This window comes from Amphiprion ocellaris, chromosome 22 (genome assembly GCF_022539595.1).
Source record: "Amphiprion ocellaris isolate individual 3 ecotype Okinawa chromosome 22, ASM2253959v1, whole genome shotgun sequence".
Lineage (NCBI taxonomy): Eukaryota > Metazoa > Chordata > Actinopteri > Pomacentridae > Amphiprion > Amphiprion ocellaris.
Genome location: NC_072787.1, coordinates 16,625,360 through 16,687,840, shown reverse-complemented (window position 1 = coordinate 16,687,840; position 62,481 = coordinate 16,625,360). Strand labels below are relative to the sequence as shown.

General features: G+C 41.0%; 4 protein-coding genes across 4 annotated transcripts; 2 read left to right on the top strand and 2 right to left on the bottom strand.

Moving 5' to 3' along the window:
* Nucleotides 1–4,495: 4,495 nt before the first annotated feature.
* Nucleotides 4,496–9,890, bottom strand: LOC111567977 (Golgi reassembly-stacking protein 1-like). The gene is made up of 9 exons (XM_023269409.3): nucleotides 9,673–9,890; nucleotides 9,090–9,170; nucleotides 7,865–8,068; nucleotides 7,395–7,481; nucleotides 7,161–7,291; nucleotides 6,473–6,611; nucleotides 6,272–6,383; nucleotides 6,058–6,180; nucleotides 4,496–5,500 (listed from the first exon to the last, which is right to left on the bottom strand). The coding sequence occupies exons 1-9, from the start codon at nucleotides 9,736–9,738 to the stop codon at nucleotides 5,238–5,240; spliced, it is 1,206 nt and encodes a 401-aa protein (XP_023125177.2). The 5' UTR covers nucleotides 9,739–9,890; the 3' UTR covers nucleotides 4,496–5,237.
* A 935-nt stretch (nucleotides 9,891–10,825) lies between these two features.
* Nucleotides 10,826–12,933, top strand: LOC118470220 (elastase-1-like). The gene is made up of 8 exons (XM_055007212.1): nucleotides 10,826–10,946; nucleotides 11,065–11,159; nucleotides 11,303–11,409; nucleotides 11,525–11,653; nucleotides 11,739–11,875; nucleotides 11,961–12,106; nucleotides 12,393–12,542; nucleotides 12,645–12,933. Exons 1-8 carry the CDS (start codon nucleotides 10,913–10,915, stop codon nucleotides 12,681–12,683), a joined length of 837 nt encoding a protein of 278 aa, XP_054863187.1. The 5' UTR covers nucleotides 10,826–10,912; the 3' UTR covers nucleotides 12,684–12,933.
* A 742-nt stretch (nucleotides 12,934–13,675) lies between these two features.
* On the top strand, nucleotides 13,676–16,788 carry LOC111567975 (elastase-1-like). Its single transcript, XM_023269406.3, has 8 exons — nucleotides 13,676–14,889; nucleotides 14,988–15,082; nucleotides 15,206–15,312; nucleotides 15,456–15,584; nucleotides 15,911–16,047; nucleotides 16,132–16,277; nucleotides 16,498–16,647; nucleotides 16,737–16,788. The coding sequence occupies exons 1-8, from the start codon at nucleotides 14,856–14,858 to the stop codon at nucleotides 16,752–16,754; spliced, it is 816 nt and encodes a 271-aa protein (XP_023125174.2). The 5' UTR covers nucleotides 13,676–14,855; the 3' UTR covers nucleotides 16,755–16,788.
* Nucleotides 16,789–18,010: 1,222 nt separating this feature from the next.
* csrnp1b (cysteine-serine-rich nuclear protein 1b) lies at nucleotides 18,011–30,643 on the bottom strand. The gene is made up of 5 exons (XM_055007211.1): nucleotides 30,422–30,643; nucleotides 23,957–24,155; nucleotides 21,773–22,032; nucleotides 21,365–21,661; nucleotides 18,011–21,239 (listed from the first exon to the last, which is right to left on the bottom strand). Exons 2-5 carry the CDS (start codon nucleotides 24,135–24,137, stop codon nucleotides 20,241–20,243), a joined length of 1,737 nt encoding a protein of 578 aa, XP_054863186.1. The 5' UTR covers nucleotides 24,138–24,155; nucleotides 30,422–30,643; the 3' UTR covers nucleotides 18,011–20,240.
* Between the last annotated feature and the right edge of the window lie 31,838 nt (nucleotides 30,644–62,481).

Below are 62,481 nucleotides of genomic sequence, written 5' to 3'. Positions count from 1 at the left end.
AATATCATTTAAAAGAATAGTAAACATCCCTCCAGCAGGGTTTCAGAGACCTGTAGAAAAAAATGCAGAGATACACTGAAGTTGTTGTGGTGGCATTCAGTGGCTCAACACCTTACACACACTTCATGTCTTTTTTTTCTTTAATTCGTCACCTATCTGTGTCGCACTGCAGCTACAAAGGTTGGAAACTGCAGACCACCTACATAAAGGCAGAGTTGTTACCTAAAAATTACACTTCTAACATGAAAAAAAACCATCATTGTTTCTGACATTGGGGTCAATCCTGCAAATGTGAGTTGTTCATGTTCTAGGTGTCCATTAGTAAATAGCATGCTACACTGTGTCCCTGTGCATGTTTAGACGTGTTGACGGAGGAGGGCCAAGGCCAGGCATGCATTGCCCTGTGGGAGTGACAGTTAACTGGTAAATGAGGTTAACTCTAGGAGACAGCTCCCTATCGGGTAAAAACCATGCCTGGATAGTGGTGGGGATGTCACAGCAAATATGTCACAGAAACAGGAAAGCAGCAGGGAACGTGTTGAGTAGTGTTCCCCCATCCACTCACATTCATTGTCAGAGGCTGAGCCAAACCTTTACCTCTCTGCCTCATCTGCTGCTTTTCAACAGAGCAAGTGGGCTTTCTGATCAGTCAGACAAAAAAAAAGCGAGAAAACTGGGAGGAAAATACGCTGCACACTCTGTAGATTTGCAGCAGCCGGACATTTTTCGGAGCAATCTGTACATAACACAGAGAAAACTGTCACAACAAACCTGTTTCTTGTTGTGTTACGATGAAAGCAGCAACACTGACTGCATTGATAATGTAGCAGTAATATAATTTCATAATATTACTAATTTCAAAGAGGTGCCTCAAGCACACAATGGAAAGTGAACCTTGCTTTCAAACTTTTTGAAAGAGAATTTTAATGAGCAACCATCATTAAACAGCTTATGGCTAAACATCAATTTCCCTGGATTCCAATATTAGGAGAAAATATCAAAAGACCTAAAGGGACTGTCAGACATTGGATCGTAATTGGGAGAAAAACTGTCTGATTATGACAAATTTCATCCCTTCGATGTTTCTGCAAGGCTAACAAATTGATGGCACAGATGCAAGCAAAGTCCTTCTTCAGGTTGAGAGCCACAGTAGCAGATGGGTGGAGACTAGACATCAGCAGGGTCATCCTGACAGTAGAACAATGTGTGCTGTCTTGTGTGTCCAGCTCCTCACCCCTACTGAATTGGAATTAGTGCTGGAGAGAAAGCAGGCCACCCTCACTAACCCTCTCATTGGCTGTGGCATCCTATTAGCCTTATCTCTTGCGCTATTGTCATCAGGAAACCACTGCAAATTGACCAAGTTTAAAGGTTTATGTGCTGCTTTTGATAAAAGGGAGAGAAAGGAAACAAGCGGGAGAGATGCAATACAAGGTCCAACATGGAAATGATGGATGTTGTAGCCATTAAGGTATGAATGGATTATTTTCATATAAAATATATGTATAGTTAAATATGTAACCTTGGTAAACAGAGATGAGCTTTTGGCGGTTTGATCAATGACTACTGGGAATTCAACTTTTGCAGGGCCATTAGCAAGTCGATAATTACATTTGCTCATTACCTTGGTTTAGAGCTGCACCCACAAAACTAATGGCATTCCCATTAGGTGGAGCTTTATTTTATGTTTTGTGCCAACATACTAAATCCCATTAGCATTTTCATTTTGAGCTTGCTAGAATGACGTTGTTAGCATTTAGCTCATAGCAACACTCTGCCTAGACGTAGGTGCTCATGTGATTAATGACTGTTCTCTCTCAGAGGGAAGCTGGAAAGAGTGAAAGATGATGTTACAATGTCACAAAACCTCTTCAGGAAGTTATGGCTGATGAAGTTTCTATCGTCAAAGTCTTTAACCGCAGTTTACATCACTTCTCTTACCAGCTGTCAAGTTGGTTAGAGCTGACCAACTTTCAATATTCAGAACTGGTTTCAGCTGCCTGAATTTAACCAAACGCTCACTTCCTTCCTTCCCCACCAGCAGTGCTGCTCATAGGTTGTCTAGTTCTCTAATGTGCTCAACAGCGGTACTCAGAATGTGCCAAGCAGGCTAATTCAGGCTGCACGATATTCCAGCATGCTACTCCAAAGGGTGAAATTATATGCTGAACTGTAATTTATAATTAAATCGATGGAAAGCTGCAATATTTACTGGATAAAAATCAAATCTCCCATTGAAAATCAGACATACAGCCAGCTGGTAATGACTGCAGGAGTTGAAAACAACTTCCTAATGAATTCAGACCCCTCGGAGTGACAGCTCTCCTGCAAGAATGAATGTAATTATGGCCTGTACATAACACAGACAGGCACTCACTGAGATTATTCCCAGACTGTGGTGTGCACACTATGAACAACACTGCATGGTGCTTGTATGCAAATACACCTCACAGCACTTCCAAATATAGGCTCCATCTCACCAAGATATTCGTGGTTTGGGTGGGAAGGCGATTAAAAAAAATATGAAAATAGAAGTCTGGGAGTGTGAAAGGGATTTGTTCCCACACATACGAACAGAACAGGGCACGTCTACAGTGTTATATCTCACTTTTACGTGCCATATATGTCACTTTATGTCTATAGGTTGAATTTTACTCTACTTAAACATCCACAGAATCTAATGTAACCTACTTTGTGTGCCATAGAGTCAACAGTGCACATTAATTCAGCCAGAAGATGAAAGAGTATGATGCATTTTTATGTGATGTGTGACCAATGCAGTTGAAGCAATTGCTCGCTCATTTTTCAACACTTTTCAGCCCTGCATCTATACCTTTTTCATCCTTTCCTTCCATCCATGTCTCACCCCCTCCCTTCTATCTTTCTCCGTAGTTATTCTATTTCACAATTTGTCATGCTGCAACGATAGACTGAGGCAACGGGCACTATGCTGGTGCCTGTGAGCCGAGCCTCTCGGGTTGAGATAAAGCTAAGCTGACATGTGGGTTGAGCTGCGTTACAGTGTCCTTTGAAACAATCTCAGAAAAAGGGAGAAAAAAAGAAGACAAGGCATGTTCCTCCAGAGGTGGCCCCCTTTACACTTCACCTCTCGGCTCCTCTTGGCATGCAGCTGCTGGCTTTTGCCTTGGGCGGCTTCTTCAAACAAAGCTATCTTCATGTTGCAAAACCTCACGTGGAGCCAATGAAATAGCATGTCTAGCCTGAGGGCGAGTAATATTAAAAAAAAAAAAAAAAAAAAATGCAAAAACCGTCCAACTCGGCACTGAAAATGTGTTGGTTTGATAAGCTTTAGGTTCTAATTTCTCCAAAATTTCAACTTTGCTTCCATTAAATGTCAGTGTGCAGGCAGATTTGCAGCCACTGAGGTACTTCTTATTCATGGAAGAAACATAATCCTTTTTTAACATACGCTCACAGGTGTTCCAGAGGAAAGCTTCTTTAAGAGCAGCACTCCACCGCTCCGGTGGAAACAGACAAATCCATCTCCCTCTCATCTTTCTTCCCCCCCACACAGTCTTTTCTTTCCCCTCATGCCCATCCCCCTCCTTGAACTGAGTGTGGAGTGCCCTGGTAAATAATTGAGGCATATTCCCCTTCTGCTACTGTAGCCTCCCCCTCTTTAATATTTTGATTTGTATTCATTTATTTATTTTCCCATTTTTGCGACCAACATTTGGTTATTTGAATCTAGGATTGAAAAGTGACACAAGTATAGATACAGAACACATGAAATATTAATAGTTGATGCTGCATGTAGTTCATGAATCAAGGATTCTCGGGTACGGGATTTGGATTAAATTTTTAAAAATGCAAAACCTGCTTTTTTTCTTTAAACACCAGTATCCATCTATCATTTACATTTGATGTTTTGCTCTCATTTAGATGGATTTTCAACCCAAACAGGGTCTATATTATGCCAGTACTGAATGCACAGCACCTTTTCTAGGTACAAAATATGCAGAACTAAATGGTACAAATGAAGCATCATGTCACTGAGTCTGAAAGGCATCAGTGTTATTAAGTTTCTCCTTTTCTATTAGATCAAACAAACAAATCCCATCACTGACCTGCATAATTCCACAAAGGAAAAGCAATTTTTAAAAAACATTACACATAAAGGACTCATGACTCAAATCATTCCTGAAAATGTGAGCTCTAATCTGACATAATTCTTGAAGCTGCAATAACAAAAAATTTAAAGCCTACCCAGCTGAGAGCTATAGAGAAGTATTTGCTGACATCTGCTGTCTCAAAGCATGAAGTTACTCTTCTAGAAATGGTTTGTACTGACAACGACAACGACAGCAACAAGGGACACTCATTGAATTAGGTGTGATGACTCACAACAGTTATGTGCAAACTGTCATTATATTGTCAGGCTTCTTTTTAGGTGGTTTAATCACACAAAATAGCAAGACTTTCCACTCTAATTACGCATATACTTAATAAAAAAAGACAACCAGAGAAGTGGAGGTTTCTCTTGAGCATCTTTTTTATAAATATCTGTATATTTTCATCCTTCCACATAGATCAAAAACAGAATTTAACTAAAATTGACATAAAGAGAAGAGACAGAAAACTCACTCAATTCCACCAATCAAAAGTCAAACTTGCATATAAAAAAGAAGATATTTCAAACAAGACATAAAAGTCATAAAGGCTAAAATGGTAAAAGCCTGAGATTAAAAAATCTTTTTACCTACGAGGACACAGAAACATAAAAGTGCAATTCCAAAAACCTAAACAGTAAACCCATATGATGGATATATGTGAACTCCAGGTCAAGCTTTCTTTGTATACAGTGTTTTAAACTATTTGGAAGGTGATGACAGTAAGAGAAACAAAACTACTTTTTTTTTTTTACCGTTGTCTGTTTTGTGCAAACTAGGATGGTTTTTAGCAGCAACTGGACTTAGCTAAATAATCATCTCATTTGATGTTTAAACATACAGTGTTTCTAAATTATAGAATACATTCATATTGCATTAGCCATCTGTATGTCTAGTCTTACCTGTCAACATAATATCATTCTTAAATGTGCAATTTAGCATGCAGCAATGGCACTGGTGTAAAACCAAAATTCTTGGAAATTGAAAATAATTCCAGTGATACAACATACAATTATAACGGAAGCTTCCCTGTAACGTGGTGTGTTCTTAATCTTCTGTTATGCAAACTAGCTTGAAGGTTACTTATTCTCTGGTAACGTAATCATCTTACATTTCTGACGCAGGAGGCTCCAACACCTCTTCCTTTATAATATGGGCTGAGCTAGAGGAACCAGAATCTTGCATCTCTGGGTTACCTGTGACGCTGAGGTTCTCTGTGGTAGCTTCAAGGCCACTAATGTCATGTGCAGGATCTAAGGTGGGAGACGTGTTGGTGGTCGGGTCTGTATCACACCTCTGCTCAGATTCCTGAATGTTTGGTTCTTCCTCCCTCTCTGGAGATGAAGGTCTTTGGTCAACAGATGAGTTGTCTGAAAAATAATATTCATATGTGCAGTGAAAATGCTGTTACACTGCATCAAAATGTGAGCAGGTATTTAATGATGAATTTGATTAATTCTCCAGGAATACCAAATTTCTTTTTTAAGCCTCCCTCATTTAATGTTATTTATATGACAAAAGGGCAGACAAGCTTTGCTGCTAAACCTTCTGGGGGTTTAAACTTAAACTCAGATTGCCTAATTTCAAGCCATACACCAATGATGATAGGTGATAAGCAGGACTGAGCCTATGTAAGAATTTTAAACAAAAACCCGATATAGCTTCAGATTTTTCAAAATGTTCTTCTGCTTCTATATTACCTGCATTTATAAAAATAATTATGTCTTCTATATTTTGGTGGGCTAGTTCTATTCTGCTGGAACAGAAACTAATGGACCTACCAAGGGATTAAATGGACCCGAATTGCAAGGCGTGTCAACAATAGCTGGTTTTAATTGTTCTCATTTTTCTTTTCAGGCTGGATGGCATTATCAACACGTAATTGCTTTATTCAGCCACACAATTTAATCATGTGCGAAATACTTACCCAGGCTACACTGATCACCCGAGTCATCTCCGTAATTAGCAAACATGGAGGTGTGGCCCTCACCATTAGAGGAAACCACATCTGACAAATCTGAAGTCATCACTTCGGGTGTGTTGGAAATATCTAAAAATGGCAAAGAAGAAAGGCCCATTATTTTGTGGGAGCTAACTCATTATGTCAGCTTGATTAATATGTCTTCAGTTAGGTTGGCTACCTGGTTCTACAGCCTGCTGTGTGGGTGAGATCACACTCAGATCCTGCACACCTCCTTCGATTTGATTCAAGTCTGTTTCAGTAGGTGGCCTACATTCAGCCATAGAAGGCACCTAAAAGGAAAGGAACACGAGATTACAAAAAGTCTCTACCAAAGGACATTTACTAGGTAAACAAAAAAAAAAGATGTGATTAACTGTACCTCAGTGCTGTCACCTGCAACCCCCTCTTCACTGCTGCTACTGACCGCTGGATGAATAACATTTTTATTCTGGGTGTTAAGCTGCACTGGACGTGTCGGAATCCTGTGCAAGTAGCCATAGCCGATGCCACAACCTAAGCTAAAATGTAGCACAGAGAACACACAGATATTTCAATTTATGTTTGTTCTGTTTGTGAGCAGACTAATGACTGAATCATAGACTGTACATAAAAGATGGACACCTCGAGTTTGTTATTGGCCATTGCCATCTTCCTCTTTTGAAATGTACCAAGCAAAGAGTGGATCTGACTGGAGAAGTCGAGCACTATGGTAGTGACTTGTCAATTACAAGGTAGCCCTTTTGTAAAGCATTTCTTATTTTATAGTCTATCTTACTCTAAATGTGACCATAATTTACTAAATAAACATCAGTCTGCAATAAAAGAGGTATAAAATTAGTGATTGAGACCATGAACTTATTAGGAAAATGTTCACTGATCTGACAAATCAAGAGAGAAGAAGGGTATTAATTTTCATGGACTTTGGACACCTTTTAGCGAGGAGAGGTGCTGCCCCCTGCTGGCCATTGGAAATATTTAAGGTTTAACACACTTGCATGACATAATGAGCAATACCAGTACATTGTTTTAACTATGCATCTTAATTTGTAAACAAAATCAATACTGACCTTCCTTCTCCTCCCCATGCTCCATTGGGAGTCACCACCACCTCTCTGCATTGCTCAGTCTGTGTGTTATACACCAACAGCTTCAGAGGTTTCCCCTCGCTGGCTTCAATCAAAGAAAAGAAGTCCTCTGACTGCAAGAATCACACAAAAAGAATTAAGAATTTTGTCAGTGCATGCATATTTTTTAAAGTCAATTTAAGATTAAAATTCTAAGAAGAACATGGGGAACCTTACGTCTTGTAACACCTGGTCAGCCCCAACAATAAAGTCATAATGTGCATTAAGGCCAGCCAGTGCTGCAGGAGAATTTGCTTCCACATCCTACAAAGGGAAAGAGGTATGTTTAATCAAAACCACCATGTGAAATGAACTAAATTCTGATTCAATATAGATTTTTTACATGTAACAATAACATATGTCAAAAACTTCTGTTAACATATATACCTACAAGAAATACAGAGTTTGCATTACCTTGTAATTTTGGCACAATATTAAGTCAAATAAAGGAGCAGAATTACAAAAGTGTTTTTTGCTTTGTTTTTACCCATTTCATTTATCTATCTTAACTCCTGTAACCTTACAACACAAAACAAAAAGAAAATGTGGGGACTACCATCTCACAGCTGCCAGTAATCTATTTTACATTACAGCCAACAAGAAGTAACTAAATTCAGCTTGAACAAAGGAAAGTGAACTTGACTTACCAAGACATGCCACACGTTCTCACTGGCTCCTTCAAAGCTGCAGAAGCGAACGCTAGCACCCAGTAAGCCCTGACCACCCCACATGTTACTGGGTGTCACCTCCAGTTCCCTCACCCGCTGGGTTTTAGTGTTGTACACTTCAAGTTTGACCGCTTTTTCCACATTGGCCTTTAAAAGGTCCTTCAGCAAGTCACTTTCTTTATTCTGGGGAAACACAGGAATATGGACAACTCTAGCTGTGACAGCACAAAGACGGTTTTCGTGTAAATGAAGATGAAATTAGAGTATGGCAGCAGACTGTTTGGCTGCTATTTCCCGCTGAGGCTATAATTCAAGCTCGATGTCTAAATTTCATTGTGGGGAAAGAAAAATTGTGTGTCATGGTGGATTTGCAGTAAAACATAGAAATGAAACACACAGCACACCGAAAATCACATCAGGGCAAATTAAAAGTCACAAAAATTAAGTTGAACAAAGGAAGATAAACTTGCCTTACCAACTTTATTTATATATATATATATATATATATATATATATATATATATATATATATATATATATATAAAAACATAAACCAGTTTTGTCATTTGAAGGTTAATTTAGACAAGCACAGCAGCTATATCAAATGGTCATAAATAACAGTAGTATCCACTGATTTATGCCAAATAAGGTTACATATACTCATTGTATTAACTGTTTGTGGACAGATCATGTTTATTGTCATGTATAGTCATCCCTTCCTTAAGAATGTCTCAGTAATTTCAAAATGGTTAATTGTTACTGACCTTAAAAACAAAGATAAATGCACATCTGACATCTTTAAAACGCATGGTTACATTGTGATGCGTTATGTTTCCAAACATTTGCTACCATCTTTGTGTCAAATGCGTAAAAACTCTAAGTTAAACAACCTTTTTTAAAATATTTAAATCATGAAATCTGTTCTTATCCCTTTGATCGTGTGACTCTGATTGAATGAATTCATTTCTATGGAGTCATTAAAGTGCTACTTCAAAAGTCAATGCTTATTTTGATTTTGTCCAAAGTTCACAGTAAATGTGACAGTTCAATGAATATGTGAATGGCTGGATTGAATGAAATAAAAATTAATATTGAATGAAAATGTGAAATTCATAAAAGACTACTTGATGTCAAATCCATCTGTTACATTTAGTGCAGAAACAAACTAAGCAGGTCCTGCCTGGCATCACAGGAGTTTACTCACAAGCCGGGTGTTTCCAATAGAGAGAATGAAATCAAAGAAGGGCTCCAGACCAGCCTTCTGAGCAGGTGACTCTTCTTGAACCTGAAATGTGAGAAAACACATTTGAGATTTGTTTGAAACAACATAAAAGACACACTGTTACGATCGCCCCCGTGTGTTAACTCAAGGTATTACAGTGGCCAGAATTTGGGGCTCCTCATTGAGAAGTATCACACAGCTGGGGTTTCTCGCATATTTGTTGTTATTTTTAATTTTACGACATATTCTTATTAGTATTGAGTTCCTGCAGTAACTACTGAACATTTACAAACTCCAGCAAGGAAAAGTAGCTTGGATTGGAGCCAGATGCCACCTCATCATGGGCGGACACCATTACTGCTGACCACGAGTTACTACACTAACAGAAAAGCCTGTCAGTTACTACCCAGCTCTTTATACACTAATGATGCTACGATTTCTGTTTCGGTGTAGCATTGTTAGCAAGTTAGTGAGCTAAAAATGAGTAAAACGTTTTTAAAAAGTGAGCTGTACGGACTAAGGAACCGTGGGACATACTAGTATAACCTTGCATGTTACAACGTACCCCGTGGACATGATATCCGCTATTAGTTCCACCGTCCGACAGAAACGAACTCTGCGGCAGCCCCATGGCTTTCGAGGATTACGTTACACTTTCACTGACCAAATGTCACAGAGGTAGACTTGTGTTAGAAGTCATTACTAGGTGATATGCACCGGCTTCGAGCTAGCTAGCGCCGACAGCTGAGGCAGGTTGACAGCAGAAACCGGAGGACTAGGCAAAGCTAATAAATAAAGAGAGCAGAATAATCGAACCTGTCTGTGCCGCGCTCAAGAAATCTGCATTCGATTAGCCGCCCTTCACTGGAGCGCTACGCGGTTACTTAGCAACAGATAACGTGTCCAGTCCATCACAAGCTTTAGGATCCCATTCATGAAAACAGACATGTTGTATTTGGATATTTAAAAATAAGATATTGCACACACACATATAAATGACAGAAAACATATATTTTATATCTAATAAATATATATGATCAACAAATAAATATTGGCAGTTTTTTATACCTGATACAGAGCATATCTGGGAGAATTTTAAAAGATTTGATTTTTTAAAATCATAAAGTTTCATTCTTTATGAATAAAAGCAAGAGTAAAATAGATGGTCAGCACCAAGCAGGTGTCTGTGAGTTATTATTTACCAGAATTACACTAGTACAGCTTACCTTTTGATTACATCATTATGTTCCAACATTTTTAAAGCATATTATCTCCAGTATTTCAGGGTTTTGCAAAGACATTAGTCAATCTTAGTCTAAAACAAAAGAAAATTAGCATTTCAAATTAGGCTTCATTAAGAGAACATATCCAGGCAATATCCAGGCAATATCTCATCAAAATGGGATCAAATAAGTTTTGATCTATAATTTAAAAAATGCTACCTCCTGATATATCTACTTGTAATGTGGCTTTTGAATCTGCATATGTTTATATCTATATGTATATACTGTTGGTACTACAGTAAATACATATCTGTATCATACACTGAAAAAGTCACATGGTTTTAGCAGACTGGGGAACATTTTGTTCGTTACACTGGCTGCTTATCGGTCTATACATTTATCTGTTATCTGTTTGTGTCTGACTCACACCTTTCACAGCAGATGGGATAATCTACAGGAATTGCTGATATTGATAGGTAGCAGAACAGCTGCCTGAACTAGAGGACCTTTCTGAAGGTCTTTCGGTGTCAAACTGATATAAATAGTTAAAAGTGGACTGCTCCTACTCCTCAGTGCTCCAACATGATTTGGCTTGTGACTTTCCTGTCCTGCATTGGTAAGCTTGTTGTGAAACATAATTCACTATAGATTTTTTCTTTGCTGATAGGTATCTAGCGAACCTTAATAGAATAATACCACCGTGTCCTCCATTTATCTTAATGTGTCTCTCGAAGGGCTGCTTTGTGCCGAAGAACCTTTCGACCATAATGTGCACAATGAGAGAGTCATAGGAGGTCATGATGCTAAACCCAACACCTGGAAATGGCAGGTAAAACTGGGACACTTTGAATGGTAGTGGCTTATTTTATTTGGAGCAAATAGGATCAGTTTTAAAATATTAGTCCTTAGAGCTCTGAAATGACACTAAACCCCCATCTTGCCTCTGTGTATTTGGCCTTTGTTTTCTCTCAGGTTTCTCTGCAGCATGGTTCATCCGATGAGGAATCATTCTATCACATCTGTGGAGGCTCCGTCATTGACAGTTTATACATCATGACTGCAGCTCACTGTATTCTCAGGTTTGTTCCCTGAATTTATTGCTGCTGATGCCAATAATGTTGTACATCTGGAAGTCCTCTGGGCTTGATAAGTAAGTGTAGCACTGTGTGTTCTTGTTAATTATGTCTCCGTTAGCATGGATGCTAAACAGTACCGTGTGGTGGTGGGGGAGTACAACCTGTTTGAGTATGATGGCAGTGAGCAGTTCATCCGTGTGGAAAAGATTGTTGTCCATCCTGGTTGGAATGGTGACCTTGCCAATGGGTAAAGTGGCAGCATTTTAAACCACCCTCAATTTAAAATACACAATTTATTGCTAATAAATGTTTACATTTTGTATCTTTCTTAGAAATGATATTGCTCTCTTGAAACTGGCTAACCCCATATATGACAACGGTTACGTGGCTATAGCTGAGCTTCCCTACCGTGAACAGATGCTGCCTCATGGTTTCAACTGTACCATCACTGGTTGGGGATTAATGGATTGTGAGTACGCACACGTCAATGCACATGCACACACCATATGTGTATCCAACACAAAAATTCCTACGATCCTTTCTCACCAACTCAGATGAAGGGAGCATCCCCACCATCCTGCAGGAAGCTCCTCTTGATGTGGTGGAGCATTCAGTCTGTTCTCAGTATGACTGGTGGGGCAGCGTTGCTCTGAAAACCATGGTGTGTGCTGGAGGGGATGGAATCATATCAGGCTGCCAGGTACAGTGAAACCAGTTTGTCTCAACCTGAAAATAGAAAGGTCATTATTTAACTTTTTTTTAGTTTCCCACAAAAGAAAAATCTGAAGATCATGAGCATCAGAGGGTCTGTTTTTCTAAGCAGCCGTTAAAGTGTTATGCAATTTATAAATTGAAATGCTAGTCAGTGATCCTAGCAGGTTTTTGACTTATCAAAGAGAATAATTCTGACAGTGATAGCAACTCTGTTAAGAATTCCTCCTTGCGACCCAGAAATGCAATGTCCTTCTTATCACTACCTCTCCCAGGGCGACTCTGGAGGTCCCCTGAGCTGTTACACTGACAGAGCCTGGAGAGTCCATGGTGTTGTCAGTTATGGTCCAGCTGGCATGTGCAACCAGTATAAAAAACCCACAGTCTTCACCAGAGTCTCCTCCTTCCTGGACTGGATGTATTCTGTAAGCATTCTGTAACATCTATGATTGTGTTAGTCTATTAGAAGCCAATGTAAGATTTAAAAAAAAAAAAAAACAAACTTATTTCTTTTGATTTTTTTTCAGGTTATGGATGGCCCAGAAGAAGATGATTCAGGAAAATGAGCCAATTTTGTGTTGCATCCTCATCATATTTCCTTACTTTGAGACCTTTCCTACTTCTTAAGAATGTCTTCATAACTTTAAAAAATAAATTAATTGTAACTCACCTTACAAATATTGTTAAATGGACATTTTAAGATTTCATTTCATTCATAGTTAGAACAGATGTATAATGTTTGCAAACGCGCTACACCATCTTCCCTTCAAATGCATGAAACTCACTCTTTTTATTAAAAATCATGCCTGACGCACATACAGGTGCCACTTCTATAACTTACAGTGAATATTATGTTCCATGGACAAGTTTGTTATCATACTGAAACTCTGAGCTACTTTGGGAGCAAGCAGTACTCTTTGATTTAGACCTATTAACTGGTACATGAACCATTGTGGACTTTCTCTGTCCTGTTTTTTGCATTGTCAAGCTCATAAAATAACTCTGCATTACTCTTGTGTCTGAGGAAACACTTGAGCTCAGCTACAGTTAACCCATTTTTCGTCCGCAGATTCGTCACGATCAGACCTGGATTTACGTGAAATAAAGATACCAGATAAAGAAGACCTCGCCGAAAAACGCCGGCATCACTACTTAATAAAGTCTGTATCCATGTAAATATCATCTACAGACAGTAAAAAGAAACGTGCGGGCCGAAATAAAAAACACGTATTTTTCAAGTAGGTGAGAGGATTCGAAACCACGTAATCCAGCGATAAAATTACGAGACCACCGTTTTACTCACCGAGCTTAGTGGCTTTTTCTGCATCATCTGCCTCTCTGGAGTTTGAGACTCCTGTCAGTTGCGACGCTGATGATGTAACACGTTTAGAATAATATAAAGGTGTCTAATATTAGTGACATTTAACGTCATTTTTTCCACATTCCCATAATGAACTGGAATATCATCCTAATCAATTTTTAAACTTTTTTTTTTTTTTTTTAACTCTAACCACAACAGCAGAGGCAAGTTGACAACAGATGTTGGGGGACTAGGCAAAGCTAATAAAGAAAGAGAGCAGAAAAATCGCACTTACTTGTCCTGTGCTCAAGAATTCTGCATTCCATTGGCCGTCCTAGTTCTACACTGTTACTTAGCAACAGATGACGTGAACAAGCCATTACAAGCTTCATGAGCCCATTCATTCATGAAAACGGGTATGTTGCTGTATTTAAGAAAGACATGTAAAGCAAACGAATATATTTTACAGTTTGATTTAACTTTTTTGCAGACAAAAATGTCAGATTTAATTTCTATTCTAATATAAATGAAAAATAACAGTAAAATAGATTGTGGGTAGGCAGCAGTTGTGCTTGTAATAAGTCACCAGCAGGTATTTATGACTACTTATATTAGTTATCAGATTCTCACACACAAGCTCAGCTTAATCTTTGATTTACAAAGTTTCCAACATTTTAAAAGAAATTGTCTTCCATATTTTCGGGTTTTACACATGTATTAGTCAATTTTACTGTAAAACAAAAGAAAATTTGCATTTTATGTTGCATTAAGATAGCCAACTGTTAATTTGCACATTCTATGTTTTCAAAACATAGTTCAATATCCTTTTATACAGAATTTACTAATTTAAAAAATGTTACTTTATACTTTTATATTTACAATAATTCCACATCTATATGATGTGCTAACATTACAATGCATTTGTTTTTCAAAGTTTGTTGTTGAATAAAGTCACATAGTGTCAGCAGGCTGGGGAACATTTTATCCTTTACACTGGCTATTGATCAGTCAAGACAGTTATCTGTTATCTGCTTGTGTCCGGCTCACACCTTTCACAGCTGGTTTAGTTGACTTTGCCTCACTGTGACTGCACCCCTTTCCATGAACCGCACCTGATTTTTTTCCCACCATGATAACAAAATAAATTCTCTCGATTTTACAGTCAATTGACATGCAAATATACCAACTATATAAATCTACAACCACACAGATATCCCAAACTTTTCCAAATTGTGTCTCATTCATTAATAAAACACGTAAATTCAGTGTAGAATATGTATTGAATACGGATATCAACATGGATTGTTGATATTGGCAGGTAGCATAATGGCAGCCTAAACTGGAAAGTCTTTTTGAAGGTCTTCCAATTTAAGCAGTCCGGTGTCAAACTGATATAAATAGTTAAAAGCTAACTGCACCTACATTTTAGTACTCCAGCATGATTTGGCTTGTGACTCTCCTGGCCTGCTTTGGTAAGCTTGCTGTGAAACACATTAATATAACTGTTAATTTTCCTTTTTACAGAATGTTACCACTGTGTCATCTGTTTCTGTTAATGTAATCCCAAAAGGGCTGATTTGTGCCGAAGAACCTTTCAACCATAACGTACACAATGGGAGAGTGATAGGAGGTCATGATTCTAAACCCAACACCTGGAAATGGCAGGTAAAACCTCTGGGTGTGTTTAAATATATACGTATATTTGTTTCATTGCAAATGCCGTACTTTCTATGGAACAATTAGGATCAGTAATAAACTACAAGTTTCTTGGGCTTTGTTTGTTCTCAGGTTTCTCTGCAGCATGATTCATACAATGACAATTATTTCTACCACATCTGTGGAGGCTCCATCATTGACGCTTTCCACGTCATGACTGCAGCTCACTGCGTTCTCAGGTTTGTTCCCTGAATTTATTGCTACTGATGCCTATCATTTGTACATTTTGTACATCTAGAAGTCCCATCTCACTGTCTTTTGGGCTTGATAAATGAGTGTACATAAGAACTATGGGTTCTTTTTTCCCTTTCGCCCCTATTAGCATGGATCCTACAGAGTACCGTGTGGTAGTGGGTGAGTACAACTTGTATGAGTATGACGGCAGTGAGCAGTTCATCCGTGTGGACAGGATTGTTGTCCATCCTGGCTGGAATGGTGACCTTGCCAATGGGTAATGTGGCAGCATTTTAAAGCGCCTCACTTAATTTTGCCCTAATTTAAAAGACAAGCTGTTTAAAAATCACAATTTATTGACAGTGTTAGAGCTGTGGGTTAGCTGCAAGGGGAATGGAGAATCAAATGTATTCACACTGAAAAAGGGAGACATTGCTATATTAGCATTTTACCTTGCAAGTAGACAAAACAGAAGAACTTTTTTTTTCACCTAAGAGTCATTTTTAAATGTCAAAAATTACCCAAGTGGCAACCACATTATAATTACAGCAAACAAGCTGCTACTTAAGAATACATTTTTTTATGATTTTGTATTTCTCTTAGAAATGATATTGCTATCTTGAGACTGGCTGATCCCGTGTACAACAACGGTTATGTGGCCATCGCTAACCTTCCCTACCCTGGTGAGACGCTGCCTCATGGATTCACCTGTACCATCACTGGCTGGGGATTAATCGACTGTGAGTATACGCACATAACTGCACATTTACACCATTTGGAAATCTAGTAGAAAAATTTTGACACTACTTCTTTGTAAAATTTAGTCGAAGGAAACGTCCCTACTGTGCTGCAGGAAGCTCCTCTTGATGTGGTGGAGCATTCAGTCTGTTCTCAGTATGACTGGTGGGGCAGCGTTGCTCTGAACACCATGGTGTGTGCTGGAGGGGATGGAATCATATCAGGCTGCCAGGTACAGTGAAACCAGTTTGTCTCAACCCAAAAGCAGCATGTGTATTTTTTTAAAAACTTTTTTTACATCGTTTCACACATGTAGCAGCAAAATTCTGCAGCAAAAAAATGATAATAAGATGATAATTCTGACAGTGATATCAGCTCTGTGAAGAATTCTTCCTTGTGACCCAGAGAAGTGATATCACTCCATGGTCTGGTTTTATCACTACCTCTCCCAGGGCGACTCTGGAGGTCCCCTGAGCTGTTATACTAATGGAGCCTGGAGAGTCCATGGTGTTGTCAGTTATGGTCCAGCTGGCATGTGCAACCAGTATAAAAAACCCACAGTCTTCACCAGAGTCTCCTCCTTCCTGGACTGGATGTATTCTGTAAGCCTCCTTTTACATCTAGTTTCTTTAGATAATTGATCAATTTATAAAATGGCTTATTTTCATCTCTTTTTATTGGTTTTTTTCAGGTTATGAACCTGGCTTAAACTGGAGCCTGTGAAATAAAACTCGTGCATCTCAGCTGCTTGTGCAGTAGGTGTTTGCTTGCAGTTCTTAAATTGACCAAAGGGTGGCAAAAGTGCATCAGGTTTTGACTAAACAACACTGATTCCTCTCAGAACTGGACACATTTCCTGGTGCTCTTGTACTTTCCCACCTTCTCAGAAATGTATTCCTTTTCATTGAATGCATTTTGTGTTGGTGTATTTGCAGTTATTCTACATGTGGGCTACAGTTAAAGGCTCACTGCTGGAATACAAACAAAGTGGTCACACAATCCTGAACTTCTGACCTCCCAAGCTGCAGCGTCAGATGATGGAAAAGACCAAAGGGAATTGACCTCTATCAGGCTAAAAGGGCTTAAGCGGTGTGAAGGTAAATCCATTTTGATGTCACCGGAATCAAAGAAAGCCAGAAGATTCTTGCGATTTCTACCTAAAGATCGTAACCTTACATGAACCAAATCTGAATTATGGCCACGTGAGCTATATGCAGTCACCGACTCAACATTTCCTGCTTGTCTGGAATTTCTGGCCATATGCTTGTGGTGGTAGTCAGGAGACTACAGCAGTGACATCACATTAAGTGTTTTTCTCCAAACCATAGAGACCAGAAACCACAGATAAATTCCAGTGGTCGACATGGAAAAAAGAATGCTGTCATAGTGCATTTAGGGTGTAATGTAGATTAACTTCAATAATACAGAAACATTTAAAGTTTTGGAATGGTTGCAGAACAAATCTTTGCAGGTGTTTTCAATTTGGAAGCAAACAGCACATGGAATAAATCAAAGAAAGCTGCTGTATTAGTATATCTGCTTATCCTATTCCTTAAGAGGTTTATTATCTGACATAAAACCAGTGATGTAAATATATGCATCTGCTCAAGTACTGCTCTTATTTTGAAGGCACCTGTACTGTGAGTATACTCATTATGTCAGATGAAAATGTTAACTGTTAAGCAGCTAAGACTTTATACAAAGACATTCAATATTCTATAATCTATAATCTCCTATAATCTACTGAAATGTTGCATATTAAACCAGTTCATTCTAATCGTTTTAACTTGAGGCCCCTTTGAATGTGTTTTCAAAGTATATTTAGCCAATAATCCTTCTGTGTTGTTACTAAAGTGGGGTTTCCATTGCATTCTGTTCCATTTACCTAAGTAAATTATCTTACTACCTCTCATGCCACTGCACAAAATTCACTTTAATAAATCAGCATATGACAAAACAACAAAGTCAAGCATTTAGAAAATGTTTTTTTTTATTATTATTTGGAGGGACAGGCTGTCAAAATGGCTTAGATGAAAGAAACTGTTTTTGAACAGCAGGTTAATGTGTGAATATGTAAAAAATAAAGCAGCTTTGTTTGCTCTGCAGGACCATTCAAGCAGAAATATGTACAACACAAAAGGCAGAAAGTAAGACACGTCCTTTGAAAACAAAATAAAACTGTACTGTAATACATTACATTGACAAACACTCACTGTTGCCATTTCTTCATGAGATTTTTGATGTTTTATACAAGAGAAACAAATGTTTTGTCTGCAAAAATTAGTGCCCTCTTCATGGCATAAGAACATATATCGGATGGATTTCAAAGTAATCAAAAAGGCAAAAAGCGAATAATACATTTCCAATGTGCACGCTGCACTTTTCAAAGTATACAATTAATCAGAACAAGTTTTAACAAACAGGACCTGCATGCATAATTTCTAAAGGGTCCAGAAAGGCTGTTGAAACAGCTGTAGAAATGGTGAGATATGTACATCAACTCTCTAGTGTCCCTCAGCTCTTCACACAGGCGACAGCACAATCACCTTTGAAAGGTCTTGTTCTAGAATTATTGAGGCAACTCTTCAATTTTCGGGGTTTGTGTGTGCGATAAAAATTGTATAATATATGCAGTTTTTATCCACAAAAGCCCCTTTACATGTGTAATTTAAAACATAGTGTAACCCAAGTCACAGACTTCCAAAAAATTCAGAGTACAATCAAATTGATCTTTGCAATTTACTTAGTTTTAGTGGCATTTCTCTAAGATATCTAACCATAAGGCTGCCTATGAAAAATACTTCAGAATGCTGGAGAGCAATAACCTTCATAAGCATACATTTCTCTATAATTCATATATTACAAAGGTTGTCTCAGATTGAAAATTACTCATTTCGCTTTCTTAATAAAATATTCAATTTGTCAGTGATTAGAATTCTTTTGTCATCCTACATAAATTAGTTACAAAATATTAGTGTAATTTTATATGGTTATAATATAGGCAGCGATACAACAGACCCATAATTTAGTTTCAGTGATTAGGGAGATTCCACAGTTTTCAGTCCCAAAGCTTAAATGGAAGCCCTGTGCGCACACCATCGGCAGGCATTGCTCCCCTGATAAGCAGGCACATCCAGTAAACTTTACAACAGCCCATGTTATTGCCAAAATGTCTTAAATTAAATAACTACTGAAATAATGACATAATAAGTTACCAAAAAAATGTGTAAGAGAATAGATATTAAATACTTTCTGATGGACTTGTGGTCCCATTTCCCATAACGACACCGAAAGGTGCTATGGAAAAAAGGAAAGAAGATTGCACTTTTAGGTGAAACTATCAAACCACAGTGCTGCTTGAGTGAAAGTAGGCTTTATCTGAAATAAATAAAATAAAATCATAAAGGAAATAATTTAAAACAAAAGCAATAAAGACAATACAGCTACAGCTTGTAATGGTATGAGCATCATTTCTAGTTATCCAGCTCATAAATATGAAACTCCATAATTTAGCGTTGAACTGTTGAATCGATCCCGTACGACCAAAACAATGCCTATTCATACATAACTATGTTCACAGATAAAGTGCTGATCGAGGAGCTTTAAGAGGGGGTTTGTTTTGTACCATGGGAGAGATCTTGTGGACAAAGAGTCCACTTGCTTCAGGATTTAACACAGGGAGGACCCCACCTGCTCACGTCACCTGGCCCAAAGGGAGGACGTGAGCAGGACTATGTTGCGATTTGACTCGGGTTTCATATGAAGGCCATCACAGCAATGGTCACCATACATTGCCTCCAAAAGCTAGAAAGCTAGAAAAAAATCCCTGAGGTGCACATTCAGCTGTGTTGAGATTCCCAACCTGGCCCCAGTTAATTCCTGTTTAGCTTAGGGTTGGTGATCTTGGTTTGGTTAAAAGAGCTTTCTTAGGAATCGAGAGCCATCATTGGTTTCTATGGGCCTGGTCAAATTGATTTTGAATTTTCTCTTTCACTTTTAACACTAGCTGCCATCTCACACAGCGATAATCCCAAACTGCTTTGCTAACATTTTGAAGGCAAGTCTGGAATTTGAACATTTATTAGGCAAGAGGGAAATCACAGCTTCCTCCAACATGTTGACATCTTATGTGCATTTTTCAGTCCCCTCCCAAGACTCCGCTTTTCTTGCACTGTCCACGAGTTTTCACGTTTTGTCAAACTTTCACAGACTCCATCACAGACAACTTCATGGCTTCCTCCAACAGCTGATTGTCTGTAAATGTGGCAGGGGGTTCTGGGACGGATTCTGAAAGGCCGATCAGTGACTCCAGGAGGCAGGTCCCAGGGTCACTTGCTGCAGGGAAACTGGGGTAACTAGGCAACTGAAACTGAAAAAAGTTGTCCATGTGCTCGTACTCCTTGAGGGAGTTGTAGAGTGAGCTGGACCCCAAACAGGGGAAACCATCAAAGAACTCCAGGTCTGACTCAGAGGAAAGGCTCAGGTCCATGTTATAGCTCGCCGAGCGATCGATGGTAGGAGAGGGTGTGTGTGGCACACTACTGCTGTGGAATAGGGCATTTCCCTGGTTGGCGTTTTCATCCAAAAGTTCTGAAATGGCTGTTGCTCGATTGTCTGTGTGATCGTCCGCAGAGTCCAACAGTGCAGCGTCTATGTTGTCGTTCTCATCAGCAAAGTCCACCATGCTAAAGCTACTAAATGCCTCCGTAGATAGCTGCTGTTGCTCTTGCTGCTGATCTGCGCAACAAGTGTCTTTACAGTTCTTATCCCCACCGTCCCTGCTGCTTCTCGAGCAGTTCTCTGTGTCGCTGAAACAAAGTATGCGGCTCAGGCCTTTCTCATCTACATCCAGCTGAGTGTGATGCTCACACGGGCTCTGGCCTACTTCTGAGTCCTCACTCTGACCTGAAGAGTCTGATAAGTCCGTCATGTCACTGCTGCAACTGTTCTCTCCAGCTGCTGCCAGTTCGGAGCTAAAGGGGAAGGAGGGCACTGCTGGTAGTGTGGTGGCACCTGTTGTGTTCTCCTCCTCCTCCTCTGTGCTGGACTGCTCCTCCAGTCTCTTCTCCAGCTCCAGCTTCATGATAGTGTGTATGTAATGCGTCTGTACCCTGGTGGAGTTGAACTCGATGCGGCCCTCCGTGTTTCCACAGCCGTCCTTGGTACAGCCACACGGGAAAGAGGAATGGTCCATCTGCAAGAGGAAGAAGGAAGAAGTTAAATTGCTATTCACAAACATGTAACAGAAACTCCTCCCAGCTGTACTGTCTCAGGGAGCTTTAATGAGCAGGAAATTTTGAGGACTTTTTCAGTTCTTACCTGACATTTGATGCCAGCCAGGCTGCAGCTACACGTCTCAGGCTCACAGAAGCCCTGGCAGTCACAACCACAGTTCTCCCTGGAGATCCTCAGCTCGTGCAGCTGCCTCTTCTCCTCCTTGTCTATCTTCTTCACGCCAGCTGCTTTGAGCAGTGCGTAGCGCCGTTTCGATGGGTAAGGCTGCAGGAAAGAGCCCTCATCAAGGTTGGCACCACTGATGTCGATGTCCTGCTCTGGGATGTCGTCCACGGTCAGCCGATCCGCCTCCTCGTTCTCTTGGGTTCCATTCTTAGTCAGCTGGAGTGAACAGAGAGATCATATTTAATTGTTACACGAAATCAGAAAATGAGTTTATTCTTTATAGTTTTCACCAACAAACTAACACATTTTCTTTGCAACGCTGCTCACCTTCAGTTTGAGAGCTTCCAGCTTCTCTTCCCTGAGTCTGTTGATGAGTTTTTCCTGGCGTAGGAGCCGCTGCTCCACAGCAAACTCGGCAAGCGTATACGTGCGGAGTGCACTGTGGCGCTGCATCATGCCCAGAGTGCATCCTCCCCGACTGGGTACACTGGTGAAGCCTTGGCACCGAGGGAAGAAGAACACCGTCACCTGGTCAAATGTCACATTGCCTCGTCGAGCTCTCTTGGATTTCTTAAGGATAGAGGTTGCTGTAGAAGAAAAAAAAGGCAGGATTAGAATATATAGTATCCAAAGGAAAGAGAAGGTTTACAGAGACTGGCATTGGAGCATTCTTTTGTGCCACTAGATGGCATAATGCCCCACGTTTGAATCCTTGAGATGTGTGTAAATGCTGCTGAGCAGACTGTAAAAGGACACCCCTCTGATTCATTGCCCTAGCCTTATCATGTACCCAATTAAAAGACACGGCTAACAGGAGTCCAACACACTTACATCCTGTAAAGTGAAACCTAAACTACCAAGAATCCATTTAGCTTTGTTTCTTGTCCTACTGTGCGACAAAAACCACCCTGACCAGGAATTTCCTTTTGGTGGCCAACACAGTGGAGGAAGCAGAGCAGCCAGGATCACAAACTGAGCGGTGAGTAAATGCTTGAGGCTTCCAGATGGGGTGGAGGGTGGAAGTGTAGTTCTCAGGACAGGAATAAAAACCTGCCCACCCTGGTCTTCCTGCTAGCTGACAATCCCCACAAATGGCCCAGAAACTGACAGGAGTCAAAGGTCCTCTTTCTGTTAAACACATTCACGACCCACAGCAACGAGCCATCTTTCTATACCCAGACAAATACAATAAAACCATATGGGAATCAGAGTGGAACCATATGTGGGAAAAATCTCAAGTTATTTAAGCTTTATTATAAATTCCACTTCCAACGCCCAGGAACATTCAACACAACTTTTAAACCTCAGACAAGCAACTTTTTCCTCTGCTAAAGCCACCAGAGCATTTTTTTCCTTTTTATGTGAGCACAGAAAAAGTTGATAATCCACCACGCACATGTGTTGGGCATTACCTTTATTATGTGGTGGGAAACCCCTTTTAGATTCCCAGCCGAGGAGTTCTTTTTTCTTTTTTTTTTTTTTAATATGACACCCTGAACAACTGGCCTTGAAAGTTACAGAAGTCAAATGAGAAAACTGGTGAGTAAAAATCGAAGTGGGTACGAAGAAAAGTCATCTTTTGCCTCAACACAGGTGAGCGGCACACAATAGCCTTACTATGTCGTCTAATCTGCTGCAAGGGGGGAACACAGATGAAACAAACTGCCAGGTTCAGCTTCACATCCATCAAATCCAGTCAGGCTTATGACACCCACAGGAGACAAATGACACCCTCTCTACTGCCTTTAAATGAGATAGCTTTGCTTGCTGTTTTTACCCCCTTTGCTTCACTATGGCAAACAACTTTCTGTCCAACACAAACATTGGATTATAATGGTCCATCCAATCTGCTCTTCTAGATGTGTCTACATGGCTTCTTTTCTTGATTGTCCTACCCCCTTTTTTGTATCCCTTCACCCAGCCTCTTTCAGCACCTGTGCTGGGTGCATGCCCAGGCTTCAGACAAGGCTCTGTGTGTTCCCTGCCTTGGCAACCTGCCACGCTTCTCTTCCTGGCTTCCTGCCCCACCATCCTGGAAACCTCACAACTGTTTGCCCTTCTCCTGTTCACCACAATCCCTCTTCCAACCCGGTCGGTCACCCTAAAGACCAAGGAGACGCACCCAGGTCCAGACAAAAACACCCTGAAGCGGCTCGACCCACATCTCTCAAGGAAAGGTGAGGCTCTGTCTGTCTGCAAGGCTTCTGGGAGAAAGGTGGAGATGGAGCCAAGGTGAGCAGCCACTGTATAATGCGATTAGCCGTTTTGCAGCTTCGGGGCATGAAATCAAAAGAGGTTTTCATTGCAGAAGTCTGAAATCATTTCTGTGAAGTGTTTCATGGGGTGCCAGCTGCCTAAATTCCTTAACCTCTCCCCCTGTTTTTTTTATGGGCTTGTTATTAGAGCCTTCGTGGATGTTAAAGACAAGGTGAGAGAATACATTTTTTTAAAAAAGAAGCATGTATCATCAGCTCTTTCTATGATTTGCTCTCACTCTGGGAGGACACTCACTGTTGAAATTTGTTGCTGGGGAGCTGGGGTTGCTGGGAGTTGAATCCAGGGTGTCCGAGTAGCAGCTCTCCCCCTCTGAGTCCCAGCCTGAGCAGGCAGAGGAGAGGGAAGAGGGTGAAGGTGAGGAGTAGCATGGGTCCTCATCCACCTCCTCAAACTTCCTCTTGAGTAGCCCACTCATGGCGCTAGTGCGAACAATCTGGAGGAAGGAACAGACGGAGGGGCTGTTAGCAAATTATCCACGATCGTTTGAACAACTTTAAAAGGACATACACACTTTCATTATCTGCATGCTACATGGAAGCCTTTGTAGACACGTGCAGTCTTTGTACAGTGTCACCGGTACAACCGAGTCCTGTGCTCGGCCATGTGAGACTATACGCACTCCAGTCTTGTGCTGCACTCAGCTGAGAGTGGGAGTTAGTCATGGCACAGGAAGCAATCAATCAGTCGTATTCGCCTAAGTCAACAATTACTGGACCCTTCACCCTCTTCCAAATCCCATCAGCTCAGCAAACGCATTGATTAGAGGAAAGACTGAACAAAGGTGACCCAATCATCTCGCCATAGACATTTCATTTCAGCCATTCTCCCGAGACAGCCTTCGCAATCACACATGCATGCCGAAGCCAAAGCAAATTGCCACTTGTCCCGTTTAATGCGTTCACATGGAACTCATGGTACATACAGCACATGCAGCTGTATATCGTCAAGATGTTTTGTTGTGCAACTCCTGCATTTCTTCATAGCGCTCATGTGAGGAGCTGCTGGTTCAGCAATACAAACAATCAATCCTTTGATAGAGGCAGGCAAAAAAAAAAAGAAAGAAGAGATGATCACCACTCACAGCTCTCAATGCCATTTACCCTCTAATCTTCAAAAATATTGCCCAACATCTGTGAAACCTCTTCTGAGTACAGGGTTTTTGGCGAAGGGATTTAAATGTCTCGCACAGGCCTAAGAAAACAACAGACAACCTTCTTTGCAACTTCTGGGAAGTGCAAGGCGATGGCGGCTTCCAGACAGGACAAGTCATCATCACAGTCTGGGGCCGAACTCCTGCTAACTTAAACAAGGAGGGATGGAGGGGTGTAGGGAGGAAGGAAGTGAAGGGAGAGGGAAGACATGACTGGGCTGTACTCCAGCGCAGACACTCCCAACGATGATGTGGAATGGGAAAGGAGGCTTTTACTTTACCCATAAAGAGATCATTTCACCATCGCACTGTTTACTGTCCTCGGAATCCAAGCAAAAACACTTACAGCTGCTGCAGCTTGAGCATGTTGTGAATCCACTTCAATTTTTGGCTATTTTTAACTGTCTTTGTTCAAATATTTTCTCTGTAATGCCTATAATTTTAAAAATGCTCACAGTCAAAGGTAATTTTTGCACTTTTTTTTTTTTTTTTTAAAAGCTTTTTTTTTTTTCTTGGGTAATTACAGATTAGGCAACTTCACATTTGGATCAAGTTCAATTTAAGTCCTAAATATGTCAATTATTAGATAAAACATGGCTCAGACACATAAACACCAAGCCGTCCTGCCAGCAGGCTAAGGTGTCACCAGCAGCCCTTAGCAGACAGATAAATGTGCCAAAGGAAGGATACGTCAGAAATCCTCCAATGACTTTAACCTGCATGTCAGGCTTATCTTGTCAGAATGTTATGCAAGTGTCAGCACTTGAAGAATAGGAAAAAAAAAAAAAACACCTAAGCGGGTTTGCAAGGAAAGGGTCATTTTTGGCATGCAACAGGGAGCAATTATGCAAAACCAGTCCTCCTTTTGACAAGGATGAAGGCGAAGTCAGAGTCAAGGGCAAGAGGCTGACACCTTTGTATAGGCAGCGAGGACAGCTTTGCAGCTGTATAGGGGGTTATTGCTACTGCTGCAGTCAGATATTGTTGTCCCCGGTGTTCATATGATGAATGAATCACCTTGCAATAGGTCAAGTTGGCTCATACTGTCTCTGCAACAAACAAAAAGCTTTCTCCACACTGTAGCCACCTCAGCGCCTCAGTGTGTTTTACATCACAGAACCAATGAGTGAAGAAGCCACTAAATTCCGATCCATCAACTTACTCAAGCACGAAATAATCTCCAAATGGCTTTCACAGCTACTAATATTATCACATCATGGGATTTGCCTTGAAAAAATTTAGAAACACCTGGGCGCAGCATCTGTTGCTTACGTGTTCACTTGTCAGACAGCATGTGTGGTTTAGATGCTGCGCCGCTGCATGTATGTTTCTGTGTGGGAAAAGAGGAGCGCATAAGGGGTTCACCTTACATTTTTGCCATTATTCCCACCCCCAATTCCCTGCAAAAAAAAAAGAAAAAAAAAAAGAAAACAAAGCTGCGAGGCATCCTCAAGGGAGTGCATAGCGCCAGCTAAGCAAAGTCTTTTTAATTAAAGGCTGCAGTGAGGCAGAAGGGGGAGGAGAGGCAGAGAGGTGGTGGTGGGGGGCAGTGGTGTCAGAACTGGGTCATTGTCTCTTGACTGCAGTCTACCTGACACATTGATTTGTTAATCCTGTTCAACGGGCAGAAACAATGGTGAGAGGTTAATCCTGGCAAGGGGATGGCTTGTAGTCAATCTGGAGCTTCTCAGCCTCCTCAGCCACTGCACCCACAGAACAAGGCCAAGAGAGCGTGGAGAGAGGATGGAACAAGGGACTGGGGCTAAAAAGACAACATCGTACAATGACTCATTTGCAAAAGGGTGGAGGGAGACGGTGGAAAAAAAAAAGGAACAAAGATAAAAGAGAGGAATTCAGAGCTGGCTCCTCAAGAAAGCAGTGCCTGTGAATGTCTGCTCTAAATGGAGAATGGATGTGATCGGACAGCCGAGTCAGAGAGGGAGCACAGCATGTTTTCAGCACGCACTAAATTATGCATCACTGTCATTCCATCAACCGCACACAGGCAGGCAGATAAAGGACGCATCCACTGAGGTGCTCCCCAGCCAGTTGTCACAGAGTTGGGAAGATAAATCTCTGGCGAGGAGATTTGTCACCAGAAGCACTACACAGCTCAAGTCAGATGCATAACTATGTCAGTCGAATAAGATTATCTTGATACATGCAGCTACAGGCTGTTCATACGACTTCAGAATCCCAATTCATTTCTATTTCATCCGCAGACAGCTTCTAAAGTCCTTATTAAGGAGCCTTAAATTATTCGAAGAGGGGGGAACAGGATGTAAGAAAGGCTACGGTTAGTTTCACAAGATTCAATAATAAATCTAATACGATAACATAGCTGAACTTCTTCACTGAAGGTAGCTGCTAAAAAAAATGAAGGCTGTAGTCTTGGAAATTTATCTAAAGGCATTTATTTTATTGGAAGTACAATCAGAAGCACTAAAACTTATCTTTTGTTTGTCCAGAAAAATCTATAAGAGCATTTTTGCACACATTTCTGCAGAGGCATCAGAAAGCAGCCTGTTTAAACTGCCCCCCATCTGCCCTGCAGCCCAACAGGACAAGTCACAGTTGACTTTGCCCCCTTGCACTGCCTGTCCAGCCCCTTTGCAGCTGATAGCAGTGTGGGTGGGAGCGACAAGTCGCACTAATCTTAGCCAGCCGAGAGCATTTACATGGCACACTGACAACCTTGTGCAGTGTCTGAATGACTGACTGAGTGCTCATAAAATGTGATAATGATGAGCCTGGGAGTCTTTCCTGCGTGTGCGCAACCGTGTCTGGACAGGCCGCCCCCCCCAAGGCTTCAAGGCATTGCACCTCTCACTTCCAGCTCTGTCACCGCGAAGACGGAGGTAATTGATTGGAGCCATCAAGGTGACGGCGGGCTGGATTCCAGCTCTTGCACAGCTGTAGAGGGGGGAAACACTGGCTCATTTCTTAAACTCAGCTGTTGGTGGAGAAGCGCTCCACCTGCTGGAACAATGCAGGGAGAGCTGCAGCTTTCTCCTCTATGAGCCTGTTGTTCTCACTGGAGCCCAAAAGCTGGCCGTGACTGTGCCACAGAAACATTCTGTTCCTCTGCTCTCGACCCGTGCACACGCTGATTCCAAAAAGGAGAGGTAGTGGGAAGAAGGAGGGAGGATTGTACAAAACAAATAAATAATGTCATGTCTCCAAGCCACAGGAATTCCATTCTGGCAGCGCTACTCCTGCTGTAATAGTGGGAGAAGAACACAGACTCTATCTAACCCAGATGTGTTTTCTACTGCTAACCACTGGAAAGTCCTACTCCCTGAAGGCACTTGATCGAGCTACCTTTCCTCGCCACACCTGACAGGGTGTTAGCTTGCACGTGGACCCCGCATGCCCTCAGCTGTCATTAATCTCTAGCACAGGACAAACTTGAATGTCCTGGTGATGCATGCAGATGACTCTCACTGATTTGGGTCGGTTTACTCCTACTTGAAGACAAGTTTTCACTTTAATTCCTAGGAAAGGTGTGGTAGTCACTACGCAGAAAGAGCAAAAAAAAAATGCAGCTGTGTTTCCTTTTTTTTCCTGTCAGATTTGCAAGGATCAGTATCAGGGTGTAAAACAGCAAACTTAGGGGAAAAAAAATAATCTCTTTTGCGTAACAGCAGAATATGTGCAGCTTTATGGGTGCGAGTGTGGAGGAAGGGAGGAGGCGACTGTGGGTTCAGGGGTCGTGTTCCAGTCTGGGACACTTGCTGTATGGAATGCTGGGAGAGGACAAAGCAGATGGGAGCTCTCTGCTGCTGTGTTGGAGACTGTCAGCAAGCTCTACCTCCCCCCTCCGCCTCCCTCACTTCACTCCTCTCTCTCGTCTCCAGGCACAAAAGCGTGGGGCCATCCTGCGTGACCAAAATGAAGCAGGCACAGACAACCTTGTTTGAACCCAGCATGCTGCTGCTGCCTCTCCCAGCTGGGGGAGATGGATACTAAAAAAGTGTGCACAAGCTTCCTGAGGTTGTGAAACCTACACTGCAGTGCACAGGAAGAGGCCATCCAGATTATCTATGCTGTGTCTGACAGCTGCAGGCACCACAAGGTTAACCGAACGCAGGATCACATGGTGAAGATGGGGGGAATTAGGAGGTATGGATGGCATTTGTTGTGCTTGAAATCCCTCCAAATGCTCACGCAGCTTTCATGTCAATCCTGCTAGATTTCATGAGAGGGCAACAAACTGGTCAGTTCTTGTTTTTAGGGAAATCAAGAGTATAAAATGTGGGCTAAAATGGGAAGATAAAAAAAGGCTTCCAAAAGAGAAGATAAAGAGCTGTTTAAGATCTCTGGGCATTCCTGGGAAAGGCATGCCACATTAAATGCACAGCACCCAGTGTTAGATTCCCTCTCAGTAAACAAAGGATCATTCAGCTCTCTGTAGCCTAATTCCAGAAAACATGATTCCAAAAATGATCCGGGTGAGGTCGCGCTAGAGACGACTGAATTGATTCAGTCGCTTTATCAAAAACAGACACAGTGTTGCTTTAAAAATAAGACAGCGGTGTCATATCTGGGGGGGAAATGCATAAATAAACAGCTTTAGGTGAGAAAAGCCAATCATTAAGGAGGATCGCTGCGCTTTTAGGAATTAAATTAACGCACATTTTAATAGGGATTTATGTTCCAAAATAAATGAGCGGTTGTGGCAAGAAAATATTTAAACAATGAAGGAGCTCAACATTGCGCACCTGGCACCGGAGCTGCTACCTGCGCGGAGGTTAATTTGTTAAAAAATAAATACATTTAGAAGAAAAAAAAATCGATCACCAATCAGGAATCAATTATTAAACCTAGACCGTGCGTCGTGAAGCCGGCCGGGCGCAGTTTCCACCGCCTGACCCGATCATTCCTCATGATTAATGCTAATTCTAATGACAGCAGCCCTGTCAGCTGTGCGCTCAGATGTAGTTGCCTTCAGGAGTCGCTCTAGTTACAAGAGGCGCACCAGCACCGCTGAGGTGAACAAGAACAACTCCACACGGGCTGAATACACAAAGCCGACCTCATCAACAGTTCGCACAAATTAAATCCACATCCAAAAAATAACAAAGAAAGACAAAAAGAAAGGAAAACACCGCAAACGCAACGCGCAAACCTCCCTGGCGTGCGCTGGGAAGTTTGCAAAAAAAAAACCATAAAAAAAATCACTGATTTGTATAATCCATAAACCAGTAAGTGAATCATTGCTGGAATCTCTCCTAAATCAACTAATCATTACATTTCTTTGCTGTTATCAGTTTGTGATCACCTGTACATGAAGTAACTCACTTTAACAAGCGGCCACTATTTACCTCCAATAACGAGTCAAGTTAACTAAATGTATTTTTTTTAAAGGGATCCGGAGAATAAAGCGCTTTAAACATGACTCGCCCCCCCACACAGCGACACTAACAGGACATTTAAATGACACCGACAGTGAAACTATTCCCTCCTGTGCTGAGGTTAAACACATTTGATTACGGTGGCTCAATAAACACCAGCGGCGAACTCCCCGATTCTATCTTGTAGCTACTCACCACCAATTCAAGTATCCGATCACCATCAGGGACCAAATAGCGTCGGATGAGCAGCGGCTTTAACAGTGGAAGTAATCCGAATGGCACGAAGGAGATGCAGCGCCTTGTGATCCCCGCATATACACACGGTGTCTCGGTGCTATTGTCTGTGCGTCCGTGCGCCGTACGGGGCTCCGTACCAGCTGAAGCGCTTCCCTTGTCTGTAGCAGACTGCCGAGAAGCGCAGCCTTTTTCGTCAGTGGAAAACTCCCTCCTGGCGTCTGGTCTGACGCAGGCGGTGACACAGGGAGGCTGCCCACGCCGCTTCCTGCCTGTCCTCCCCGCTCACTGTACCAGAGCTACCTGCGTGAGAAAATACATGTAGACGCAGCTCGAGTGTTAGTATAATAACAATAATGATGAAGATAATGAAATAATAGCACGACGGAGCTTTAGCCAGCCTCTGGTGGTGAGTTAGGAAACATCTGATAGATAGATAGATAGATAGATAGATAGATAGATAGATAGATAGATAGATAGATAGATAGATAGATAGATAGATAGATAGATAGATAGATAGATAGATAGATAGATAGATAGATAGATATTTAAAGGTAAAATTTGTAAAATCATTAAAACTATTAGAAATAATTGTGCAATTTATAATGCAAAAACGGATAAATCCATTAAAACAAGCTAAGACACATGGATAGGTACAAGGGTAAAATTAGTAAAATAATAAAAAATAAATAAAAACACTAATAATAACTAGACCATTCAAGGTTAACATTTTAGATTCAATCAATTAGATTAGTTAGAGTAATTAGACTAACCTAAATTCTCCTGAAAAAGACAAGAAACTTGATTAACAATGACAGTTATTCGAAAGAAAACCATAGATAGATAGATAGATAGATAGATAGATAGATAGACAGACAGACAGACAGACAGACAGACAGACAGACAGACAGACAGACAGACAGACAGATAGATAGATAGATAGATAGAAAACCTAGTGCAAGTCTTTCATAGGCTACTTACAGTCTACACAATGACAGTCCCTTCAAATGTTCTACACAATGTAAACTTCAAAAAAGCAAAAACAAACTTGGAATGCATTGAGTTATGAAGGCCAAGTCACAAAAAAGGTGTATGTACACAAATAAGAAACTCGGATAAAACAAATTCAATTAGGTAAAATAATCAAAATCTAAAGAAATACAAGAACAATTTAAATTTCAAAATAAAAGAAGAAGAATTATACCAAGAATAGCACAAGGTATAATAAGCTACAATTAAACACCTAAATTGCCTGATGGTAGTTGAATTGATAGATTCTGTTTTATTCATTCATTTAACCTTCATTTAAACTCTGACAAAAGTCTCATTCACAATGTAGCCGAGTAAGAATAAAAGATGTACAAACACATAGAGGAGACTGGTTGATATTACAATGATTCTGTTTATGTTTAGTGTAAATCAAGTATAATATTTAAGTTTTCTTTCAGATCTCACAATGTATGTTACATAGCTTGTGTAAAAAAACCTGATAGATAGATAGATAGATAGATAGATAGATAGATAGATAGATAGATAGATAGATAGATAGATAGATAGATAGATAGATAGATAGATTATAAACTTGTTAAAACATATTGTAATGACTCTATATGTGTTTACAGGAAGTCTAATGAGTTTTCCTTCATAGATAAACTCACAATCTACATAATCTTATAATGTTGTTTACATGGTGCAAATAAACTATTTAAAAGACGCCCAAGTCTTATTATTCCTGCTTGCATACACTCATAAACCGGTTTTAGGAATCCTCATGTTGCTCTCTAAATGAGTGGCTGGTGAGCAGTAAGAAATAACCAGTGTGATCACCACACAGATAATAACATCATCTCTATTTGTGACGTGGGAGGTGCTGCGCTGCTGCATGGTGTGGCTTATTTCCAGTTAAAGGAAAACACTGACTAAGGTCTATGAAATTATGACTCACTTCTTTTACATGGAACACAACATCGAACTATAGCTTTAGCGGAAACAGCACCTTTTTTACCATAACAAACAAAAATAATTTCTGTCTTAAAATGATAAAGACACTTCTGATTACAATGTGGTTAACAAAAAAAACCCTTAGCTCTATGAAATTAGTAGAGAGGACCATGACGTGCAATACTGACTCATGATTTCTTGTTGTAGTCACATGCTCTGTATTTTTTTTTTAGCAATCTTGTGGAGATTTAAGCTAAAACTATGAATACTATGAAGGGTTTTGGGCCAAATCTTGCCACAGGTGATGAATTCCACCTACCAGCATCTTTAAACCTTCCTACTTAACATACTGTAGCCTATCTCATTTGTTTAATCCACACATAAGGCGTACAAACAATATGTAGTTTTATGTAGGGTTATGTGCCGGACAGTTTTTTAGAAGCAGTTGCTAGGCAACGACTGGAGACTCCATAAAGTTACTGCTCCAAAATGCTAAGCCGAATCCTTTTATATCTAAAAAATAAATAATTATAGGCACTGAAAGTCGTTTTGCTAAAGTTTAGTTAGCTGAGCTTATAGACACTAGTTGATCTTCAGAGCACTTTGCAGCCTCAGCTAAATAAAAGTACAGAACTTTACAGACTTTATTCCAGTGTGAGGGGGTTTCAGCAGACTTTTATTATGATCTCAGTATTTCTAAAACCTGAAACTATTGTTCCAGAGATCAAGAATGAATTTCCATATTGCTGTACATGAACGACTTCCCCATCAGCACTCTGATGTTGTGACTCCACACTGTTGTAATCACTGATGGGATACATTTGTGACATTTTTCTCTGGAAGCGGCATCGGCACACACCCTTCCCTTTTCTGCTAAACGAATTCCTCTCAGGTATTTACGAGTGGAGCTGCCCAAGGCCAGCACACTGAGATGCTTTGCTTTCATTCTCAGCTGGACCTGAACACTGGGGCAAAGTGTTCTGCCAATGTCAATACAGGTGCTCCGCTCAGATATTTGGGGAGAGGTCTCCTAAAGCTGTGTACATAGGCCTATGCTAATTGTCTCCTGCTAATAGAGGACCTTTTTTTCTCACTGGCCTGTTGCGCCTGAGGGCCTCATTTAGGGCGTCACTCTCAAAACAAGCACATCAAGCTGAGTGACAGCAGAAACAGCCCGTTTACATATAAAGTGAGGATGTGCTTCTTTTTCAATGATAACACAACACAGCATCCAAACATGTGGATTCACTTGATTTCAGTTGTTTGCTATGGAGATAGTAGTTTCACTGGAGCCATAACTTAGCATTTGAACAATGGCTCTGTGATAATGAACACGTTACAGATCGCAGCTCATCATGTGTCTTATTTGCGAACCCAGGGGAGTAATTTGAAGTGAGAGAACTTCCAGACTGACAACAGTGAGAAGATGTATTTTTAGTTGCCGTGTCCAGTAGTGTGAGTTCATGATCCATGTGGAAACAAAAACATATGTAGTAAACAATATGTGCATTTCATCACATGGTGGTACACTTAATTAGGATGTGTGAAGAGCCTTTGCATTGTTCTCATCTAAAACAGAACAGAAATCCCAGGAGCTGTAAGACTATTAATGGGATAAGGGCAAGAAAAAACAGAGGCATTCTTGTGTTATTTTGTCAGACTTCTTCAGTTTTATTACTTTTAGCATCTAAAATCCTTTAATTATCAGTCAGGTTAAGTCACTTGTGACAAATCACTCAAGGCGGAGCAGTAAAACAAAAGGTTAAGTAAATAAATTAGTGAGCAAGCGACTGAACATTTAACACAGCATTAGGAATGTTTGTTGCTGTCTCGGGTCAGACAGCACGTGTGATAATAATGATACTATCTTGTTTTCATGTGGCCAAAGGTGTGTAACGGAGTAGGTGAGGGTGCGTGACGCACCTCATGCTCAGCCGACAGCCTGGGAGTCTGCATGTCCAGACTGACTCCACCCAATTAGCTTCCCTGTCGCCCTGAAAGTCCTTAACACTCAACAATGAGCCATCCACAGCCCTGGAGGAAGAAACCGACGGTCACATGCACAGCGGCAGCAGTCACGGCCATTACTGAGGAATTCTGCCCTCTTCACACAGAAAATACCTAATAATCAAGCAACGTTAACAATTAGCCCTCTGTTTGACAAGTTTCTGTTTGCAGCTCGGAGACATTCTGTGGTCTGGTCCGGCGTAATTATAGCAGCAGCGTTGGCAAACATCGGATCACTGACACAGGTTCAACAATGTTGTTTCGACAGACACGCATTATGTAACGGGCAAAGCTGGGCAGCATAAAAATGTCGTCTTGAGCGTTGGCTCTTTGATGAAGTGTCCTTCATGAAGTTCTCCCGAGATAAACAGGAAATGTCTTGGCGGCAGGACTCATGCTTTTTATGTTGGCCCTTTGAAGTCCCCTGTCAGGCACATCAATTCCCTTTTTGATAAACAAGAAGAAGTTCCAGGGAACAGTGCGACTCACACATGTTCGCCCTCTCTTCTAAGAAAAAGAGCTGTGTGTGTGTGTGTGTGTGTGTGTGTGTGTGTGTGTGTGTGTGTGTGTGTGTTCAGGATGGGGGGATGGGAGCTGTAGTGCCAAAGCCACTGTGAATCAGGCCTGAATACATTAAGGCCACTCTCTTTAAAAGTGTGCCAAAGAGTTCATGGTGGAAGACGCCCCTCCAAGAGCACAATAATGGACTTCAATGCTTTCCATCTGCGGAGCGGAGAAAGGCCTGTGACTGCACGTGCTGCATTGAGTGGGCTCAACAATGTATCAATTTATGGCCATCTGAGGCATCATAAAACTACGCTTAACACAAAGATCTGGGGCACTAAAGTGAAACGCCACCGCCATCGACGCAAGAGTCAAAAACAGCCCTTCAGAAACCCCAAGAAAGAAAGAGGCAAATCCTAAAACAACCTTCGTGTTGGTAGAAGTCGAGAAATGTTCCCTAGAGGAGACCAGATGAGACGGCGTTGTCTGGTGGTGGTCAGGCCGAGGCAGACGGACACGACGGCGGGGATCGAGAGAGGGGGAAGGAAGCTGATTGATGGCTCCAGCTGTCCCAGAGGAGAGGAACACAGGCAGACAGCTGGTCACCTGTAGCCCCAGACATGAGTGTGATCGAGGCGCAAGGCATTGTGTTTCACTGCAGAGGGCAACCAGTGCAATGCAGAGTTCAGGCCGCTGTTCATCACAGCCAAGAAAACAAGCAAAGCCAGTCTGCAGCAGGAGGGGAGGATGAGACTTAAGGAATAAAAGGAACTCTTGAGGATTTGGCCAAAGGGAAGCATGCATGAGGCTAATTTATAGAATTTCTAAGCAGAAAGAGCAATTCGACACCTAAGTGTTTAGTTAATAAGATTACTCAAAAACCTGAGCGGAAAACACACACCTAATCAGGTTGTAATGAAAACGCGGCCCTCTAAATCATCCAGTTTTGCATGTCATTATTCGGACAGGACTACATTAGGAATAATTGTTAAAGTTACAGGAGAAAGAGAGAGAAGGGAAAGAAAAAAAAGGAGAGATGAGCTCACTCAGGCACAGGGATTAATCCAGAAGCAAGAGGGAGAGAAAATACACCCTCCCCCTCTTACAGCCAGTCAGCCAATCAGCACAGCCGAGCCGGTTTACTTGGAGACCAAAGAATCTGTGTAGTGATATGACATCATCAGCTGCCCATTAAAGGAGAGGTCACTTTTTTCTTTCCTCCTCCACTTTTGAGAATAACTGAGGAAATGTGATTTCCAAGAACTCTTTGAGGAACAACCGTCTTTCCCCCACGGAGACAGTTTACATAAAAGGCTTCTTGTAGCACTGTACTCCCATTTTACCTTCCAGGATTGTCCAAAACTGAATGGCAAAGTAATATTCATGAGTTTCATTTGTTCTGCTCTGAGACAGGCACGATTCATAAATTCAGCAACTTGCCTCTGCCGTCTTCCTTTGTCACCACTTCACTGCGACAAGAAATGTTGGGTTTTCAATGCTTCCATTCATTCAGTAACAAACAGGCGCTATGTTTGGGCTGCCCTCGCTGCATACAGTATGTGTGTTTGCTCTTATGGCTTGTCTCTACTATGTCTCTTTAGCTGTAGGGCAAGAAAAGCTGCCAGTTTGTATTTTGTTTACTTGGCAACGTCACAGCGCTGTCTGACTAATGCATTCTGGATAGTCTCTCCCAGGACATTGGTTCTATGTTTTATTCATTGGTGTGATGTGCTATAGACTCCCCCCTGACATAATATTATTGATTTCCTAATAGACTATCAAAAGAATGGCTGCACTTAAGGCAGCAAGAGATGAGAGTACCTTTATATTTGTAGATAATTGATTGAAAAAACAATGAGAGGGCTGCAACAAATGGTGATTATCATTAGACATTAATATACTGGTTGTTTTCTCAATTAATCAGGCGATTGTTTGGGCAAAAATGTCACAGTTGCAATTTCCTAAAGCCCATGACGATGCTGTGAAATATGTTAGAATTGTGCGACTGACAGGGACAAAGCAGCAAAATCCTCAGAACTGAGAAGCTAAATCTACTTTAATGTGTCGCAATTTTGTTTTAAAATCACTCTGAAGATTACTTAATTATGAAAATGGTTGCCAGTTGCTTTTAATGTTGATCCAATCAGTCCATTAATTAATCACAGTTAAACTTTGCTTCACGGGAAAAAGTAATACAACAAATGTACTAAATATATACCTTAAATAACAGTAATCTACAGCAAAAGCACTACAATTAATCAGTTAAGTGATTAGTTGTCAACTACAAAATTAATCAGCAGTTATTTTGATAATTGATTAACTGATTGGAGTGTTTTTAAAAGAAGAAAAGCTCAAATTCTCTAATTCTAGCTTCTTAAACTTGAATATTTTCTGGTTTCATTACTGCTCTATGACATTAAACAGAATATCTTTGGGTTGCGGACAAAACAAGACATTTGAAGACATCCTCTTGGTCTTTGGGAAACTCTGATCAACAGTTTTCACAATTTTCTAAAACTAATTAATTAGCAGTAAAATAACTGACAGATTAATCATCTATGGAAAAATATGCAGCCTCTGCCAATGGACCATAGACTTGTAAATGTATTTACATATAGATTCAAGTATGTGGGTGTGAGTATAAATATATGGACAACATCAAAACCTTAACATGGTCCAAATAACAGCCCCACCATAAAATGGTAACAGGCTGAATCTGTTATCGCAGTGTTTTCCACTATGAATCGAACTGGCAGGAGATCAACAACATCCCTCACTGCACAGGATTTATGTTCACCAGAAGCAGTTATACGGAAACGAAAGTGGGGAAAAAAAAAAAAAAGAGGCATGTTTTGTCCTGGAAGGGTTAATGATGACTGGTGTTGGAGAACGAGGCTCCTGCTTTTAGCCCACAGCCCGGCCAATCACATCACTCAGCGATCCTCGGGGTCATCATTCACAACACTGAGCTAACCCTCACTTCCAACACTGGACCCTGCAATTGGCCACTTCATCACAAAGACGCTGTGATCATTGTAGACCTCTAAGCTGCCATCACACTCTCCTCGATTGCTGTGGAACCGCTGTCAGTGCTCAGGCGGCAGTGCTGTCGGGACGCATGTCTTCCAGAATTTACAGCGCTTGATGGCTCTCTGCATTGCCCAAGAAATCAATACATGGCAACTCGTGCTTTATGGCTACATAACAGTTCTTAAAGATGTAGTGTAGGAGTGTGCGCTGAGATATTACCTCAGCCGAGTGCCAGACAACAAAACCGAAACCCCTCATCAGCTTATTTTCCTTTGACTGCAGCTCTTCCTCATTTGAAATGTTTACATGCGGCACACGTGCTTTCAAAGAAAAGACAGAGGCTTCAGAAGCACAGGAAGTGCTTTGCTGCAAGTGGCTCCTCTGATACTGATACGAAGCTGATAACGTGCTATAAAACAGCTTCCAAAACAGATCCTATAAAACTGTTAAAGCAGCCTTTTGCAAGTTTTAGCAATTCAAGTTATCATTACATCTGATTTTTAATAACTTACTTCTGTTTATTCCCTACTTATCTGTGTTATTACTGCTTCATAAAAACAACCTGGCTCGGCTAAAAGAATCAAAAAGCTGTTTCTCGGCAACAGAAGGTGAGAATCGGCCCGAATGTAATGGAAGTCCCTCGTCACGTCACACTCTCACTGACACAAGGAGAAGGAAATCACACACTGCCATGTTTCCCGTAACAAACTGAGCACTTCCTCCTTTTTTTTTTGTTCTCATTGTCTGTGTAGCAATTTCAAAGTGCACAGTTTATCATAAAAAGGGGCGATGCTGGGAAAATGCAAGCCAACCCAATGAAGTTTCGGGCGGCCGCTAAAACTCGATCATGTTATCTTGAGGAACAAGAGGAAACTTGTGAGCCAAGTGTCAAACAGCTCACTCACAGTCACACCTGAACACTCTAAAAAAGCAACAAATAATATATACTCTTGATTTCTTCCCTATGTATTTGCACATGCTATTAAAGTTGATGCAAAGTATCTTATTTGAGCATTTTCCCAACAAAGTCTCCTCACTTTCCTTCTGGACATGAAACACCTCCGTTGACATGATCAAACAAGGTTGCTGTGAATCCTGTAAATGCAGCAATTTCACTTATTTTGGTTACATTTTGTCTTCATACACACATGCACTCTAAGTCATGTGTGCATCCAGTCCATCAAAACAGTCCTGTGCAGTGCCAGTTCACTAAATCTGATCTTTTGGCGCTGAGGCAGTTGTTGTCGTCAAACAAAATCACCACATAATGTCTAATGAGTGCCATTTTTTCACTTGGAGGGGGGAAAGGAGGACAATACGGCGCTGGTAATGGGGGATCGGCAGGGAGGGGGGGGCGTGCAGTCGCCGAGGCTCGGAGAATCAGCATCACGGCGTGTTGCTGTTACCACGGCTACAGTGACATGCAGGCCGACTGCAGGTGCCAGGCCGACAACTGTGAGACCCAATTAGAGACCCTGGGAGGGGGAAGATAATGAAATCCAGCCGTAGACTGACGTGGGTTAACTAAATAAGTCCAGAGTCATTTAGCGTTAACAAAAAAGATGAGTGGGTGGATGTTAGGGGCAAAAAAAAAAAAAGCCCCGGATATGATTTATCAACTGACAGAGTTGCCCGTTTACCACACTTTCTTGCACCTGATCTTCTTTCTCTATCAGTTAATTTCTTCTTTTTTTTTCCACACTCTGACGCACACAACCACACACTCCCCCCCCAGTGCACACATCCAACCTCCGGGCGAGCCGGGCTTGCTGAATGGCCTCAGAATGTGCGAAAGGGACAAGTAGCAGTGTTTACCGAGCACTACTGTCCACACATCCGTTCCCACAATGGCCCCATTGAGGGTGGGCCCAGGTTAAAGCCTATTTAAAAGGCTTGTTTAACACTGAGAAGAGGGGCCACATACCCGAACCACAGGGAAGGGTAGGCTGGGGGAGAGGGAGGGAGAGGGAGGGAGAGGGATTCACAGCAGGCTACTCACCCTCCACCCCAGCTTTTTCTTCAAAGCCAACACTTCATTTTATCTTTCCACCCCTCCTTCCCTCTCTCTCTCTTTCTGTCTCTCTCCCTGTTATGCACTTTTTTTCCTTTTTCCTGTGTGTGTTTTTAAAAAAATGTTTTTCACATGGTGTCTTGCGTGCACGTGTGAGAGCGCATGTGAACAGAGGACAAGAGGCCAGCTGAGAGAGAGACAGAGAGGAGAGGTAGGAAAAAGGTGGGAGTTTGTGCAAAATTGGATAGTTTTAGGGAGAAAAGAAGCAGGATGGATGGGCAGAGGGAAGGAAAGCGAGAGTAAAGGACAGTGAGGGAAAAAATTTTTCCCCTCCAATCCCCCCTCGCCTCCTTCCCGCCTTTCTCTTCTCATGTGAAGGACAAGCCTGGCGGGGCTGCGGTCTGGCCCAGCGATTGTGTACGGCGCCTTGCAGTGCCTCACACAGGAACCCCATTAATCACTGGAGCAGGTCTCTCACTCCTGGACACAAAGACCCCACACGCCGACTCCACTGCATGCACTTGCACATGCAAACACAATGAATACTTGCATATCTGCTCGGGCATATGAGAGCAGGAAAAAGAGAAGAGAAGAGAAGGAGATTCCTGAGCGTATTCACAGAAGTACACATAATTATTTCTAAAATGTTTTGGCAGCGCGCAGCAGATATAACTGAGAAAGGAATGCCAAATAGTTTGGAGTCACACCAAGAGAGCAGTCTTGAATTGGTTTAGCATTTAGTCATGGAGTGAATTTGTTCCTACCACACAGTGCGGTCCTGTTATTTAAGACATTCAAGTGCCCTGATCTTGCCATGCAGAGCGACGCGCATTTCATATTATGGTGCAAAAAACAGGATGTGATTTAATGGTGCAAGTAGGCTAACGATGACTCTGCTGTCCTGAGACTTTAGATAACGGTGCAAAGACATGCAGGAGATACACATATTTTCCCACAAGTCAAGCAGGCAATGTTTTCCAGGTCATTTGGTGGAGAAAATCCCTGCAGCAAGTCTATTTCCATCGGTTGCCTTGAGCGCGAGTCCATGTGTGCACAGTCCGTCTATAGTGGGAGCTGAGGAAAGGACACTGCTGAGGTCATCCCCTATATTAAGACCACAGGCTACTCTTACCCCAAACATGCACTGCAAAAAAAACTATGTCCACTTTAACAATTCATTCAATCCCATAGGACACAATGATGGAAATTTTGTGTGCATGTGTCAACAATAATTTCACTGGAAATAAATATAATTATCCCACCCACAGGCACATTCATACACCAGCTTTTCTAGAAAATAAACAACATATAACACTTCTATTCAAGATTTTTGATCAAATCAAGTTCTCTTCAACAAGTCCACACGTTCATTTCTCAGCTATCCGACATGTTTGTTGCCAGAACAGCTGCAGAAATATTCCTTTTTCCTCATGAAAATGTGCTGGACACGCATTCCGACCTGTGCATCTGCAAACATAGTAAAAACAGGAAATTGGATTGATTGATAGCACAATCTGCAGGTGGAAGAGGGGCAGGAGCAGTAAAATGTGGAGTTGTCTGGCATACGAAGAGACAATCATCCGTGTGCGGATGTTTGTGTGTGCATTCTCTCCTCTCAGACACCCCATCCTCTCATACCTAATCCCAGCCCAGCCGCTATAATTTACTGCCCCATCGGTAACTAGCCATCGACAGGGAGGAGATGAGGAAGAGAGAAGGAAAGGCAGGAGCCAGCGGCAGGCTGAGGGTCAATGGCTATATCGAGCACATAAACCCCCATGTAATGAGCAATATTTGTGTACCAGGAGGAAGGTCGTGAGGGCGAAATGGAGAGGGAGTTGCACATCACATGCAGACACAGGACTTCATTTGTCAAGAGCTCATGCATAATGCCTTTTTGTGTATGTTTGTGCAAGCAAATGCTATGAAACTGTATATTTTATTCATTTTCATCACACGTCATGAAATGTTTTGACGCTGCAGGTCTTAATGAGACTAATCGAGATGAGCAAAGATGAATCTGAAAACAAAACTCGTGCTAAAGGGGTTATTTATTTCCTTTTAAACCCAGGCGCTCACTGTCATGTGTGGCAGATCGAATCATTATCCTAATTACGTGTCATTACATAATCAATGTGTTTATCGTGATGTAGTAGATTAATTTTTATCTGACACCCCGAGATAAAAAAACACGCAAAGCAAGGTCGACACCTCGGAGCTAACTGTGCATCGCTGCTGCAAATATTTCCATCTCTGCTGTAATGCTACCAGATTAAAAACACACAACAAAGTGAATCCAATCAGTGCTGAGCAGCTGACCTCAGCCTGCGTAAACACATTTTATGTTTTTAGAAGGAGACCGAGTGTTTGCTTTTTGTTCTCTGGAAAAGCCCAGCCTTTCCTGGGAGATTAAGGCAGCAGATCCCATGATGTGTTTGAGATTTGATGCGCATTGTGGCTACTTTAATCATCTCGGTCCTAACATGACATCACAGTGTCCCGGCACACTCTGCATATGTATGCGGAGCCTTCAGGCCTGTTTCACTCTACAACCATCCCTGGTAGCCAAAGCCCCGCTGGGACTGGCCCTCGTTCTAACTGATGGGGCTCAGGGATGTGGAGTGACAGCGTGTGCTTCACGATGATTAAACGCTGGGTGAAGATCCCATCGGTGACCAGGCATCACACCTCCAGGTGCTGTTAATCATCTAAACAATACACTGGCTCCGTCTCCCACACAATGGATCCATATGCACAGGCAATCAGCTTTGAATCTATCAGCCGTGGTATCAGCAGTGTGGGGTCATTTATGGTAACGACTGTGGTGCTATTGATGACGTGTTTGTTTAGTGAGAATAAGTGTAGTGGCAGGCAAATTGAGAACTGACTGATCTATATCAGTGTGCTAATGGCACCCTGATACTAGAATTAACCCTGCAGTGTTATTCCAGACACAGAAATGCACTCATCTTAGACATTAATTGAAATTTTTGTAACGGATTAATATACGGATTTATTTTAACCTTCTGAACTCCAAAACCTGTCAGCAGGTTTAACAGACAAATTGTCTTTAAAAAAAATCCACCATTTATCAGACCAAGAAACTGTAAAAACACAGAGAAGCCACAGTTTTTTTTTTTGAATTTTTCCAGTGATCCTTCCTTGAGTTTCATGCTGTTTGGTTGGCAACGTTCACCAAATCTAAGCTTAAAATCATGTTATTTCATTTTAATCACTTTAAAAATCACAAAAAAAAAATAAGTGGCTAACTCAGACCAGATTCTACAAAAAACTAAAAATACGGCACACTTCGATAACAACTGTAAAGCCATGAGTCACTCGGCTATGACAAAAATTCAGGGGCTTTTTGTCTGAACTGCAGGCTATGTTTACACTGAGCAGTATGTATGAAGACAAATTGAAAATATCTATATGATGTGGATCCCCCTTTTTTTTCCAGTAGTGGTAACACCCTTTGGAACATGGAAAAATGCTGTGAATGCTGATTCAGTTTTTTTAAATGCAAAAAAAAAAAAAAACTTCTGCTTTTTCTGCTTTTGTGATTTAACATAACTGTGTCATACTGCATACAAGATATTTTTTAATTCTCTCCATTTCTAGCCATGATTGTGCTGTTTCCATAGAGGTACAGGACTTTCTATTGCCATAAAAAATGAGCCCACAGTGAGTAAAAATGTCACAGAAAAGTCCAGAAAGTGCTTGGGGTTCAAAGGGTTAATGTCATTTTACCAGCCTCCTGGAGCTCTGATTGATTCGGTAGATCGGGGCTGCATTTGGAGGTGTGATTAGAACGCAACACAAGATGTTGAACACCTCAACACCGTTAAACCCTCCTGAGCAAATATGTGTCGATTCAACCTGCAAATAATCAGGATCTGCTGGTAGCAGAACAGCAGAGGCAGTGAGTTTAATAAGAACCCTTTAAGAGGACACGAGCACAAAATATACAGCCTGTAAATCTTTTATAATCTAATCAGAAGCACTTTGAAAATCCTTTGGCACCCATTTAAACATGTGCCCTTAAACCAAAGTGTTGTTATAAGTGCAATCAGCTAAATACTCTCACTCTGCATAAATTATTAATATCCAAGAAGGGTTGAAATTGATTTACAAGCATATTTTTTTCGTTGTTTCTAGAAGAAAAAAACCCATGACCCATGTCCACTCTGTAAAATTCAACAACAGTGGCTTTAGATAAGAAGAGGCATTACAGAATAACATGTTTCCTTTCTGTCTGATTAATGCATCAGTGGCAGATGCTGAGGGGATTACGTCTAGATTAGTATCCTTTCCACTGACTCTGTTTTCCTCTGTTTACCACATTGCCTTTCCAGTGGTCCTTTTTAAGAAACAAACAGGATCAGCTTTCCCTGTTTTTCCTCTTACTCTGCCGTCATTGTTTTTCATGTTGTTGTTTTTGTCAAATACGTCTTGTAGACTCGTGTTTTTTTTCCCTTCCGCTTTGGTAAAATGACAGCTGGAGCTTAGTTCTACATATTGAAATGTCAAAGTGCTCCGCCAGTTACTGTCAAACAAAAGACTTTCCTGCATCATGCGATCGGTTTCACTTCACCCCTCTGGCACTTTCTGGACTTTTGTTTGCAAGCATGACTCATCATTTCACCTTTATTAACCCGACTCATCAGTCTTGCCAACAATATCAGGGCAGGAAATAGGAAGTAGTGTTTTTTTCTGCCTAAGTTGCCAGTGGGATGGACCTGGGCAGTTTGTGACGCCTGTTTTGCCACCCGGAGATAAAGCTATCAGCGACATGGGCTGTTCTGCATTGTTGAGAAGAACAGCCAGACCCTAATGAAGTGCATGTTAGCGGCATAAAAGAACCAGGGTGTGTCTCTTCCCCTCTCTGCTAAGTAACACCAGTTTTCTCGGTGTTCCCTGAAACTGCATTCACAAGCAGATGTCTGCTGGCAGGGCCTGCCAGATAATGACAAAGGATTAAATCGCCTGATTCCCACACCGCCAGCCCACTGTGTTTGTCTACCCTCTTTAGCCACAATTTATGGGCTCTGCAGAGCTGAGATAGATTGACTATTGGAGTATAAGCCTCTGAGGAATAAAGAGGGGAGCTAATCGGTGAGGAATAATTCCAATTCAAAGCAGTGATTTGGGATTAATAAAAATGCAAATTCACTGAGATGTAATGGAATGATTTTTTTTCCTCTGTTGATGATCTGTCGATCGTTGTAGTTGTGAAGAGATGACATGTTCAGCACTATGTACGGTATACACTATCAGATATCTGATTATTGGTTATCAAAGTGTATTTGCAGTGTATTTATTTTAAAAAAAACTCTAAAAGTTTGGAAAATAGAGTAACTGGAGTTAGATGAGAAGATTAATAGCACTCTCATGATGAACAAAACTGCAGCAACAACCAGCTGCCCATTAGCTTTGCTTAGCTTAGCTTAGCATGAGTGTTGCATATGGGTTGGCTGTGCATTACATTAATGGACAGCTTTAAAATAGGATTATTATTATCCCTTTGCACATTCCAAGTTATTTACAGTACATACTGTGAGATTTTGCACACTACCAGGCGAATAATTTGCCCATTCCTGCACAATTTGTGCCGTTGTCCCATTTTAATAATACTGGAAATATTTGTATTTGCTTTGATTTGCTAAAACTGTTTATTTCACTTGCAACACTTACTTTTTAAAAATATTGTATCTTCCTTTAAGTTTTGAAAACCTGTCCATGTTTACTGTTGCACACCAAAATACCAAGTCAAATTCCTCATATGTAAAAAGTTTACTTGGAAATAAAACATATTCTAATAAAGACTGGAAACAGAGTTTAGCTGCTAACTTGGCTTAGTCCAAAGCACAGGCTAAGACCTCTAAACCAGAATTCTATACAAAAACCAAAGCGTAAAATCCAGGCAAGCTACTTCCCTTCTACTGCTATTCTTTGTGCTAAGCTAAGCTAAGCTAATTGTCTCTTGTCTTGCTGTTTTATGGATTGGCAAGAGATCTCTAACGCTTGGCAATGAAATTTTTATTGCTTTTTTATTGCATCTCTTATTTTTATAAATCATTCACTCTTATTTTCTAATCCAATTCCAGCAACATGCACTTATTTATACCGTAAGTCTGCAAATGAGAAACATGAAACTCATTGTACACCGAGTTTGTCTAATTGCAAACTCGTAAATCTGACTTGTGTGTATTTTTTTCACACCCGGGTTCAGCTGTGTTTTGGCAGGAGCTCAGCGAGGTGTAAGCTTTCACTGAAGCCACCAAAGCAATACGATATTTTGGCTGTGATCATTTGTCAGTCAAATGAGGAAAGAGGAACCACTGCTCTGATATGCTGCACAGAGGAATCCCCCTTTTCATTTACACAGTGTAAATGGCATGTAAAAGCCACAGTCTAACAGAATGAAAACTGGAAATGACAGCACTTAAAGGAAACACTCATCTCAGTTTGCATTGAACAGGGAATGTTCTGGGTGCTTTCAGAATTGACTGAGTATACTTTATCTTTACTACTTATCTCTATACTTTATCTCCGCTGGATTGTATTTAAGTGCAACACCTACAAACAAAAACCAACTCATAAACATTTAGAGGATCCGAACAATTCTCAAAATAGTTCAGGTTAAAATTAAATTAGCTATCTTCCCAAAAACAAACACAAAAGAGACTAAAATAAACAGAACAAAACCGATCACACATGATAACCTGCAATTTGAAATCAAAACATAGATTCTTTGGTTTTATTTGCAAAATGGAGGCAATTTTGCCTGAACACAAGGACGCTCTGGATACACACTGCTTATTTCTAGTGGATGATTTGTGTACCAAACCTGGCAGACTATCATTTGTGTGTGTTTTAATGGAGAGTCCTACTGACTCCTGCAGTTTTGCGGATCACCCAAAATAACACCGTGTGTTTGTCATTTAGGGATAATGTAGCTGACTGGCAAAGCAGAGCGGAGCAGCAAAGCAACAATTAGAGAACTGTTCTCTCCGGCTCCTGAACAGGAGATGAGGGGAGGTCACTGTTTTCATTTGGTCAGGTTTGTTTGGCCCCAGTGTAATAATCAACTGGCAAACCGTCTTACTGTAGGAGAACACCAACCAGAGAGTTGAAATCAGGACACGTGTTTATTTATTTATTACTTATTTGGAGTCTTTTACTGGAAAAATGTGATGTGAAATGCATGAATTCACATTTATGTCCACTGTTTACACTCTCAACTTTGTTGATGTACATTTCTATTCGTTATATTAATAACACTGAACACATACACACACAAGACGCAACACGTTCCACCGCAGTGTATGTGACAAGGAAAGTATCCTGACAATTCCTTTCTTTGTTTGCAGTAAACTACAGCCCTCACCTGTGACTGCAGTGGCATTGGCTGCCATCCAAAGATTTGTGTGTGTTTGTGTGTGTGTGTGTGTGTCTGTGCATGTGTGACTAAATGTACAAAAGACAGAGCGAGAGGGCCAGTCAGGCGCCTGTGCATTGGTTTGCCTGTTTCCACACAGTCTGGGCCCCAGAGGAGGATTTGCAGGCCAGATAGGATTAGGCTCCCTCTCTTTACACAACAGTGACGGGGATAAGGAGTCCGCAGAGCTCAGGAGCACTCCAAAGCCCCATTAATACACAGCAGCAGCAGAAACCGCACAGATGAGTACCTTAAACAGCTGAGGCCTGCTCTCTCCATGTTTGGTTATCAATGCTCCGCTGCTGGGCCACTGGTCAATTATGACCGCTACCAGCAATGCCCGGTGGAAAATACACCGAACGCACCAATTATCAAGGGCATCTTCCTGTTCCTGAACTGCGGCCGCTTTTGATCAGTCACACCTCAGCTCATTCAAAGCCTAAAATCCTTCTGGAAGTCATTTGACTCACACTGGTATATTTAGTAGAAAGCACTTGCATCTAATTAGAGCACTTAGTAGGAACATTTGTGTTATTTGTGCTAAAATGTACATTAAAAAAAAACTAAATCAGCTGTTGGTGCACAAATTTGCTCCTAACGTGTGCATGCACATCATGCTGCAATATTCATGTTTAAAGTCATTCCTGTGTCACAAATGAACACAAATTCACAAGAAAAGTAATAAATGAGCATAACATGTCTCTTTATTTTCTGATGAAAACCTACAGCAGTCCCACTTCATCTTCCATACTGCAGGCGGTTACATAAGTGAGGGGTCCTCCATCCCCTGTGAGAGTTCAAAGAGCTCTAATCACATTAAGACAAGCCACTTATTGCTGAGTTCAATCTAACTGCAAATTGAGCTCAGATCAGACCTCCCAAGCCATTCAGACACGACAGCAGCAGCGGCGGCGCCTCATCAGACAGTCTTTTTGCTTCACTTTGATCCACTTCGATCAAGTTCTTGTGGTACGAATCGTACAGCACATCTCTCACTCCATCATTAGTTCTACACACACTGATTCATAAGTGTTCTGTCATCAAGTCGTGCTCTTGGCTGAAAATTTATTCCCTCTTCCTCTTATCCCTGTCTTCTAAGCTTTAACTCTATCTTTCCCATCTTACAGTAAAGTGTTTTTTGCTTATCTCCTTCATTCACTACCTCCTGCTGAGAGCATAGATCTCCATCCAATCTGTCGGCTACATCTTACCCAGAGTCTGCGGGGCAAACTGCACAGCACTGAAAGTTAAAAGAGGGCAAATATCGTTGATGGCACTGGCTTGTTTTTCGCCAGTTGCTTGTTCAATATTCAACACTCTTTAACAATGTTTAACACAGGACTGTTGCTATTTAGGTAGTTAGAATATTTACAGAGTTAACATCTGCCAGATTTACCTTCCTTCTCATTTTTTTCCCCCCATTTTCTTTATTTATTTGGACAGGACAGTGCATATTAATGAACTTACAATCTCATGAATTTACACAAGGTTGTAGTAAATAAGCCGGATTTGGCAGAAGTGCTCATTTCCATACGTTGTCCAAACAACGGATGGAATTCGGTCCCTTCCAGTTTTTTAGTTTTGCTTTCACAGAGTCAAGACTGTGTACAAAAAATGTGGCTTTGACTCACTTAAATTGACCAAAACTGTGCTGGATTAAAATTGCTGACTTTCCCTTTAAACCACATTTTCCATATGAAGTCATCAAACAGTCATCAAGTTCAGAAATTCACCACGAAACTCATGCACATTCCACTATCAGGCCACCATCTGGACTGAACACTGTCCCTGTCTACAGACAGGAGCATCAGTACTGGAAAATTCTACAAAGCCGAGGATTCCTTTCAGTTCCCACAATTTTGCATGACTGCTCATGATATTAAAGGGATAATTTATATTAACAAATTCACACAGAATTACCATCCATCTCTGCAGCTCCCCCTCAGCTCTGCAGAGCATTTTAGTATCTTTCGGGTCATCGTTTAGGTTTTATGTCCCGAATCTTGATTGTTTTGGTTCCGTCTGACTGCTCTCATCAGCATCATTTCCAGGCACAGCAGGCAGCTGTTTTTAGTGGAAACGCTCTAAAATCTGACTGTGCACCAACCCAACGCTGAGCAGCATTTGAACAAAGTTAGCAATTATTCATCAGGTGACCAGAAAAATGAAATTAATGCTAATATTGTACTGTTAGCCCCTGGCTAGCAAGTTGTCATATCAACTGAGAAGGTGAGAATTTGTGACCAGTGTATTCGTGGCTGTTTCTACCGTCTCCAAGCAGCCAAAAACATTTGTCAATGCAGGTTTAAGTTTAGGAGAGTTTGTGGTTATGGATGATTAAAAAGCTGAATGTTAATAGCAGGTCTTGGGACTGAACATGAACTCCAGTGTCCTGCGTGAAATTCAAATACGCTTCATTTACTCCTATAACCACCACACCCTTCCTCTCCACCTCAGTATATAAAGTGCATACTACTTTCAGCATTGGCTTTGAATATTGCCATTACTTGTAAATCATCCTATAGGGAATATAAAGGATGCTGGGCTGGGCTTGAACTAATCATTTTACAATGCAGCCTTAGTATATATGCTTTGAGTGATCCATAATTATTGCTAACAGGTCCCCAACTGCTTGGAATCAGCCAAAAATAAAAAAAAAATCAGAAAGAACTTCCAATTGTCTGACACTAAATCCAAAATTTCATGCCACCAAATTACTTGGTGGTTGCAGAGTGCTGATGCACAGTATTCTCTTCGATTCAGCCAAAGCCGAACAGATTGACATGCAGCCAGTTAGGCAGCATGCTGCAGAGATAACTGCTACTCTCCTGGCCTGTTCTGGTGTTTAAGATTAGAAAAAAAATATCCAACTGTGGACAGAGAGAACATTATTAACCAAGGTGTTGGTACAGAGATGTGCTCAGGGGCTTAATTTCCGCCCCTCCTAAAGTCTCTATCAGTATGTTAAAAGCTGATTAGCAAAGCTTCGCTCAGGATCCAAAAAAAAAAAAAAAAGGGCAAAGAAAGGGTGTAACTCCAAAGCCAAAAAAAAAAAGAGGGAGATCGTAAAGAATCTTGTTTCCGACACCGCAGACCGTGTCTCCCTTTTTTACAGGGTCTCTACCACAGAGGGTCACGGGGGCCCGAGTGGAGCTGTGTCTGGGTGATTACTGAGTGGGGTCAGATCACGGTCACGGACGTTTACAGATAGAAAATATATGATCTCAAAACAATGAGTCGCTGCAAAGCTTTAAAAATTGAGCGCTCATTAAAAAATCACAGCTGAGGGGGGGACGGAGGACGGATGGAGGGTCGGTGGAGTGGCAGAACGGACGAACAGAGGAGGCTACTTTCACTGTGTGCAGACCTGTAGATGGAGGAGGGGAGGCGGGGGGGAGGAGAGGGGAGGGAGGGGGTCAGCTGTATTTAGCAGGAGAAGCTTCCTGTGCGTGGGCCTCATGGCGCCGAGCGGGGGACGGGATCCACAATCCAACTTGCTGTCTCCACAAAACACCCTTTGCTACAAAACACACACACACACACACACACACACGCACACACACGCACACACGCACACGCACGCACATACACACCCTCTGGCACAGATTCTGCTCTCAATTTCCTGCCTGTAATTCTGGCTGCTGGTCAGAGAAAAAGCGACTTCCTAACAGTGGAAAGGCCGGGACAATCACTCGCCAGCTTAGAACAAGTGTAAATAATCATACTTCATGGTACAAGAGAGACGTTATGTAAGAGCAAAGGAAGAGGGATGGGAAGGAAATCTGATTACAACAATTAGTGACGCTGACTGATGGAAATGCAAAATATCCAGGAAGTAATTATTAATCCGAACATTTAGACGAATAAATTTAAGTTGCAGAAGTTATCATCCGCTTTTCCATCTTCGTTCTGAATGACAGATCGCACACAAAAAAAAACGTATAAGTTTTCATTTCTGTGTGGAGCCATGATTAATGATTTCCAATACACTTTATGACCCAGTCAATAAAATGGATTCTCTAAAGGTGCACAGAGCATTTGACTACCAGATCCTCCAGTGTGAAGGTCTGTGCAACATTTGCAAATTAGACGGAGCAAAAGATTCTCTTACGTCAAATAAAAAAAAATTCAAATGGGCATTCAGTTATATTTGAATTTGTCTTAACAGGAAAAAGACTTAAGCTGTGCCTGAATTCACCTCCTTGTTCACTCATGCACCATTCCTCTTATAAAATCACTTCATAGAGATGAAAAATGAAAGTTTTTAGACACAATCATGTTCATATTGTTAATGTTAAGCAGGTACAATGATTAGCATGTGCTCCATGTCATAGTTTTTCCTGTTGACATGCTAATGTTTGTTAAATGGCACTATAAAGCAAAGATAGGGATGTTGTTTTGCAGATATTTGGTAAATGATTAAACTAGACCTGACGGCACCGTGACAGGTAAAGTTAGAGGAGGATAAACAAAGTTATTATACTTCCTGAGTGTACTAAATTTCATGGCAATCCATTCATGTGCAAAGGTGCATTTGAGCTGTCGCTAGAGTACTTTCATTAGAATGAATCCCATTTAGCTTGTTGGTTTGGTGATGCCAGCTTACTTTTCTGGAGTCTCTCAACCTCCATCCTCCTATAAAACTGGCAATTTAATTTGGTGAAAGTGTCAAAATTAGATTGTTTTGTGCAAATATTTCTGCTGCAGCTCAGCCACTTTTCTTTGTGTAGAGTTATAGTGTAAAGAAAGGGACAGAATCATGTTGTACATTTTACGTTTGGGTGAAGCAAATACTTCAGTTGGAAAAATTGGAAACTTCAAGCTGACTTTCCTTCAAATTACGTTGCAGCAATACATGAGTTAAATTAAGAGGAATCAAAAGATTTAAGTAGATCTAACTAATGTAAACAGTGGCATTAATCTTATTGTTAACTTCATTTAGATGAACTTAATTCAGTTGTGTGCTACCAGTTTAAGTGCTCTGTTGTTTACTAGAAAATATGGGAACGTTTCATGCAAAACTATAAATGTTAACTTCATTGTGCCACGACAGCAAAATTAAGAGGATTACAGTGAGTGGACTGTTTGCATAGTTACTCTTTGATTGCATCATTTAGATGGTTAAGTGACATTTAAGGACCAGAACAACGGGGCCTCCAGCAGTGTGTTTGCATTAACAATCTGTAGTCAAATCTAATACCACACATAGAAGCAAACATTCATTAAAGACAGCCACGAGGTGCCAAACCTCTAATTAGCCTGACCTTTAGTTCTCCCAAATGATAAGCATTTTAACAAAGACAGCCTTGTAATTAAAAACCTGTGAAACCTTGAGTCCACATGTTGTACAGCTAACATCTATTTCTACAGTGTGTCTAACTTCATATGTCGACGCTGGCCATCTCCTCACAAAGCAATTCCTAATTCATGGACATTACAAGGCCCAGAGGGTGCTCCTAATTACAGGGCGCATGCAAAAACCAAACCAAGCCTGGTTACCCCTGGAGGGGTAAGAACACAGGAACATCAGGCTGGAGCCAGTTTTATTGTTGTTGCCAAGGCTGAGGAGAAGAGCGCGGAGGAAGTCCTAAATCAATCCCACTCACTGTGGGCTCACAGTAGGAAAGAGGCTGTCATCAACAGGAGGTGGATCTGTCATGATCAATTATAAAACCACAGGGAATAGCCCTAATGAATTCTGATCCCAGCTTTTGTCTGTCTTTGTTTTAATTTTAGACATTTTCCAAGCTGATGAACTCCTAACAGTTATTTTCTACATTCTAAACGGACACAAATCCTTTTTTTTTTTTTTTTTTTTTTTCAAAATGTAACATATTTAGGACAGTTTGTGATTATGCCATCAAGAAGTCTCATGCCTGTCTGAATATAGAGACACTGCATTTATGGAAATCCTTTTAGCCAAACAGATTATCCACTTAATTACTATGCAAATTTGCTAACAGAATTTATTTTACTTATGCAATTTAACTCTTATTGCACAGATTAATGAAGTGCATCATGGAAGAGTTCTTCAGCAATTTGCTCTTTGTTTTCAAGAATATTGTCTGTTTTTTTAGCAAGCTATATGCAAATAAGAAAATAAATAAACACTACAAATGCAGCTGCTCTGTTACCCACTTTTTTTTCCCTGTCGTCAGTCATCAGTGTTTTCTGCAGATACGCAGTCTCTGATATCTTCAAAAGAAGGTCACAAACGCAGCGTCTAGATCACAAAAGTTCGGGACGCGGTAGCGAGATTGACACACTTGGCAAGAGAAATACTGTGAATGCACAACTAGGTCAACAGTAAAGTTAAGTTGTTGTAGCTGTTCTGAAACTCACTGAGCTTCGACTATCAGCTGACACAGCAACCCGAACAGGACAAACAGGATGTCGCAACTAAGCTCACAAACAAATCTGAAAATCAAGGTGATTTTTTTTCTCGTTCTATTTTGCTTTTCAACCTCAAAAAGTTAAACAAAAACAGAGATTTCAAACTAATCCAGCCAACTTTGCAGCTACCCAACAGGTGGAGAACAAACTCCTCACAGTCTGCGTGTCACTAAATGCACTAACAAACTGAACAAGCCTAAATTATTAGCTTCCCTCGACAATAGCAAAGTTTATTCTGTTTGAATAGACAGTCCGGCTGCCCACTGCAAGGACATTGTGCCGTATTGATTCCTGTGCAGCTTTACCAATGTTCTCCTCAAATGTAGGTCAATAAGGCTGCAGACTCGCTCAAGTGCAGCTTCAGTCAGATATTTAGGTCACACCCCAATTACAGCAAGGCAGAGAGATGAGCTTTGCAGGAGAGATATCTTTATGGAATATAGCCATTTCTTTGAATATTATTTTGCAGTTATTTTGAGGCTGAGCCCTGGCAGGGGCTCAAAGCAACAAGCAGCAGTAGCAGAAAGATGACAGCTCGGGTGATTGGGTTTGAAAGTGGACCTGTCTGGCCTCTATGCTAATGCTCTGTCTCCTAGACAGTCTTCTGCTGGCGATATTCTCCACCAACCCCTTTCTTGTAGATGACATCACCATTCATACAGGCATGTAGGCATGAATTGGAGTGTATGTTTGGGAAAATAAAGCAGAATTGTCGATTTTTACACCACCTTAAGCCGCTTTCTGTGCACTTTTGCTCTGACAATGTCCCCGTCACATTTGCATACTGTCACCACTGGTAAAACCTGACTCACATCCCAAAACATATCCATCCTGCTTGCCGAAACTCACTTTTCCGAGAGGCAAAATAACCCTGCCAGCCCTATTTTACTTCTCCGAGGGAAGCCCTGGGAGAGTAAGCAGAATGAATGTAAAGTCAATACCATCATACACAAGCTCTGCATGTGGTCTGCATCAGATCAGCCCTGGGAGCGACTCTCAGCAAGGGGGGGGGGGGCTCATTTGAAATCCGCGGAATACAAAAAAGAATTCAAGCGGATATCTTGAGGTCTGTAGTGAAAATGACACACATGCTGGTGCAGGTGCTTGGGAATAAAATAGACAAGTTTCCTTTAAAAGAAGAGAGAACAAATAGCAAAGACAGACGGTTGTCAGGCAGGCAAGGAGACAGGAAAACAAGTGTTCCTAATTCACAAGATTGTGATTAACATGACAGATTTAGTGCATGGTGACAAGAAGGCCTTGCACTCTAATTGGGGGTTTTCAGCTCTGTATGTAATTTTAAACTAGCTTATGATGATTATAGCGAAGTGACACTAACTCAACACCCACATGCGCTGCTGGCAAGATTGTGGTGGATGAAGAAATAGTTACTTTATGTTTAATATAAAATCGCACTTGCATCATATGGTCTGAAGAACAAAAAGCAATTTCGTGCACCCCTGTTGTTTAGTTTAAGAAGCACCCGCAAAAAGAGTTTAAGAGAGTATTCGAAAACACCTCACAAACAGTAAATCTAGTGTCTCTCACTGAGCACAAAGCAGATATGCTGACAGTTATTCACATAAAGAGCTTTAATCATTTACTGCAACTGAGCGTTTGAGGGTTATTGTGGGTTTATTGTGGGTTTTCCAGTTACTTCATTACCACCTGGCAATCTGCTTCATATAAACTGCCCCAGCTGCAGGGTCAGACCCTTCGACACAAATCCCCTGTGTGGTGTTGTAAATAAATGCACCACCAAATTAAAATGACAACATCCTGTAACACGGAGACCAAATTTTCATCGGCTAAAGAGCTGAACCATCAAACTTTGTGAATTTTCATGGGAACTTCATGCATCATTTATTGGTTTCAGAAACAAGCTTGAGGAAAGTCCCTGTGTTTTGATAACACCACAGAGGAGTTTCCTCTCAGCTGCTGCTGCTGCCGCTGCCACGGTTTGGGTTTTGAGACATGAAACTGAGGATTCCACTCACAATTAGCTATGTTTACAACATGCTAGTGGTGTAGTTGTAGTCATGGAAACGTCATTTGTTGACATTCATGGTCCCCATACAGTCAAGGGTTAGGCTCTGACTCTGACTTTACATATAATGCTGCAATGAATTTGCAACACAGTTTCCACAAAATTACGTTCCAACACAACTAAACTGCATTCTCAGTTATATTTTAAGGGACGTCTAGCTTAATTTGACTGCTTTACTGTTGCTCCTTTTCAGTCAGCCAATCATATTTTAGATGGGGCGGGACTTGTCACCCTGAAAACCCAGAAAATGGAGATGTTTCAAATCTGTCGTGAAAGGGTTGTATTTTAGCTCAAACCATGACATTTGTTCGTAACCCTAACAAAGTAATTTAGATTCTTAACTTTATTCAAGCGTTATTTTCCTAGACCTATCCACATAGTTTTTGTGCGTAAACCTAACCAGCAAAACTGAAACTTTACAATGACAGCAAGCGAAACCTCCCAGATTGATGCTCTCTCGTCCATCATGGGCGGCAAACTCTAGTCTTCTGGGTAAAAGTCCAGTCACTAGTTTGTGACGTCATCCGCCCCACCTGCCTCCCAATGTGGACTTCGTCATAAAATTATGTTTATTTAAAAACAAAATTATGCTACCTTCAAAATGTACTTCAGAATGCAGTTTAATTGTAAGGAAACATATTTTTATGAATTTGACATCTTAGACTGCATGTAGCTTTGACCTTAACTATGCATAACTTTAAGCCCTAATACAATTCAAATGGATAAGTTATGTAAAGATTTACCCTTGGTAAAGGTGTCATGAATGGGGAAATTAGCGAGAGAGACCAAGACTATTTTTTGAAGCAGATTGTAAACATGTCTGTTTTTGCTGTAAAGTTGTACATTGTACCATTAGGGTCTGTACTGACTGACTCAAGTGGTCATCGAAAGAACTGCAATTTTAGGCACTTCTGCATTTGCTTCATTTTTCTACACAGGACACTGCTTTTGTGTTGAAATTACAGTTCTGCATGAAATATCTTTATATTATCATGACTGCTACTACTAGCAAGAACACTTTCAATTTATTTGCGAGAAGAACACTTGATAATTCTTTACGACCATTGTCTAGTTGATTGTGGATACTAACCAAATGTCTAGTAAACATCCAATTTCATTTTGATGCCGGAGCCATCGTTCAGGGGTGGCCATGTTTGACAAAGTTGCAGACAGTCAAGTAATGTTGCTGCCGTTTTCTCATCTGTGGTCCACTTTGTGATTTTGGCACCAAAAGCCTTCACACTTGATGAATACTAAACTCAAATACGCTCGTTTTCAACCAAAGTCCGCCTCTTCCAAATGAACTCTAGCCTGACTCATCACACTGTGACAAAGTACATCACATTCTCTCTTATCAAAGGTAAAGGACTTTGAGCTCCAACTTACCTAATTACAGTATGGAGTAGTAACTGTGGAAGCAGCCTACAGACCAGATGGAGGACTTAAGCTGCTAGCGCTCTGCTAATATATGCTGTTTTCACTATGCAAGCTGTGTAGATATTGCATAAAGGTGTTGAAAAGATCTCACATTGAATCAGTACAATTTGATTTAGTTTTGACATCTGAAAAATATTAAACCTAATTGGAATGGAGCCCATGTTAAGATTGTAATTATACACGTGCTTTTCTTGCTGTGACATGTTGAATTCATGAGAAAATCTCAGTTGTGCATTTATTGTACTTTTCTCCAAGGTACTTAAACACATAATGCTCAGAGACTTTTCCCTCTAGCAGAAAGCAAAATAGAATAACATAAAATCATCTTACAGTTTGATCACTCTGCTTGCTAACCATTACCATCAGCCACGCTGAATATTTTGACTTCTTTCCCACAGAAAAATTCTTGTGAGCTGTACTAACAGTGAGCGAAAGCAGAAAATATTTCCTCCTTAATCTTAAGCCTGTTATTCTAAGGCTCTTTCCCTCTGGCAAAGAAGACACACTGGATGGCTTTTCCAATGTTATCCCTTAAATCTTGCCTAAATTATTACTGGCATTAGTATGGCTGTTTCAGCTGTGGTATCAAAGTAACACAACCAACTCATCAGAACACAATGTCCAACGAAAAGGCATCGAAGGAAAACCAGAAAAGCTCTAACAGATACATAATCAAATTCTTCAGTGCAGGCCGGCCAGGAAAGGTCTTTAAAAAGCTAAATTACATCATGTGGATCTAACAAGCGATGAGTCTCTGGCTTTCTAACAACCAGAGCAGGGTCTCTGATACGAGCAGGTATGTGTCAATGGCACATAATTACATGGTTTACATCACCCGCACATGCACACACACGCACACACACACACACACACACACACACACACACACACACACACACGCACGCACGCACGCACGCACGCATGCGAGTGTGTCTGCTTCAGGAGGTGATTTTCACAAATGGAATGTATGATGTCAGTGTGTAAACGGAGGGTAAAACCATAGACTGGAAAATACGAGATCAAGCCCTTAAAATTAGCGAGACGTCAACAACATGACAAGGGAGGTGGGGTTTCCCGATGAACACTCCCATGTCCTTTTATTTTTTTCGGATCTGCTGATGCCGTGGAAACTTCAAAGAAGTCAGAAGCTGAGGAGAAGGAAAAGGGATCTGTTTTGTTTTCCCTGTGCCTGCTACCTGGTAACTTGGCAGACATCCAGTGGAAGGAAACCAGAAGTCTACAGAGCAGAAGGCAGCGCCTCATCAACAAGCGCTGATGCCCGGATCTTATCTTCTGACACCTGGTCAGTTGAGGCAGCATGACTGTAGGCAATCAGTGTTCCAGATCACATTTCTAGGCAGTTACCAGGATTCCATACAAATAGCACGGATCAAAACATGTGTGTTCTTCCACTTTCACCCCTATTCCTTTTAAAAAAGCAACATTAAATGCTCCTATCAAGACCACTGACAAGATTTTATGAATACTGATGCCATGAATCCAAACTCATTCAGTGTCTCGATACACTACGAACCAAATTCAGTGAAAATTAATCACAAAATTTCACATTTTATTTCTTTAACTGTTCAATTATGCCCCAAAGAGTCCAATTTCAAGATGTTTAGACTAACAAATATATCTGATTAGGTGGAAAAAACACAACACGTGTAATCCAACATGTCTGTGACTACACATTAAAAATCCTCTTTATGTCATAAAACCTCACCAAAGTTCTCTGATGTGTTATTCATCATTGGATCAGCAATTTATATTGCAGTTTTAATGACCTTGGTGTCTATCTTGTGAATTTAATCAAACACGAAACTTGATTATATCACATGATTTTCAGTTTCATTTGGATTCAGAGATTTAAAGAAACTTTAAATAAAAATCACATGTAATATATTACATTTCATAAGCTGTCTTAAAACCAGAGTAGAAAGTATGATATGAATAGTATTTCATGGGAACTGCCTGAAAACTACAAGCCTACACAGGTATTGTGTTTTCAGACAAATTCACAGTGAAAAAACTGCACGTATTACTACTGAATTCACTTCCCTCTTCTGTACAGTTAGAATGTCCAAATCCACATTTAAGCAGGAAAAAGACAATTGCAGACAGATTACAAATAAAAATGGAAGCCTGAAAAAATAAGTATACAAACTGAACAAATGCATTTTCGTTTCATACAGCAGAAACAAACCTAAAGGTGTTAAAGCTGCCATTGGGAACCACTTTGGTGGGGCAATCCCCCATGTTTGGGTTGATCCACCAACCTTGCATTTAGGATGCATTTAACAGCTGAGGAACAGTCAAATTATAGTTTACCCTTATGCTATTTTATGTCTTCTGTAGCATTAACATTAACACTTCCAAAGGGTTAGATTTAACTCCTTGGAAGTTTTCGGACAGTGGCATCACGTACAATAATCAGAACTTTTGTAGAAATGCTGTTATTTCCTCCAGTAGAGTTCCAAAGGTTTAAAGAATCTTTGCCAAGGAGCTGTGAAGATGCTCTAACAGCTAATAGTGACCCAACTCTTACTCATTTTGTCCCTGACTGGCAAGTATGAGTCAGGATTTTGGATGATCCCTCACTGGCTTCCCACTCGAGAACAGGATTATTGTTAAAATTTAAAAAGCACATCAAAGCCAGGGGTATTCTGTCTCTGCAACCATGGGGGGCAATTTTTCCTTTGTGCTTCCATCCTGTCTACTCATGCCGTTGACATTTTGCACATGAATTCAATATAACATTGACTACACTGTGCATATACTACAAATGCCCTCTGATGAGATTTTCTGTAAGTCTTCGAAGCGCCTTACCGCCGAGGGAAGTTAACACTACCTATAATTATGAATGTAAATATGACATAGAGAGCACTCTCAATTACAGAGAGGGAAATGGGAATGTCTTGGCTCACACTTAGCCACGTTGTGCAGAACAAACATAGACAGCTTTGCTCCATCATGTCCTATTTCAGCACCGTGCCAACGCTGCAATAAAACAGTGTGACATTCAAGATAAGTCATAATGACTACCTTAACGATAGTAACTGGTGATTATTGAAATGTTAGTGTGGCAATTCATGCCCAGGGTGGCACATCCATCAGGCTGCAGAACTCCACTATGTTAAACAATTTCCTTATGATGAGATTACTCCCCATTCATTACTCACACAGACACAGAGCACCCTCATCTGCCTTTGAAGCTGCTCTATTCACATGGATCAAAGGGAGGAGACCCCTGAACATCCATACATTAAGACCAAACAAGCTCCTGCGCAGGGCGAATGAATGCAACGGCAGGTTACTTATTTTAATGAACTCTTCAGTGCCATCACCTTTTAACTGTTTTCAATATCCCATTCAATCAAAAGAGGTTGTAATCTACTGAGCTGCTGCACTCACACAACGTTTTACTTCACTCATCGACTCTTAAGATCAAATGCTGGGGTTTTGGCTGGAAAACTGCACAAAAAAGCAGAAAAAAAATAACTCCAAGCACAGAGATTACTTCTATCTTTCTACTGCTATCTATACTGGGCGCTCTTATCTCTCTGTCAGTTGTGACAGCTGACTGGACCCGCAGAGGAATAGTAGTGGCTAAAAGACCACAGGGAAAGCATGCCTTAAATGGTGAGTGGGCAGTTTGCAGCCAGGTGCTAAGGCTGTCCAAAGAACACATTCAGCCAAAGGTCACTGAACTGCTGAGCTTAACTTACATAATCAAAGTTTGTTTTAGAACCTAAATAGATTGTTAAAGTGACTCTGCAGAAAGTGCTGCTGATTTGAAGCCACTTGAGCTAAATGTGCATGTAGAGATCATGTCAAGAATGAAAAGGGAGCACAGAACCAGTTCATATTTGGCAGTACTGCTACAGACTCTCCCGTGTTCAGAGGTTACACTTGTGTTTAAGTGGACAGAAGTCAAACCAGTTTCCTTCCCACAGCTGCAGTTTTCTGGATGGCTGGCACCTTTGGGTGGTCCCGTTCTCCCTCCACGTCTCCACACTGCGTCTGACACTCGTGTGACATTCCTCACTGAGGTTACCGCAGGGTCTGTCCTTTCTCATTGACGTTTGGGAAATTTTAAGAATTTTTATTGTGCAGCTCTTTGCACAATAGGGAGTCATGAAAAGGAATGTGCGGATCATTAAAAGGGTCAGTTCACCCAAATGAAAAGAAAACATATTTTCCCACCTACAATAGCTAGAGGCATCTAGCCTCAGAGGTAGGTTCACTTTTATTTACTCAGGCTTATTGAGCACTAACTACTATTTGTCCGGTAGAAAATATTCCAGATTTTTCTGGATTATGTGAGGATTCCTACAGATTCTGTAAAGGCTCATTTTCACCATTTCACTCAGTGACATGTTTCTGTGAAAACCTGGACAAAAAGGCTTTTTATGGTTTCACTAAACTGATGCTTGTTGAGGTCAAGTATGCTCACATTTACTGTGTTATAGTAGGAGAGCAATAGTTTAATTCAGCATGTTCAATGGACTATTATGAAACTGATCTTTTCAAATATTCCTCCAAAAGTCAAAACTTATACAAGAAAAGGAAACTGAAATAGTAATAACAACACTCCAGTACAACCAGACTTTGTAAAAATGCTTTTACTCCTGACCTTAGAACACAGGAACTTCTGCACACAATAAATGTCCACTGATGTTTATAGAGACTTCCGGACTTTTCTTAATGTTTGACAGTTTTCATATTCTTACCAGAGCAGATGTGATCATTTGTCTGCTTGGCAAAGACGTGTGTGCTCAGCTTCTCATCTAATGCCAATGACTGCAAGACCCTCAAGGAGAATAAAAAGCATTCTTCCAGAAACGAATATACTAAGATCCCAGATTCCTAAAACCCTTCATGCTTCTCATATCAGATGGATGTAATTTAGATTTTGTTTTCCAAGCACACTGACACTCACTGGCACTCCCGACCATCCTCCCTTTGTCTCCGCAGGCTTTTGGCGCTCCGTGCAAGGCGCGAGGGCAGGAGGAGCCCCACTTGGCACGAGGGGAAGATGATTCCCGAGCAGCCTGTCGACTTCACTCCCTAATGCTCTTTCGCCTGCCCCACTGACTGAGTTTTTAATAAATGATGAGATGTGGTATAAATAAACCACAAGGCAGTGCAACTGCCAAAAGGCAGAGAGAGATACCAAGGTAACACACAAGAGGTGATAAATAAGTCAA

Bases quoted from the DNA above. Each gene is read 5' to 3' on its own strand.
- LOC111567977 (XM_023269409.3), bottom strand. From the start codon at position 9,738: ATGGGGCTGCCGCAGAGTTCGTTTCTGTCGGACGGTGGAACTAATAGC. The intron at 6,384-6,472 runs GTACAGTTAATC...CTTTCCTTTTAG, and splicing joins TTGCAGGTGACAGCACTGAG to GTGCCTTCTATGGCTGAATG. The intron at 6,181-6,271 runs GTAGCCAACCTA...TGCCATTTTTAG, and splicing joins ACAGCAGGCTGTAGAACCAG to ATATTTCCAACACACCCGAA.
- csrnp1b (XM_055007211.1), bottom strand. From the start codon at position 24,137: ATGAGTGGGCTACTCAAGAGGAAGTTTGAGGAGGTGGATGAGGACCCA. The intron at 22,033-23,956 runs GTGAGTGTCCTC...TTTCTTCTACAG, and splicing joins CCCAGCAACAAATTTCAACA to CAACCTCTATCCTTAAGAAA. The intron at 21,662-21,772 runs GTGAGCAGCGTT...TGTTCACTCCAG, and splicing joins TGGAAGCTCTCAAACTGAAG to CTGACTAAGAATGGAACCCA.
- LOC118470220 (XM_055007212.1), top strand. From the start codon at position 10,913: ATGATTTGGCTTGTGACTTTCCTGTCCTGCATTG. The intron at 11,876-11,960 runs GTGAGTACGCAC...TCACCAACTCAG, and splicing joins TGGTTGGGGATTAATGGATT to ATGAAGGGAGCATCCCCACC. The intron at 12,107-12,392 runs GTACAGTGAAAC...TACCTCTCCCAG, and splicing joins GAATCATATCAGGCTGCCAG to GGCGACTCTGGAGGTCCCCT.
- LOC111567975 (XM_023269406.3), top strand. From the start codon at position 14,856: ATGATTTGGCTTGTGACTCTCCTGGCCTGCTTTG. The intron at 14,890-14,987 runs GTAAGCTTGCTG...TAATCCCAAAAG, and splicing joins GACTCTCCTGGCCTGCTTTG to GGCTGATTTGTGCCGAAGAA. The intron at 16,278-16,497 runs GTACAGTGAAAC...TACCTCTCCCAG, and splicing joins GAATCATATCAGGCTGCCAG to GGCGACTCTGGAGGTCCCCT.